The sequence below is a fragment of the Onychomys torridus genome, unplaced genomic scaffold (genome assembly GCF_903995425.1).
Source record: "Onychomys torridus unplaced genomic scaffold, mOncTor1.1, whole genome shotgun sequence".
Taxonomy (NCBI): domain Eukaryota; kingdom Metazoa; phylum Chordata; class Mammalia; order Rodentia; family Cricetidae; genus Onychomys; species Onychomys torridus.
The window spans coordinates 2207574-2268521 of NW_023412870.1; the positions used below are offsets into that span (position 1 = coordinate 2207574).

A 60948-nucleotide genomic window follows, 5' to 3' on the forward strand; every position below is an offset into this window, starting at 1 on the left:
CTGTGATAGCCTGAACATGAACCTTGTCACACTGTACACAAATGTGTCATCCTCTCAGAACCTCATGAGGCAACAAATGAGATGTCATATCGTACCTCGAAGCAAACAAACAAATACTATGCTAATAGCCCACGCTGACCTTGTCCCTCCCTGACCTCCCAGGGTATTTCCATCATGAAGAATTTGGCTTTGGCTCTAAGAAAAGTTCCTCTCTATTGTTTTTTGTTTATTTTGTAATTTTCTGATGATATTCTTCGAATGGCTTTCATAGCTGGCCATTCTTCCCTCTCTCCACGAAGTGCCAGCCACCATTATCTCCTGCTTATTTCTATTTCTCCTCTAAATTGGATCTGTTCTTAGGATGTCACCTCAGGAGTCCTTCCATTCCCTGGAAACCCACATCATCCTGGCAGTGGGTTTTCTGGGGCTCTAGCTGCTGGGCTGTGCTTGTGTTAGCCTGAGCCCCCACCATCCTCTAAAGTGGGGACCAGGCCCTCCCCCCCACCAGCCTCTAAAGTGGGGACCAAGCCCTCCCCCCCACCATCCTCTAAAGTGGGGACCAGGCCCTCCCCCTCCACCAGCCTCTAAAGTGGGGACCAGGCCCTCCCCCCCAGCCTCTAAAGTGGGGACCAGGCCCTCCCTCACCAGCCTCTAAAGTGGGGACCAGGCCCTCCCCCCCAGCCTCTAAAGTGGGGACCAGGCCCTCCCCCCCAGCCTCTAAAGTGGGGACCAGGCCATCCCCCCCCAGCCCCCACTCCAGCAGGGACTAAAGCAGGGACTATGCCCCCACCTCCACCCCACACAGGTCTCTAAGACAGGGACTATGCACCTCCGCACCGGACCATGCTTGGCCTCGCCCGCGATTACTCATTAATTTCAATTAAAAATTTTCAATTTGGGGAGAGGACAGATATATACCAAGCATAATGAACTGAACAACATGGAGATGATATCCCTTGAGGCACGCCTCTTGCATCTAGCAGGTCTAGGCCTGGGGATGGAAGGTGTGGCTAAGACCCACCTGCTCAAGGGACTCTCTTTAAAACAAACCACTGCCTTTCATCACCTATAATGAGGAAATTCTGATTAATTTTCCTAGGGACCTACTGAGTCAGAGCTCACGCCTAGTTAGGCAAGGAGTGGGTGTGGCCAGGTGACTGTTTTCTTGGCCTCTGCACCCAAACATCCAACTATTTATGGACCAGCAAGGGAAGTCCCCCATATTCAGAACCCTGATCCCCTCTAGGTTCTCTCTTACACAGGCAGGGACAGGCAGGCTAGTTGCCTGAGCCAGAGGCTCCAAGGATCCCCTCAGTTCTCACACTGGAAAGGAGTTAGCTGGCCTCTCTCAGGGAGATACAGAATTCACTGTCCTGATGGCCTGGGCCAGGAGACCCCCACTGCCAGTTAGACAGAAGGGAGCCTGGAGAGAGGGTGAGCTGCAGAGACCCTGGGTGGTTGACAGTCCTTGCTGCTCTTGCAGAGGACCTGAGCTGGTTTCCCAGCTGCGGGGAGCTGGGCAGTCTTTCCCAGCTTCCACCAGCCCTACATAAGCCCACCAGCAAACACCTACGGAAGTAAAAGTTTTTTGTTTTTTGTTTTTTTTAAAAGATTTATTTATTTATTATGTATACAGCATGTATGCCAGCAGGCCAGAAGAGGGCACCAGATCTCATTACAGATGGTTGTGAGCCACCATGTGGTTGCTGGGAATTGAACTCAGGACCTCTGGAAGAGCAGTCAGTGCTCTTAACCTCTGAGCCATCTCTCCAGCCCAAGAAAAAGTTTTTTAAGAAAATTTTAAAATGTGTGTGTGTACACACATGTGTGTATAGTTGCCCATGGAGGCCAAAGGCATCAGATATCCCTGGAACTGGAGTTCCAGATGGTTGTCCGGTGCTGGACATGGATGCTGGGAACCAAAACCTTTAGAATAAAAAAAGCAATACATCTTCTTCACCACTGAGCCATCTCTCTAACTCCAAGAGTTATTTTGTTTTGAGAGAGATAGAGAGGTAGAGGAGGAAAGGAAGAGAGAAGCAAGGAGGGGAATGGGAAGTTTGGAAGGGATGCAGAACAGATATGAAAGTCTTTGTGTAAATGGGAATTCACTATGGCAGTTGGAGATGTCTCGGTGGGAGGGCAGATAATGGACTGAGGATGGAGCCCAGCACTTAGGTGTGTGGAAAACAAGATGTTCGTGGAACCCAGGAAGGCACCTCTGGGAAATGTAAGAGGTTAGGGAGAAAGTGAATGTGGACAGAGAGAGAGAGAGAGAGAGAGAGAGAGAGAGAGAGAGAGAGACGCCATGAGCCCCAGTGGACTGCAGTCATTTGTGATATACAGTACATTTCAAAAGTACTGTTGTTTTTGCAGTAAGGGGAAGGGATGGGATGACGTAATAAAGTGGGGTTGAAGGTAGATTTGAGGTGTGCCAGGGAGGAAAGAGGAGTACTCGGAGTGTGACAGACACGGGGATGTGCCTCTGAATCTCCGCGGAGGACCAAGAGGAGTCAGTGAACATCTCCAGCTGCAGCTCTTTAGCTCCCTGGGGCTGCACAGCTTCCGGCCCCTCCCTGCTCACAGCTCTTCTGGGTTGAGGGCTCAGAAGGACTGCAGAGTCCTGCCCTGAGCTCTCTGCAGCTTGAAGCTCTCTGGGTCTGCATCCTTTTCAGATGCAGATTGAGGGAAAGGGTAAAAGCAAAACAAACAAAACAAATCCTAGGTTTTGTTTGTTTGTTTTTTTGTTACTTGTTTTGGGTTTTTTTGAGACAGGGTTTTTCTGTGTAGCCCTGACTGTCCTGGAACTCACTCTGTAGACCAGGCTGGCCTCGAACTCAAGAGCTCCACTTGCCTCTCGAGTACTGGGATTAAAGGCATATGCTACCACCACCCGGCCCTATTTTGTTTTTTTAAGATTAGGAGAGGAAGGAGCCAACTAAGAGGAGGAGGAAATGGCTGAGAACGGGCAGATGGCTCTGTGGGTGATGTGTTTCCAGCAATCGTGAGGACACGGTTCATGAACTCCAGACTCCTAGCATCTGTGTGAAAGTTGCACCTGTAACTCCTGCACTGTGGATATTGAGTGAGGATGGGCACATCTTGAGAGCTTGCCGGACAGTCTACACCGAGAGACTCTGCCCCAAAAGCACAAGGTGGAGGGCTGGTGAGGTGGCTCACTGGATAAAGGCACTTGTTTCCAAGCCTGAATTGGATCCCTAGGACCTACATGTTCGAAGCAGAGAACCCACTCCTGTGACTTATCCTCTGACCTCCTCACACATGCACACTCACACTGAAAAATCAATAAAAGGTAACAAAACAAAACTCGGTGGAGAGTGATGGAGAGACAGACCCTGAACCTCTGGTGTCCACACGTGCATTTGCGGGCTTGTTTGCACACACATACACACGCTCACACAAGTCTGGGGAAAGTACTTAGTCTGGAACAAGAGAGACTCCCTGAGATTTAGGCTGAAGACTCCGATGAGTCTAATGTGGTTTGGGAGTCATCAGAGAGACCTGATGTCTTCGGTTGCACAGCCAACCACCCCCGGCTTCATTCCTGTTGCTGTGATAAAAATACCCGGACAAAAGCAGCTTGGGAGAAGGTTTATTTGTTCACAGTTCCAGGTTGCAGTCCATCATAGCAGGGAAGTCACAGAGGGAGGTGCTTGAGAGGAGTGTGGTCACAACCATGACCAGGAAGAGAGACTGCCCAGGATCTCCTGCTTAGGGACTGGTGGGCCCATAGTGGGCAGGCCTTCTTACCTCTTAATCAAGATCATCTCTCACAAACATGCCTACCCTACCAGCCAGCCTGATCTAAACAATCCCCCGTTTACGCTCTCTTCCCAGGTGATTCTGATTGTGTCTAGTTTTCAGCTAATGCTGACCGCCACAGGATGACCCACCCTTTCGAAGGTGAAGCAGGGATCTTTGGGGTGAAGGTGGGGGAGAGTGCTCTCTGCCTCGTTCTGGGTGAAGCTTTAGCACAGATAACAACAGATGAGAAACCTGTAAAGCTGGCACACAAGGCCTGGGAGAGGGGAGACTCTTCTCCCTCCTGTTGGGATGGGAGAATCCAGTCAATCTTTCTCCACACTGCCCTCCACGCATGTGCAGAGTGTATCTACGGGATGTGCCCAGGCTTGGTAGCCCATACCTGTTATCCCAGCACTAGGGAAGTAGAGGCAGATGATCAGGAGGTCATCTTAGCTACATAGTGAGTTTGAGGCTAGCCTGGCCTACCTGAGACCCTTGTCTCAAAAAAAAAAAAAAAAAAAAAGGACAAGACCGAGGCAGGAATCTGTTCCTCCACTCAGCCACTGAATTCATCCCATTTCTCCATTTGCTGCAAATGGAGGGGTGGGATTGGGTTGTCAGGCAACGTGTGTTGGTTAGTTTTTTGCCAACTTGATACAAACAGGGGTCATCTTGGAAGAGGGAACATCAACTGAGAAAATGACCCCACCAGATTGGCTTGTGGGCAAAGCCCATGTTGAAGTTTCCAGCCCAGGGGAGCAGTGCCACCCTGGGCAGGTGGTCCCGAGTTGTATAAAAAAGCAGGCTGAACAAGCCATGGGGAGCAAGTCAGTAAGCAGTGTCCTTCCCTGGTCTCAGCCTCAGTTTCTGCCGCCAGGCTCCTGCCCTGACATCCCTCTTTGATGGACTTCAATTGTAAGATGAAATAAACCCTTCCCCTCCTCAGGTTGCTTTGGTAATGATGTTTATTAAAGCAATAAAAATCTAAACCGCCACTTCGGACCATAATAAAGGGTAGAGCCCTTACTCTCCCATCTCGAGAGAGCTGAAATAACGCTGGTGTGATTTGTCCTCCATGAGTTCCTTGCGCCCCCTGGGGGCCGCGTATTTTGACTTGGTACAGTGTAGCCCAGGCTGCTGTCCTGAACCTTGGGTTCCTCATGAGCCTCAGTCTCCCCAGCGCTGGGACAACAGGCGCACGCCTCCATGCCCCAACGCGTTTTGCCATCAGGATTCACAGGACATCCTTTGGGGTCTAATTGGAAGGCCGCCGACCTGTGGTTCTGATCGTCACCTATTTTCTGTCTGTTGTACAGGACGGTCCTGAGACAAGCCGCGGCCGTCTTGGGGAGTTCAGCTGCTGCCTTTTGCAGAAGGGTCATCCCAGCGGAGCTTGTGTAGTGCTCTGTCAGGGAACGCGTTGTTTTCCCCAGAGTGAACCTTGGTGGGACTGTGTTTGTCACTGGGACCTGAGAAGAGGGTAGCCCTTGGGAAGTCGGGGCTCTGCTCCCCTCAGTCTCCCGTGGCTCTCCTGACTCTTCACCTCAGTGATTCTGGTGCTGACTCCTGACCCATGGTTGATTCTGGTTTGGGTACTTGTTTAGAACAACTGTGGAGACTCTTTCTCGGGGTTGTGTTGTGGTCCCCACTATAATGGCCCTTGGCTGTTTTCTAGTCAGAGACCACACTTCCCTCCGGGAAGCTGGAGGGGCTCAAGACTGCTCAGTCTCTTACCTGAAGACAATAAATTATGGAGCGTGAGGAAAAGCCTCTCTCTTTTTTTCTTTAAAAAAAGAAAATCTATATTTATGCTGTGCATGTGTTTGTCTCTGTGGGAATACATGAGTGCTGGTGCTGGAGCAGGACTCCATAGGAAGCCATAGGACTCTGGAGCTGGAGTTACGGGCAGTTATGAGCTGCCGCTGTGGGTGCTGGAAACTGATCGGGTTCTCTGATAGGGCAGCAGGTGCTCTTAAACTCTGAGCCATCTCTCAGGCCCCCTTCTTTGTAAAATCGGGGTCTCATGTAGCTCAGGATATAGCTTAGGTCAGTGGTTCTCACCCTTCCTAATGCTGCGACCCTTTAACACAGTTCCTCATGTGTGATGACCCCCAGCCGTAAAATTACTTTTGTTGCTACTTCATAACTGTCATTTTGCTACTGTTATGAATCTTAATGTGAATATCTGTGTCTTCTAGTGGTCTTAAGTGATCCCTATGAAAGGGTCGGTTGACCCCAAAGGGGTTGTGACCCACAAGTTGAGAAGCACTGGCTTAGATGATCTTGAACTCTAGATTTTCCTGCCTCCACATGCTGGGATTGCAGGTGTGGGCGGTGGTGTCTGGTTTACGCAGCACTAGGGATAGAAGCCAGGGCTCTGTGCATGTGAGGTAAGGCTCCACCGTCTATGGTAGGTCCCAGCCTCTTGTCATAACCAAGATCATTCGTGTCTAGACCAAGCTTTCTTACTTTTCCCACTCAGGGATCTAGACAGGAACCCAGCTAACGCCTTGAACACTTCCTGATGTGGGGAGTGCCAGATGCGGACGGGAAAGGGAGGGATTCTAAAACAACACTTTAGTACTTTCCACTCTTCAAAGAGCCGTATTCAACCAGGGAAAGCCAATGTACGTTCTAATCTATCGTGGCCGCCAGAGGGCAGCCCCGAGTCAAGGAGGAGCGAAGAGAGGCCAGAGAGGGCGGCTCAGAGACCAAGGAAAACCCGGCGGAGATTGCTGACCGCCGCCAGGGAAGCGCATTCCAGCGCCAGCGTGGTTTTCTGTCCATCACAGTAGAGGGGCGAGGGTTTGAAATCCTTTCCTTGGTGGGCTTTATGGTGCATGCCTGTGATCCTGGCAGCCCGGAGACCAAGGGTGGCCGCAAGTTAGAGTCCAAAGTGAGTTTCAGACAATTTGTGTCCAGCTTGGGCAATTTAGCAGACCCTGTCTCGGAAAATAAGAAGTGAAAAAAAGGGCTGGGGAACCGATGCAGCGGTTAAGAGCATGTGCTGCTCTTTCAGAGTTTGGCTCCTAGCACCCTCACATCCAACTCCTCACAAATCACCTGTAACTCCAGCTCTAGGGGCCTTTGATGCCTCTGGCCTCCACGGGCACCTGCACTCTCATGCACAGACGCACGCACACACATAATTAAAAATAATAAATTATTTTAAAAGTGAAGTTAAAGGGGCTGGAGAGCCAGGGCTGGTGGTGCACACCTTTGATGCCAGCACTTGGGAGAAAAAGACAGGTGGGTATCTGCATTGGAGGGCAGTCTGGTCTACATAGCAAGTTCCAGGCCTGCCAGATCTGTATATATAGAGAAATCCAATCTCAAAACAAAAGCAGGGTGGGTGGGATGAAGAGGATGTGTGTGTGTGTGCTGGACTGGAGATAAAGCTGAGCAGTAGCCCGGGCAGTGGTGGCACATGCCTGTAATCCCAGCACTTGGGAGGCAGAGGCAGGTGGATCTGTGAGTTGGAGGCCAGCCTGGTCTACAGAGCTAGTCCAGGACAGGCTCCAAAGCTACAGAGAAACCCTGTCTCGAAAAACCAAAAAAAAAAAAAAAAAAAAAAAGCTGAGTGGTAAAACAACCATTGCTTAGCGTGAATTAGGCTGTAGGTTCAAATCTCGAACATTGCTACAGATGTTGTTAGGGGCCAGGAAGGTGGCTCAGCAGGTAAAGGCACTTGCCACTAAGCCAGATGATCTGAGTTCAATCCCCAGAACCCACAGGGTGGAGAGAGAGAACTGACGCCTGAACGTTGCCCTCTGATCTCCATACTTGAGCTGGAGTTACAGGTGGTTGTGAGCCACCAGACGAGGGTGCTGGGAATGGAGCTTGTATCCTCGGGAAGAACCTAAGTGCCATCTCTTCAGCCCCTAAAACATGTTTTTAATGAAAAAGCTTTTAAAAGGTCAGGCTGTGGTGGTGCACACCTTTAATCCCAGCAGAGGCAGGAAAATCTCTGAGTTCAAGGCCAGCCCGGTCTACAGTGAGTTCCAGAACAGGCTCCAAAAGCTACACAGAGAAACCCTGTCTCAAAACAAACAAACAAACAAACAAACAAATTTTTTAAATTAAAATTAAATGACAAGGAAATCCTTCTCTATGACCATTCTGGAGACTGCCCCTTGCTGCTCAAGTATAAAAAGTCCCCTGGGAGGAAGATGGGGGATGAGCTATCTTTGATGGCTGTGAATGTTTTCAGTGAGCTGACTGGAGCCCTTTGGCCCTACTTGGCCAGGAATTGTGGGTAGGCAGAGAGAAGGAAGTCCTTCCGGAACTGCCAATCCCAGCCCTGGGGTAGCCACGACTTAGAACCTGTTGCTCCAGGCTTTAGAAGCCAGAACCTGTGGCTGCAAACCCTCGGGCCAGAGGCTGCTCTGCGCTGTAGCCCCGACACTTGGCAGCTTTCACAATCCTCTGCTTCCAGATGCGGCTGATGGTGCTGCGACTTTTATTTTAAAATTTTTCAAACCAAGGGTTTCCCTGTGCAGCCCGGGGTGTTTTGGGACTCGCTCTGTAGCCCAGGCTGGCCTCGAACTCAGAGATTCGCCTGCCTCTGCCTCCTGAGTCCCGGGATTAAAGGCGTGCGCCACCAGGAGTTGCTGGTGCTGCAACTCTTTGAAGCTGGGGTCTCCGCTCTACAGGAGCAGGAGTTGCAGCTCTGGTGCCTGAGCGGGAACTCCCAGTCCTCCGCAGCAGCCTCGACAGCAGCCGCGTATTTATAACCAACTGGCCTCAGTCCTGGGACCCTCAATCCTTTCAGCTCGTCAGCTCCTTCGACCTCTCCCAGTGAGCAGGCCCCAGTTTCTCTTCCCAGGCACCTCGCAGTCTCTTTCTCCAGCCTCGCCCTCACCTTCTCTACTCCCATGGCCGCTCAGCACTCACCGCCAGGCCGCACGGCCCTAGCTGTTGTAGAAGTGGCCATTGCCATCCCCGCAGCTGCTCCTGCTTCTGCTGACCCCCAACCCCCACTCCGCTGCTGCGCCCCTGCTGCCGCCGCTGCCGCCAGGGGGCATCTCCCCACTGACCCAAGAACTGAGTTGGAAATTGGGTCTGGTGACCCGAAGGCAGTGTATCTGGCTGCTTGTCAATAGACCTTCAGTTAAGGTAAAGAGACACCAGAGAAAGGACCCAACAGCTGTCATGCGGGGAGTCAACTCACCCCAGCATCTTAGCATAGTTAATGTGAAAATAAGGTCCATCACTAATCCCGACAGTGCTTTAAAAAAAAAAAAAAATCACGTTTTCCCAACTGTTTATTTTGTGTGTGTGGAGGCCAAAGGACCAGTGAGCTCTCACCTTTACTATGTGGGCTCCAGGGACTGAACTCAGATTATCAGGCTTGGTAGCTCTGAGCCATCTGGATGGCCCTCAAGAGCTCTTAACAGTGTTTAAATCGCCTTAAGAAGGCTTAGCTTCTCCTCTAGTGCCCTAGGCATAGGTGAGTCCCTAATCTGTCCTAACCAGCCCCCTCCTTTGCTGTGAACTTCTCTCTACTAAATCTTGAATCCAGTGAAGAGGGCAATGTACCACATCCTGTGAAAAGTGCTGGCTGTCTTATGGGAGTCTAAGGGTGAGTGGAATTGACCCAGGTGTCAGCCAGCCCCTTCTGGTTACACACGGACACAGCTTAGCCCATGTCCTTCTGGTTACACACAGACACAGTTTAGCCCATGTCCTTCTGGTTACACACGACACAGCTTAGCCCATGTCCTTCTGGTTACACACGGACACAGCTTAGCCCATGTCCTTCTGGTTACACACGGACACAGTTTAGCCTGTGTCAGGTGTGGGTTACATCAAGAAGAGGACGGAGGAAAGACAGCCAGAGGCTTTGTGTCTCCGCGTTGGGCGGAGGGTGTAGCTCTGTTGGTGGAGTCCCTGTTTGTCCTCCACAACACTCTGGGTTTGAACCACAAAAGCAAGGCAAGTGACTCGTACCTACAACCTTAGCTCTCAGACGTAGGAGCAGGAAGAGCAGAAATTCAAGGCCATCCTTGGCAACCTGGCAAGTTTGAGAGCCTGTCTAAAAATAATAAATAAAAGAGTTCTTGCCTTTCTCAGATCTCCCTTCAGTTCTGGGGAGCCCGCCCGCCAGAGATGACCTCTTAGACACAGTTTAAAGTCAATTGAAAGTCTTTATCCAGCCAGCTAGGACTACACCAGGCATTCAGGGACCTAGGTGTGGCCCCGAGTGTCCATAACACAAGGTTTTTGAAGGCAGAAACCACACCCTGGCATCTCACTCAGAAGCTTTGGGGAGGGGTGCGGGGTCAGAGCAACTTCCAAGTAAGCAGGCAGTTTAACAGAAGCCAAGATAAGTTAGTTAGAACACCTTCATCTTGGGTTCTGAGAAAAGAGTTGGGTAATTTTCCACGGGATTCTCCATCAAGGAGATCAAATTCTAGTTAAACCTGAAATGGCCTCAGCAAGAATACAAGATGGAGGAACCTCTGTACTGTCTTACCCTGCCACGCTTTCCTCCCTCCCTCCTTCCTTGTTCTTAGGTAGATATTGAACCCAGGGCTTCACACATCTGAGGCCTGTGCTCTACCACTGAACCATGTTCCCTACACTCAAACTTTCTGATTTTGTTTTTCAGCCCTACAAAGACAAGCTGGAAACACAGCAGAGGCTCTTTGGAGCTCGGAAGGAATACCTGTTGTGTACAGGTGTGGATGGAGACACAGCTCTTGGAGACAGAATTTGATTTAAATTGTTGATTGTGATGACAAGTCAAAATGGCCAATGTAGCATCTCGGTCCAGGGCCATGAGGAAGAAGATGTTGAGGTTGGCTGGGAAGCAAGATGAATAGCCTGATGAGGACTCTAGTTTAGATCCCTAAAACCCACATAAAAACCTGAGAATGGTGGTATCCACTTGTAACCCCAGCATTGGAGAAGGAGAGATATGAGGATTTTTTTGACTGTCTGGTCAGCCACACCAGTGACTTCCAGGTCAATGAAAAACCCTGCATCAAAACACCAAGGTGGGTGGTTCCTGAGGTTGTCATCTAGCCTGGGTGCACAGACAGACATACGCCCAATTCACTCAAGGTTACAAACATTCTGACCCTAAGTGAGCACAGTTCATTTATTTTTGTTTGGGATTTTTAAGATTTAAAAAAAAAATGTATGCCAAATGTGGTGGCATACACTTTTAATCCCACACTTAAGAGGCAGAGACAGATGGATCTCTATGAGTTTAAAGCCAGCCTGGTCTACATAGTGAGTTCTAGGCCAGCCAAGGCCATATAATGAGACCATATTAAAATGTGTGTGTGGGGGGGGGGGTGTTGCCTGCATGTATGTATGTGTACTGTATGTGTACCTGGTGCCTGTGGAGGTCAGTAAGAGGGCGTTGGATCCCTTAGAACTGAAGTTACAGTCAGTCGTGAGCCACCTTGTGGTTGCTGGGAATGGAACCAGGGTTCTCCGAAGAGCAGCCAGTGCTCTTAACTACTGAGCCATCTCTCCAGTTCCTCATTTGTTGACTTTAACATCCTGTCTAAGATGTCTTTAGAACAACACACATTACCTCCCAGGCATTTGGGCTTTATCTTGACTCTCAGCAGGCAGGAAGGGACAAACTAGATCCCAGGGTATGGGGGGGCCTCATTCCTTCCCCCATGGCCCTTAATTTTCCCTGTCTTTATTTTTTTGGTTTTACATGGGTGTACCATTTGCATATGGGTGCTTCATGGCAGGTATGTCTGTGTGCTACGTGCATGGCCCCTCGAGACCAGAAGAGGGCTCCGTTTTCTCTGAGACATCCTGCTACCTCTTGTGGTACAAGAATCCTGTGGTTGCCCTCACTCTTTCCTTTCTGGGTCTGGACCACACTTTCTCCATGTCATGATGGCCTCCTCTCAGCCTCCAGTGATGGGACCCGAGCTGGGTGCTTACCCGCCAGAGCCTTGTGAAAGCAGGACTTCACAGTCAATCCCAAAGGGCCACCTGAGGCAACGCGCAAACAACTCCCTGAACCACAGGGGACAGAGCTGTCAAAAGCTGCTCCCAGGAGGGAGGGCTCACGCGCACAGACGTTGTTCAGCAGGTTGCTACCTGGCTCTGAGCTTTATTTCAGTGACATTGAAACAGCAGCCGCGGTGGTAAGGTTTCCTCAAGGTGTCTGTGGAGTGCTGCCTCGAAGGGAGGAACCCATTGGCTGGCTGCGAGAGGCGGCCAGGGGTGTGGAAGGGCCCACCCAGCTGCCAGCTCTGGCCGGGGTCACTCACAGAGAGCACTGCAGGGTGTTTCTGATAAAAACGTACCTAAAACTCAACACGAGACTCACAGTTCTAGAGTTGGGTGTGGAAGGACATGCCCGAGACCCCAGCACCAGGAAAATGGAGACCCATAAAGAGTTAGAGGCCCACCCGGACTTTGTGAGATACTGTTTCAAAACAAGACACAGAATCACCCAGCACTAGAACTAGTCATTTTTTCCCACTTATTTGTGTCTGGGCTGGGACACCACTGTTTTTGGGCCTCGGAGTTAGTTCTCTATTTCCTCCACATGGACCTTCAGGGTCACCAGGCCTGGCGGTTATCAGCCGAGCCATCTGGACAGCCCAGAAGACAGTCCTAACCAGACTGTACTCACCAGCGCTCAACACTGCTCATCCTAACCAGATGTGCTCACCAGCGCTCAACACTGCTCATCCTAACCAGACTGTACTCACCAGTGCTCAACACTGCTCATCCTAACCAGACTGTGCTCACCAGCGCTCAACACTGCTCATCGCTCAGTCCCCGGATAATCATCTCTCCTAAGCTGTTCACTGAATACTCTTCAGTCCCGCTGTGTTTTCAGGTTGTGTTGTTTTTTGGGTTGTCTCACTGTGTAGCTCTGGGCCCGGGGTGTGCACCACCAGGTCTGGCTGCCCCATTGTTTTTCTATGGCACCTCTCTGCCTGGTTTTTCATGCCACAGTCACTTGTTTGAACAGAATGCCCCAGTTATCTTTTCCAGGTGACTAAAGTCTTTTCTTTTGTCTCCGCTGCTGTGTCTGCCTGTGGCCTTCACATTCTGCTGGCGGCTATTAGCTGCTGCTTTCTGCCTTCATTGCAAGACCAGTTTCCAGGTTCTCCCCTTTCCTCTGCTCTCCTGTTCCTCCTCTCTGTTTCCTGACTGTGCAGTTGCTGCCCAGGGGCAGGTGTCCTGGAGGTTTCATATGGCAACTGGGATTCCTGGCCTGGAATGACAGTGATTCAGAGAGCTGGAGGCCAAGGGTCGTGAGGCCCAGGTGCAGGGGGATGTTAATAAGGAGTTATTTGTAATTTTCTTTTCTTTTCTTTTCTTTTTTTAAAAGGTTTATTTATTATGTATACAGCATGTATGACTACAGGCCAAAAGAGGGCACCAGATCTCGTTACAGATGGTTGTGAGCCACCATGTGGTTGCTGGGAATTGAACTCAGGACCCCTGGAAGAGCAGCCGGTGCTCTTAACCTCTAAGCTATCTCTCCAGCCCCTGTAATTTTCTTTTCTGAAGACAGTGAAAGAGAAACAGGGAGAGGCAAATCCCAGCTCCTGATTGATTTGTTTGTTTATTTTTGAGACAGGGTCTTGTATATCCCAGGCTGGTCTCCAACTCACTTTGTAGCCTAAGGTGACCTTGAACTTCTGATTCTCCGGTTTCCACTTCCCTGGTGCTGGGATGACAGGAGTGTGCACTTTGTGTGGTGCTGGGAATTGAACTCGTTGTTAGGCGTCTTTGCTTGCTGAGCCATCTTACCAGCCCCAGCTTGGCTGTCTTTTACTGGCTTTTAAAAAAGATTTATATATATATATGAGTGTTTTGCTTGTATGCATGCCTATGTACTACGTGCATGCATGAATTACATTTGGAAGGAAGGCAAAAGCCCCTGGAACTAGAGTTATAGACAGCTGTGAGCTGCCGTGTGGGTGCCAGGAATGGAACATGAGTTCTCTGGAAGAGCAGGCAATGCTCTTCACTACTGGCCCACCTCTCCAGCACCGCCATCCCCCCCCCCCCCTCCACCCCCCTTTTTTTCTCTTCTTTTCTTTTGAGACGGGTCTCACTGTGTTTCTCTGGCTATCCTGGAACTCTGTATAACCCGGCTGGCTTCACACTCACAGAGGTCTGCCTACCTCTCTCTGTCTCCTGAGAATGTGCATTAAAGGTACGCACCCGACCTGAGCACAGGATTTTAAGGTGTCTTCTTCAGTATTGTGTCTCCCACTGCTCTCTGTCTTGGTAACTGCTGGGTTAACTGCTCTGGCTTACTGGCATCATCTACTGTGCACATGTTAATTACTGTAGTTTTTAGCTGCGAATTCAGGAGGCCCTTTAACAGCCTCTAATCACATTGGAATCCCTCTCCCCAGGATCCAGTGGGAGGCCTGGACGCAGTGACTGAAATTGAGGACTGAGGAAGATGTCTATCTAACCTGGAGAACAAATTGAGAAGCTCTGATACCCAGGGTTGTGCCAACAGTCCCTGGATGTCATGTGTGATGGGAACATTTCCTCCCTCAGAAACTAAATGCTGGGCATGGGAACCAGGGTGCCCCCAGGGCACTGTGTAGCTGGGTTCTAAAGCCAGGTGAGTAAAGTGACTAATGTCGCAAATCCTTTTTGACCTAGTCAATGATTGCTTCCAGACAGAGGCTGAGCACACGACCTACCCCAGCTGGATGCCTTTCCTGCTGTGCAGGGAGTACTTCTCAGTGGCACAGGCAAGACGCTCTGGACAGGACCCTGCCTAGGCAGTGGGCCCTCCTTTGCAATGTAAGCAGGCTTATCTTAGCCATGGGAAACACATTCTAAGATCCTCAAGTGTAAACAAAAGTTCCTGAAAAGAAGCTATGTCTGGCTGTAAACAAATCTGTGTCTGCAGAGACTGATGGACCAATTGGAATTTCAATACTGTAGAGAGAAGGGAATGTTGTAGGTTCAGAAGCTAATTACTTTAATTCAGGCTAGTTTTAGCCTCCAAGAGAAGCCATGCCTTGACCCACTCTGTAACTGAACTAACACCTCGTGATAATAAATAGAAACCTCTTAGAAGGTATTGCCTCAGCAGAACACCAGTTTTCACCCATCCAAGAACTTTCCCTGTCTCCATATATCTGCCTCTCTAGTGAACCCACCAACATATTTTAAACTTGTCTTGATGTATGACCTTCTTTGTGAATGAAAAAGAAAAAGGCAGGGCATGACTGCTCCTAGGTATTGTGGAGGAAAAGGTTTGTTGTAGATAAAAGGGAAAGCATAGCCAGAGACATCGGGAGAGTGGACATGACCCTGAGCCAGGCCGAGTGAGGAGAGGGAAGACCCTGTGGGGTAGGGCAGCCCAGCCCTGGGCTGCAGAGTTCCTTGTAGGGGATGAGATATGCCAGCCATACCCTATAACAGGTAGAGACTGAGGGATGCTGGTTGAACCTGGCAGCCAGGTCCACTTTGATATCTTAAATAAACCTCAGCCATTTATTCCAGGGTTTGAGATGTGGTTTGCATGTCAACACAGGAGATGCCTGAAACCCAGACAATAACAGTCCATATAGACGCTGCATGTTTGCCTGTCCCATACAGATCTACCTATGATAACTAATTTTTAATTGTGTGTGTGTGTGTGTGTGTGTGTGTGTGTGTGTGTGTGGTGAGTATAGGTGCTTGGGAAGGTCAGAGGTGTCAGGTCACTTAAAACTGGAGTTATAGGGTTATGGGCTGCTCAGTGTGGGTGCTGGGAACCACACTCGGGTCTGTAAGAGCAGTATGTGCCTCTTAACTGCTGAGCCATCTCTCCAGCCCCTGGGTGGTTTTTGTTTTGTTTTGTTTTGTTTTTAAGGAAGGGCTTCGTGTTGCACAGGCTGGCCTTGAACTCCTCATCTTTCTGTCTCAATCTCTCAAGTTTTGGGGTTACAGGCATGGGTCATCATGCCTATCTTAATTGATTAATTAGGTATAATAAGAGATTAACAACAGCTAATGAAAGAACAATTATAATGCTATGCAATGTAGGAAGCCTTTAGAACCATGCATTGTTTGTTTCTGGAATTTCCCACCTACCATTTTCTAGCCGTGGCTGACCCAGAGTATTTGAAAATGTGGAGACTAAAGGTTTAGATTTGGGGCGGCTACTGTAGAGAGAGCGAGGCCCTCTGCCTGGCTGAGTCCAGGCTTCCTTTCCAAGGCGGGGACTCTGGGCAGGCAGCTGGGGCGGAGCCCTCTGGGCAGGCTTCTCAAAGTTGCTTTAGACAACCCGCACGGCCAGACTGTCTCCCGGGCCGCCTGTGCAGTTCGTTCCAGAGGCCAGTTCTTCCTGGAACTGGGTGTCAGCTCAGGACAGAGAATGCCGGGAGTGAAATTTGGCCCTCAAGGGAAGAAAAGCTTTCCAATTGTGCCTGAGATAGCAGATTGCGGAGCTGCTTTGGGCGGGGCTTGCAGCTCCTTCAGGACGATGCCACCAGAGGGCGCCCTTTCCACACCCCACACCTAAAGGGCACGCTCCTGCTTGTGTAAGGTTGCAGATGGCTTTCCTGCGATTACAGTACAAAGTCATGATTCAGCTTTCCTAAATGAAGTATTCAACTCAGTCTTCTGCAGCAGCCTGGGTCTGTCATACTTCTGAGTTACATGTGGCTCTAGTTACGTAACGTAACAACCCTTGACGGTGTGCTTGGGGGAAAAGAATGGTCACTAGCTCTCATACTTTTCAAATGCCATCGGGTTTCTCATCGGCTGTCAGGGTCCCGAGACAGTGGTTGGAGACCCAGCAGAGGGAGGAGAGGTGTGTGGAAGCTGAATCATGAGCCCCAGCTTCTGGATGAATTCTGCCACTCTCCTTCAGTGTCATTAAGAGATCCAGGGCCAGCAGGGCAGTGGTGGCACACGCCTTTAATCCAAACATTTGGGAGGCAAGAGACAGGCGAATCTCTGAGCTTGAGGCCAGCCTGGTCAACAGAATGAGTTCCAGGACAGCTAGGGCTACACAGAAAAACCCTGTCTTAAAACCAAAACAAACCAAAACAAAAGGTCCAGGGCCACTGGCAAATTCTCCTTGTTCCTACCAGGTGTCATAGAGACAAGTGTTATTTGACTTCCTTTTGGGGCCTCCAACCCACAAATAACGACACAGAGACATATCATTAATTATGAAAGCTTGGCCTTTAGCTTAGGTTTGTTCCCAATAGCTCCTTTTTTTTTTTTTCTTTTTAAGATCTATTTATTTATTATGTGTACAGTGTTCTGTTTGCATGTGTGCCTGCAGGCCAGAAGAGGGCACCAGATCTCATTACAGATGGTTGTGAGCCACCATGTGGTTGCTGGGAATTGAACTCAGGACCTCTGGAAGAACAGCCAGTGCTCTTAACCACTGAGCCGTCTCTCTAGCCCCCAACTAGCTCTTATAACTTAAATTTAACCTGCTTCGATTAATCTACATTCTGCCCCATGGCTTTTTTACCTCTCTAAGTCCATCTTGGTCCGAATCTGTGTGCCAAGATTCATCTCTTCCTCTCTTTCCCCGGAAGTCCCGCCTATCCTCTCCTGCTTTGCTATTGGCCGTTCAGCTCTTTATTAAACTAATCAGAAGGTGCCTTGGCAGAGACACAACTTTACAGTGTGCAAAAAGATTATCCCACAGCAACCAGAGTAGAGATGGGGGCAGTGTGGCTCAGGTTCTGTGAGCTAACCTAGCACAGGCAGGCAGAGGGAAGGGGTCGACAGTGAAGAGAGGGCTGTGGAGGCCGTGTAAGGGGAACAGGACCCAGGGGACTAGGCTGGCTGTTACTTAATGGCATAAAGAGCTCCATGTAATACATGCTCACTAAGCCTCTATATAAAGCACTGCTCACCCCAGCCTGGGTCAGAACACAAGCAAGGAAGGTATTGGAAGCCATCCAGCAAGTCTGAAGGGATTTCAGGGTTACAGGGCTGAGAAATCCCCTGGATAAGGCTAAGAGAATGGTATGTTTTTTCTAGATAAGTACCATGTTCGGTTCAGTGCTGCCAGATTGTGAGAGGTGGGGGTGGGGGTCTAAGTTGGGAGAGAATACAGGAGATGAGGTACTGGATCCTCTGTGGTGTCTGTGAGGAGGACCCATTGAAGTTTCCTTGATTGTGCCTGAAGGGAGAGGCTGGATGGCAGTCAGGAGATGAATGCTTACCTTTTGGCTTTTGCCAAAGGTGGACAGATGTAGGACACAGAAAGTGTGGGTCTTGTCAGCAAGCTGGAGCTGGAGGCACAGCTAATGGTTTTGGGGGCCTCCACAGTGGATGCAGTGGGATGCCTGTGACCTGGAGATGTGAGGACCAAAGGACACCCAGCATCCCTGTGTGGGTTGACGGCCCTCACCCAGACACTCTCCTTTTCTTTCTTTTTTCTTTTCTTTTTTTTTTTTTTGAGATGTATTTATCTTATGTGTATGAGTGTTACGCTTGCATGTATATGTGTATCACATGTGTGCCTGGTGCCCAGGGAGGTCAGAAGAGGTTGTTGGGTACTCTAGACCAGGAGTTACTGATGGTTGCAAACCAGCATGTGGATACTGAGAATCGAACCCAGGTCCTCAGCAAGGGCAACAAGTGCTCTTAACCTCCGAGCCACCTCTCCAGCCTGCTACTCTCCTCTTCATCTAAACAAGGAGAGCTGAGAGATGGTTCTGTGATTGAGAGCTCTTGTTGCTCTTCCAGAGGACCTAAGACAGGCTCCTGACCCACATCAGGGGGCTCACACTGCTTGTAACTCCAGCTCCAGAGTATATAACTACTCCTTCTGGTTTCCATGGACACCTGCCTTTAATCCCAGAAATCTGGGTAGAGGCAGATAGATCTCTCTGAGTTCCACACCAGCCATCGAACCTGTCTCTGCTGAGCCATCTCTCAAGCCCCTTGCTTTGTCTTGTCTCATATAGTTCAGAATGGCTGTGGACTTTGCATCTTTCCCCACCTTAGCCTCCAGTTCCAGCATGTCCCACCATGCACATACCTAGGCCCTGTGTTTGTGTTTTATTTTAATACCTGTGGAGGTCAGAAAAGGGCATCAGATTTCCTGGAACTGGAGCTATCGGTGGCTGTGAGCTGTCACATGGGTGTTGGGAACTAAACTCAGGTCCTTAGGAAGAGCAGCCTGTGCTCTCAGCAACTGGGTTATCTCTCCAGCCCTGTGTTTTTAAGAGTATGGGAGAGGCCAAGAGCATCACTAGCTGTCAGTCAAAGGCCCAAGAGAGATGGTGGAGGTGCCTTGCTCCAAATCAAATCCTTTGGTTGCAGCTGGTAAGGCATATTTTAACACCCCCCCCCCCACTTTCTCCCTATTTCTCTCCCACCCCCCACATTCAGCAGAAAGCAGATCACAGCAGCACACTTGGTTTCCTGTTTGAGACATGAGGCCTTCTGGGAAAAGAAAGGACCTGGGAGTAGGGTTCTCTTTGTGCTTGGCACTTTCCTTGAATCACTTTTTCTTCTTTTGATACAGAGTCTTATTATCTAGCCCAGGCTGACCTTGACATCATGGTGATCCTCCTGCCTCCGCCTCCTAAAGGATGATAGACCTATGCTGCCACACTTGGCTCTTTCTTAGGGCTGGTGGCGCAGAGCTCAGGACACAGAAAGAGTGAGTAGAAGAAACTGTTCACAAAGCTTACAGGGCAATCACGCTGTCAAACTGGGGCCTTCATGAAAAGGTTGCATGGAGCTAGGGAGGGCAGCCCATGCCTGAAATCTCGGAACTCAGAAGCTGAGGCAGGAGAATTGCTATGAGCTCCAGGCCAGCCTGGGCTAGTGAGGCACTATCCCAAAATAAAAGACTGAAAGAAAATCAGTGTTGCATGAAGCAGGGCTCAGAGTGAAATATCCGGGACAAAGCGGGTGTCACGTCTGGCTTTGTGTATCTGAGGAGGGTCCCAGGAAGGCCTCCAGATGCCCCGCGCTCCCTTGATCCAGGAAGCCATCTTTTTACTCCGTCCATCTCCAGGCTTGTATGTGGTCCTTATCAGTCTCAGTCCATTCAGAGCTCATGGTGTTCTTACTGCCAAAATCCCAAGGTCTCCTGATGGCATGGACTCCTTCGCTTGCCTAGATGAGGCTATTTGTGGACTCAGGAGTCCATGCCAGGGCAGAGCTCCTCAAGACACTCCCTGTCTCCTGCCCTGGCCTCCCCTGAGGTCTTGCTGGACTTTGAGCTGGCCTGGGCTGTGGAATTAGGGACAGCCGAGGGATCTCTTGGCTTCAGCTCAGGGACTTGTGCTCTCTGGCTGCCCTCAGAGGCACTGGGCTCCCTGCATACTTCCACTGCACAATCCTCACAAGTTACTGCAGGCTCTAGCAAACAAAAGCCTGCCTGGGGCTTCTGGCCTCCTAGGCTAGGCGAGTCCAAAGTCCTCTCTCTTAGCTTGGGAGTGTGGGATGCAGAGGAGGGGCTTGGGTGAGGTTGGGTAAAGAAAAGCAAAGTTAGCTTCACTCACTCAGGCTCTCGAGTCCGTGTTCTCTAGTCAGAAAACTGTCTTCCCCGTCCACCGCTGTCCTGGGCCACAGCTGCCGCTGCTGCTGCTGCTGGGCCTATGGGGTGACCTCAGCTCCAAACCAAAGGTGCGCTATGGAGGGTCTTTAGGGCATTCTTCTTCTTTGCTTCATTTTTCTGGACAAAGTCTCATGTAGCAAAGGCTAACTCTGTAGCTCAAGATGACCCTGCACTTTTAATCTTCCTGCCTCCATTTCCCATGTGATATGATTACAGGTGTGGGCCACCGTGCTTGAGTAGGACAAAAATAAAATGTTTTGCAGTTCTGGAGACAGAACTCTGGGCCTTAGGCTAAGGAAGAATTCTACCAGTTCCTGCACTGTTGTGTTTATTTATTTATTTTCTCCTCTTCCCCCTCCTCCTTTTTTTTAAAATAAAGATTTATTATGTATATAGTGTTCTGTCTGCACATATGTCCCTGCAGGCCAGAAGAGGGAGCCAGATCTCATTTCAGATGGTTGTGAGCCACCATGTGGTTGCTGGGAATTGAACTCAGGACCTTTGGAAGAGCAAGCAGTGCTCTTAACCTCTGAGCCATCTCTCCAGCCTCCCCCCCCCCCCAAGACAGGGTTTCTCTGTATAGCTCTGGCTGTCCTGGATCTCACTCTGTAGACCAGGCTGGCCTCGAACTCACAGAGATTCCCCTGCCTCTGCCTCACAAGTGCTGGGGTTAAAGGCATGCGCCACCATCCCTCGGCCCTCTTTCTTTTTTGATACAGGTAGGGTCTCCCTAGGTCCCCAGGATGATGTCAACCCTGGGTTCAAATAATCCTCCTGGTTCAGTTTCCTAAGAGGCTGGGAACACAGGCATGCACCATAGCACTTGGCCTATGGACAGCTTTAAAATTTTGTTTTAACTTTAGTTATGTGGCTGAGTTATGGGTTTGGTTTCTCAGAGTTCAGAAGAAGGCCTCAGATCTCCTGGATATAGAGTGAACACGTTGTGACCGGGATGCTGGGAACTGCACCGGGGTCCTGTGTAGGAGCTGCACAGGTTCTGAGTAAGGCCAGCGTGGATCCGGATCCGGATCCGCGAGGGAAGAAATGGACGGGAGCTCAGAAAGAGCGTGCCGGTGAGGCAGAACCAGAGAAAGAGAAACAGTGGCGGCAGTCGGGAGGGAAGGAAAGAGATGAAAGAAGTGTGGGAGGTGGGACCCTGAGCCCTGCCTGGAGCAGGCTGGCTTTCCCAGTCCCTGGGGCAGGAGGAGGTGTGGTGCCCTCCGGTCTTCCACCTTCCTTTGTCTGAGTGAGATGTGGGTCTCTGGCTCCTTCCCCATCTCTCTGACGCATGGAGTGTGTGGAATGCTGCGCTCACTTCTCACAAGCAGCTGGAGACTGAGATAACTCCCTCCCTGGAATCTAGAGAATTCGGGGTGCTGTGCAGAGAGAGCTAGCAAGAGGGCCAAAAGAGAGAGGGAGTTGGCGTCAATGCCTCTCCGAGCTGTCAGCAGGACCTGGACAGGATCCATCTCTGAAAGCGATGGGCAACGGGGCTGGGGGAGGGGTGGACGGCAGTCTTAGAGAAGGGTCCCTGGGATACAAGCATGTATTCATGTTTGCAGGGACCTCTTCCCGAAAAGACGGCAAGTGGGAATGTGGTGCTGAAGCCACATGCTCCACCATGCTGTGCAGTTGGGAGCTGAGGCAGGGCACTCAAGAGCTCCCGGAGGACCTTCTGGGGATTTCTAGTCCCTCACCTCTCAGTTGAGCAGGCACCCACGTGCTCCTTATCCTTCAAGGTAGAGAGAGAGTCAAGGACTGCGCACCCAGGCCTAAGGCCTAGGACATGTCTCCGAGCGGCAGTGGCTGGGGTGCTTGACGGCGGGGAGCCTGCTCCTGCCCCCTGAGCGGCAGTGATGGGGTGCAGTGATGGGGTGCAGTGATGGGGAGCCTGCCCCTGTCCCCTGAGCATCAGTGGCTGGGGTGCTTGACGGCGGGGAGCCTGCCCCTGTCCCCTGAGCGGCAGTGATGGGGTGCCTGATGGCGGGGAGCCTGCTCCTGCCCTCTGAGCGGCAGTGGTGGGGTGCCTGATAACGGGGAGTCTGCCCCTGTCCCCTGAGCGGCAGTGGCTGGGGTGCCTGATAACGGGGAGCCTGCCCCTGTCCCCTGAGCGGCAGTGATGGGGTGCAGTGATGGGGAGCCTGCCCCTGTCCCCTGAGCGTCAGTGGTGGGGTGCAGTGATGGGGTGCCTGATAACGGGGAGCCTGGCCCTGTCCCCTGAGCATCAGTGGCTGGGGTGCTTGACAGCGGGGAGCCTGCCCCTGTCCCCTGAGCGTCAGTGGTGGGGTGCAGTGATGGGGAGCCCACCTGGCCCAGCCTCTGTATTCAGCCCCTGTCGCTCCTTTTGGCAAGAGCCTCTCACAAACACCTCCGGTTTGTGATCCACAGCTGTTGCTCAAACTGTCGCCTTGTAACTCGAGACTATGAATGCTGGTCGTGAGAAACACTTGTCAATTGAGGAAGAGAAAGATGTTTGTCCATGCTGCAGTCTGAATCAGGCGTGTCCCGAGGAAGAGCTCACGGGCTTGGTTCCCAGTACAGCAGAATTCAGAAGTGGAGCCGTTAGAGGGTAATTGGATCATGATTTGGTACCTGCCCTCAAATTTGGTACATAGCCAAGGATGACTTTGAATTTCCAATCCTCCTGCCCTCTTGTCTGACTGTGGTTTGGGTTTTGTTTTGTTTTGTTTTTAAACAGCATCTTGCTATGTAACCCATGCTGGGCTGGAATTCACCATATGGGCCAGGAAGTCCTGGCACTCAGGAAGATTTTCTGCCTCAGCCCCACTATTGACTTATTTTTTTAATCAATCAATCAATTAATTAATTTTATTATTTGTTTGTTTGTTTGTTTGTTTTTACTGTACTAGGGCCTCCCAAGTGCTTGGCAGGCTCTCTACCACTGAAGCATATCCCTAGAACTACTTATTTATTTCCTGGAGCTCCTTTTGCCTTTTCTATTTTATTACACTTTTATTTATGTACACATGCATGTGCACATACGCCATAGTGCCCCAGTGAAAGCCAGAGGACAGCTTTAGGGAGTTAGCTCTTCCTTTCCACTGTGTGGTTCCCAGAGACTGAACGCAGGTCATAAGGTTTGGTGGCACGCTCCTTTACCCCCAGGGCCATCTCTCTGACCCACACTTTTCCTTAGCAGACTTTAGGAAGAGCATTGAGGAAAAGTTCCCAGAGCTGAGTTCAGTTTCTAAATGTTCATCCTTCAGATGCAGGATGTATCTATCCCCTTCTCCCAGTGAAGAAGAATCCTGTCTCCCCAAGGATCAATGTGCCTGGGTGTACCTGGCTGAGGATATCATCATAAGCAAACTTGACTTCCCATGTTTAACCTCATGCTCAACACCCTTGGAGACCACACTACAGTCAGACAAACCTGAGAAAATGCACACCTTAGAGGAGTCTCCCATGGTCACCAAGTTCAGCCTAAACACACAGACTTGATCACCTAGTCTGATGTGGTTAACCGACATCTTTCTGTCCTCCATCTCTCACAGGCTTGACTCACTTAGAACAGTGGTGCAACTCAGCAAGGTATCGGCAAGTAGCCAGACAATGGTGGCTCACTCCTTTAATCCCAATGCTCAGGAGGTAGAGGCAGGGGGATCTCTGAGTTCAAGGCCAGCCTTATCAACAGAGTGAATGGCCAACAGCTAGGCAGGAAGAGGTAAGGCGGGACTTCCAGAGACAGAGTTCCAGGACAGCCAGGGCTCCACAGAGAAACCCTGTCTCGAAACAATAACAACAACAAGAACAAGATATCAGGTACCACTATCCTTTCTAGTGCTTTATTGGGAGAGAGAGAGAGAGAGAGAGAGAGAGAGAGAGAGAGAGAGAGACCGTGAGGAGGGCAGGAGGGCAGAGAGAAGGGGGGGGGCAGGTACCACTATCTTGATATGTTAGCTATTGGGCTAACTGAACTTAAGAGCAAACTTCCAGACAAGCAGCTCCTCATCCAAAAGTATCAAATCTATGACAGAAAGGATTGTCTCTGGTGTTGCCCAATTTTCAACAAATTTAAGCATATAACGGTCATGACAGGACCTACAACATGGACACTAGATGCTTTGGAGACAAGTGAAAAAAAATCCACCTCCAGGACCTATTTTGAGTACATTAGAACAGCATGGAGTTATGGATGATAAAGTCCTGTTTATTCTATTCCCAGCTCCGAAGAGGCTAGTGGGGCTGGCCTGGGAGCTCTGTGTGCCAGTCAGGTGAAGGAGACAATTTTCCCCTGTGTGATCCTAATCCAAGGCCTCTTCAGCGGCTCCTTATGAGCCCCTTGATGGGGAACTGCAGCAAGCTTTCTTGCCCGACTATCTTTGGACTGCCATCCGCAAATAATGACCTGGAGACTTATTCATTATGAAAGCTTGGCCTTCAGCTTGGGCTTGTCTCAACTAGCTCTTATAACTTAAATTAGCCCATATTTTAAAAATTATGTTCTCCCACATTTCATTACCTCTCTTCCATCTTGTACCTCTCCTTTCTTCTCCAGGTCTGGCTGGCAATTCTGCCTTTTTTCTTCCCCAAGTCCTCTCTGTCTCTGGAAGTCCTGCCTAACCTCTTCCTGCCTAGCTATTGGCCATTCAGCTCTTTATTAAACCAATTAGAAGGTGCCTTGGCAAAGACACATCTTCACTGTGTGAACAAATATTCTGCAACAGGGAACCACACGGCTCTCCATGAGTTGGTAAGTGTCACCACAGGTGAGCAGGAGTCCCAGCAATCTTCAAGGGGCTTTGGATGAATTCAGTCAAAGGCTGGCTTCTGTGGGATGTCTTTCTGTGTGCTGTGAATATGTGTTGCTCTGATTGGTTGATAAATAAAATGCTGATTGGCCAGTAGCCAGACAGGAAGCATAGGCAGGATAAGCAGACAAGGAAAATTCTGGGAAGAGGAAGGCTGAGTCAGGAGTCACCAGCCAGACACAGAGGAAGCAAGATGTGAAGGCAGAACCAAGAAAAGGTACCAAGCCACGTGGCTAAACATAGATAAGAATTATGGGTTAATTCAAGTGTAAGAGCTAGTCAGTAATAAACCTGAGCTAATGGCTGGGCAGTTATAATTAATAGAAGCTTCTGAGTGATTATCCTATAAGCGGGCCATGGGACTGTGGGGGCTTGGCGGGACCCAAGAAAACTTCTGACTACAGCTGGCAGAAGGGTTTTCAGTCAAGACTGCTGTCCTGTCCTAACTAGGTGTATTGATCATTTCTAAAACAGTCCTGCTCCGGATGATGATATTAAATTCAAGAGAGAACTGCTTTAAGCCTGTCACGTAAGTCTGGGGACTGTGCCCACAGGAGACACCACACTGGGGAAAGGGTGGGTCTTTATTTATACAACCCCAAAGAGTGCAATAGGGTTAAAAATCTGAAAGTTGGTCATGCTTCAGATCTTTTTACCAGCTACATTAGGTGAATCATCACCCGCAGTATTAAATAAAGTGGTCATTTTATCCTTTAGGAATATGACAAACATGAAGAAAAAAAGTCATGTAAGGGAGGATTCCCGCCCCTGCTGGAGAAACTATGCCAGGCAAAGAACTTACATCAGCATCAGAACTGAAGTGCATTACTGTGAGTGATAGAAGGGAAAGCCTGATCACTGGGTATCATGGAGTCTGACAAGATGGCTTCTCCTACAAACATGCCAAAAGGTGCAGATGATGCCAAAAGTCCCAAAGGATATGGGGATTACAGAATGTGAACCCAGAGTTATAAATCAGATGTTGAAGTTGGCCTCCTGGTATATGACTACATTTCTAGATGGCACTAAAATTTATCCAAACTCTGCTAACTACCAAACTACGCTACGGTACTGTTGATACAGATGTTGATGCAGATCAAGCCGGATTGAAAAAGTATAGCAACAGGCATGTTGAACAAAGCAACTCCCAGGCGGGTTCACTGGTCTCAGAGAATGAGGCCAGAGCAGTTGCACTCCCGAGCCAGGGCAGGAAGGTTTTGTACATTGTAGTCGAGTGGTGATGACCTGTATGCCACAAGCTGGTAGTCAAAAGCCCAGGCAGGGACTAAGATGCCTAGTGGCATCTCGAGGAAGCTGCAGTGGTGGCCAAGAACATGGAACTGGGTTTTTGGAGCTTTTCCTTTGTTAGGAGACTCTCTGAGCAGGCAGGGTTTGGAGAGAGGGGGTGGGAGATGGGGCTTCCTAGATCATGCAGGGGTGAACTGGAGGCTCCAATGGAACTATTATTATCATTATTGTTTGGTTTTTCAAGACAGAGTTTCTCTGTGTAGCCTTGGCTGCCCTGGAACTCACTCGGTAGCCAGGCTGGCCTCTAACTCACAGATATCAACTGAGATTAAAGGCATGGGCCACCACCACCAGGCTTGATATAGTTTTAAACAGAGGAACAAAGGGAATATGTTCATTTTACAAAGTCCCTCCCTTCCTTGAAAATGAGTATAGTCTAAAATTTAGAAATGAGACAAAGAGGGTAATCTTAAGTGCTAAGTGTTCGGTTGGAGCCTCTAGCTCACACTTGCATGGTTCTGGAAGCCCCGTTCCCCTTTTCTCTCTTTCCAAACGCTGCCTACTCAGAGAGTCTCCTAACAAAGAAAGGCTCCAAAAAGCCCAGTTCTGCATTCTTGGCAACTATTGAAACTTCCTCCCCTGATGCAGCCAGCCACTCAAGTCCCCGCCTAAGCATTCAGCTTTTGATCATACTTCAGCACGAACCCAGCTTATGGCAGACATGTCATCACCCTTCACCTACAATCTATAAAACTTTCCTGCTCTGACTTGGGCGCGTGACTTCTCTGGCTTGGGTCTCTGGAACCAGAGGACCCTCTTGGGAGTTGCTTTGCTCAATATACCCATTGTTACACCATGGGAGTCCAGCTCCCACCTTTTGGAGGGTTCTCAGAAGGAGAGAGGGATAAGAAAATATGAGGTAGAATGATAGGCCTAGACGATGAGAAGAAAGACAGAAACACAAGACAGCTTCAGGAGGGCCTGGATCAATACCCAACAGCCTCAAGGCTTTATTCAAAAGGCTCATTATAACATGCCAAGGGGAGAGGCAAAAGACCTCCCCCTTGCAAGATCAAAGCACATCATACAGCCAAGTGTAGACCCTTCCAAACATCTGGTAACCACGCCCGTGGTCAAATCATCCCAATATGCAGCCCTGCTGGGTAAAGCAAGCTCAGATTCTCTGACCCTGAGTATCTGGGCCTCCACACTACACTTCTTCAGTTTGGCTTGATCTGGCTTCCTGTGTCAGCAAAGGAACTTATTATCAGGAGGAAGAAACTATTAATAAGAAAGGGCAGAAGAACACATGAGTGATGAAAGAGCATAAAGTTCTTTGTTTTCCCAGTTTCAGCTCTGTTTTTCTTACGGTGGATCTGTGAATTCAGCTTTCTGAGCACTGAAGTGGCTTGGTTGCTCTGATGGACCTTGAACTTGCTACCCTGCCTTACCCTCCCCAGTGGCTTGCAGACAGGTCTAGTCCCACCATGCTCAGCTGTACTAACTCATTTATGAATTCTCTGCCTCCCAGCTACTATGAAGCAAGCAGCTCTGCTCAGCCCCGTGCTCCCACCAAGGTGTTCTCCCTCACCCTGGGCCTGTAGCTTGGGGACCAAAGAGCCATGGTCTGAGACTCAGAAACCACAAAGCAGAATAAACCTTTCTTCCTTTTAAGAGGTTTACCCCAGGCATTTTATCAGAGCAACACAAAGTGGACCGAAAGACACCCTTGAAGATTTTTATTGTCACATGCCTGTAATCCCTGAACTAGGGAAGCTGAGGCTGGTGGAGAATCATGAGTTCCAGGCCGTCCCAGGCTATAGAGTAAGGCCATATCTCAAATAATTTTTGTTGTTAAAGATAAATCATCTCTAAGTGGCCCAGACTGGCCTCCACATCTCCATTTTCCTGCCTCCACTTCTGGAGTGCTGGGATACAGGTGTTTGATAATGTATACCCAGCCACTTGAAGCCTTACAGCATGATTTCATTGGAGGTGGATAGCCGAATTCACCTAGCAACCTGGTAAATATTAACCACCTGTCTGTGACCTTGCTGATCTAGCTTAGCTCATTGTACAGTCTGGTGCTTGGACACTGTGGAAAGCTGTTCACTTACAATTAAGGGCATTTAGCCAGGTGTGGCGGTGTATACTTGATATCCCAGCACTCAGGTGGAGGCTTTAAGGACCAGGTGCTCAAGGTCATTCTCAGTTACATAGCAATTTGGAGGACAGTCTTTAATTACAGCGTGGGGACTGGAGAGATGGCTCAGTGGTTAAGAACATGTTCTACTCTGTAGAGAGCACCATGTGGTGTGTGTACAGTGTCTGAGGAGGCCAGAAGAGGGTGTTCAATCACCTGGAACTGGAGTTACAGGCAGTGTGAACCACCCTGTGTGGGGACTGGAAGCCAAATTCCAGTCCTCCATAAGAGCAGCAAATACCCTTAACCACTGAGCCATCTCTCCAGCCATTATATATTTTTTACCTCCTGCATTGAGACTCCAGAGATATTTTTGGTTTATTGTCTGGGGTAGATCCTTTGAGACAGGGTTCTCACTAGGTAGTCCTGGCTGGTCTGGTGATCCTCCTATCCATGATGTCCATGTGCCCGGATGACATCCAGGGAGACTCTAGACATCTTGAGAGTTCTTTCAGAAACACCCAGAATTCAGGATCAGGGAAGAGGCTGTTAATAAGTGCTTGCCTAGCAGACCAAGATGCTGTGTACGGTCTCTAGCAGGCCGGGACTCCGGTTCTGTCTCTAGCATAAATTAGGCAAGGAGGAAACTTCTGATGTTCAGTATGTTTCCAGGAAACTTCCTAAAAACAGCCTTCCAGAAGAAGGACATTTTCTCTTCTCTATTCTTTGCACATTATCAAAGGAAGCCTCCAAGTTCCAGGCAGATGTGGCTACCGATACCGATATCAGTAAATCGATGCTGACCTAGTCGCTTTCTAACAGACACCCATTGCTTATGCAGTGCTTGCCCTGAGTGGAGGAGGATTGAGGTAAGTATTTTAGTCAAGCCTTAAAGGTACCTTTAGTTTATCATCTGAAGTATGGTGGTTTGGAAATGCTGAATTACCAATGACTAACACAAGGTCCCACCATGAAGACATCGGGTAACTTCCTAGTCTGCTTAGAAAACTGATGGTGTTCATTTCAAACATTCCAAAGCCCCAGGAAATGCTAAATGAGCCTTCCCGTCCCCAGCCCAAGACTTCAGTCACTGCCTGGACTTGGTCAGACTCACTCAATCTGCCCCTTCTACTTTCTTGCTGGAGTTTTTGTTTTGTTTTGAGATCAGCTAGGCTCAGAGTAGTGGAAATCCTCCTGCTTCAGTGTCCCAAGTCCTGAGATTACAGGCACCATACTCTGTGCCTGGCTTGTTGATCCTTTCAAACAAATTCCAGACACCATAAAATTTCATCCATATGGTCTTTGGCATGGTTTTCAGTCCTTGCTGACTCCTTGTAGGCCAAAAGCACAGAGCTAATGCACAGTTCACTGTAAGACATTCGATAAAGGTTTAAAACAATACAGTTAGGCTATTAAAATGGCCCAGATACTTGTTACAGGTAAAGGCGCTTGCTGCCAAGCCTGACAACCTGGATTCAATCCATGGGACCCAACAGCAGGAGAGAATAGACTCCAGAAAGTTGTCCTCTGACCTCCACAAGCAAGCCATACATACAGGTGCACCCCCATCCAGATAAATAAATATAATGTTTAAAATAAATGAATCAATATGGTTAGTCTTAACAATAAAAACCCAGAGTCAGATATCAAGGGTAAACTCTGAAAGATCAGAGAAACAGAGCAGCAACCACTAGAAATTTCTTACCTCTATGAATCCTCAGCCCGAATGGGGGCCAAGATCCTGTCTCCACTCACCTTCTATTTCTACCTCCTTAGTGCTGGGATTAAAGGCATGCACCACCACTGCCTAGCTCTGTCTCTCTTTTAGACTGGTTCAATCTTGTGTAGCCCAGGATGGCTCTGCACTCCTGATCTTCCTGCTTCTTCCTCCCAAGTGCTGGGATTAAAGGTGTGTGCCACCACTGCCTGGCCTCTATGGTTAACTAGTGGCTAGTTGGGCCTCTGATTGCCAGGCAAGCTTTGTCAGAACACAAACATATCATACAATAATATATTATAAATAATAACAAACAGATATTCTAAGCAGGCTAGCAGTTCATAATTGTAATTCCCAGTACTTAGGAAGCTGAGGCAGGATAATCACTACATGTTAGAGGCCAATCTAAGCTATATAGCAAATTCCAGGTAGGTCTGGGCTAAAGAGTTAGAGTCTATCAATCAGTCAATTAATCACTTAACACTAATCAGCTATATAATGATAAGCAATAATACGCCATTGCTGCCAGTGTCTGAGGTTACATACTCTACAATGCTGAAGGGACTGCGTATTCTTCAAGGATCCTCTGCCCTTTAAAGCTCCTAGCTGAGGTTTTGGTAAGAATTAATGGGGAAAAGTAAAACAGATGGTGTTCAAGGTTATAAAGTCTGGCAAAAATAAGAATATAACTTATTGTTTCTCATTAAGAGAGATCCATTAACCACCAAGTACTGTAGGCATCCTTAGAAAAAAAATTACCCAGCTTATGGGGCTGAAGAGATGGTTCAGTGGTTAAAAGCACTGGCTGCTCTTCCAAAGGACCTGAGTTCAATTCCCAGCACCCACATGGCAGTTCACAACTGTCTGTAACTCCAAGATCTGACACCCTCACGTAGATATACAAGCAGGCAAAACACCAATACACACAAAATAAAAAATAAGTTATTAAAAAGAAAAAGAAAGTAAAAATTACAGTCTAATAAAAATTACAGAAGCTCTCTGGCCTGGTTCCTGAGATGAGTGGTATTCACCTGGAACAGGGTCTCCTCAAAGTCGACAGCCAGCAAGCAATGCCGGGCCCAGAAAGATGACCCGTTGTGTAAGTTCATCCATGGAACACTCTAGAAAACGCAAACTAGTCTATAGAGGCAAGACGCCGGTCAGTGTTTGCTTGGGGATGGAGGGAAGAGGGAAGGAAGGTAGGAGGGGGTGACAGATGTCCACACTGGGGAGGTGTCGTGCTCCATGCGTGAGAGCGGTTATCAAGGGACCCTCTTTGTTTGCCTTTCTTCCTTCCGGTTTGTTTTTTGTTTATTTTGTTTTTGAGACAGGTTTCAAACAGTCTGGCTCAGCCTTGAACTTGCTGTGCACTCAGGGTCATCTGGTTACAGACATGTACCACCATGCCCGGCTAAAGTATGTGCTTTGCGTTTCTGCAACTTATTATTGGATGATTATCTCTGAATAAAGATTTTGTTGATTTTTTTTTTTTTTGAGCCAAGTGTGGGAGCACACATGTGCAACTCCAGCACTGGGGAGGCAGATACAGGAGGATTGCCTCAAGTTTCAGGCTAGGCAGGGATATATAGCAAGACCCTGTCTCAAATAGAACAGAAAAACACCTTTAAAGGATAGCCCAGGAGACAGAAAGACAGCAGGTGTGTCACAGAGGTGTGGCCCTGCAGCTGTAGGCCCAGGTCATAAGAATACTTTCAGCTAGCAGCAGGTCTCAAGGCTGACAACCACAGCTCAGAGGTTAAGAAGTTTTAGCTAACTGTCCAGGCCTGGTGTTGAGTGAAGCTTTTCTTTAGTTATTTGTTTTGAGACAGGGTCTCACTGTGTAGCCCAGGCTGTCCTGGAGCTCACTGTGTAGACCAGGCTGTCCTGGAGCTCACTGTGTAGCCCTAGCTGTCCTGGAGCTCACTGTGTAGCTCTAGCTGTCCTGGAGCTCACTGTGTAGACCAGGCTGTCCTGGAGCTCACTGTGTAGCCCTAGCTGTCCTGGAGCTCACTGTGTAGACCAGGCTGTCCTGGAGCTCACTGTGTAGACCAGGCTGGCCTGGAGCTCACTGTGTAGACCAGGCTGGCCTGGAGCTCACTGTGTAGACCAGGCTGTCCTCAACTCACAGAGATGCCCCTGCCTCTTCCTCCTGAAGAAGCTTTATTTAGGTGTAAGGCTTTTCCCTTTCCTTTGCATCATTTACAGAACAGCTGCCCCTAGCGGGGACAGGGATCTGTGGGATGTGTGACAGAGGCTACCATTGTCCCTGGCAACACATCTCCTCCTACTTCTCTTTGTCCTTCTCCTCTTCCTTCTTTGTGGAGACAGAGACTCAAGTAGCCTGAGCTGACCTCACGCTCCCTATGCCCTTACATTCCTATGCCTTCTGTCTTCACCTCCCAAGTGCTGGGACTTCAGGAATGCCCCCTCACACCCTGATTCAGTTCAGTCTGTGCTCAGGAGCCCAGCCATCAGGGCATGTTGCAACTCTGCCTCTCACCCTGAGGAATCTGAGCCCTTAGATCTCTCAAATCTGCACCAAGCAGGGCCGTGACTTTGCCCAATGTCTCTTGTCTGTGTCGTCCATCAACGGGCCTTACAGCTTCCACACTCCTCTGCTTAGGAGGGAGGCAGGGCTGGGTTAGATGTGGTGACAAGCCACGTGCACTTGGCCTTTTATTCAGCAAGTGTTCCTGGAGTCCTCTTCAGGATGGCCCCTCGGTGCACAAGATAAACAGTTTCTGCATGCATGCAGTTTGGGTCCAAACAGCACACGTACGGACAACAAAAAGCACTTAAGCTTTAAGGTCAACGGCTTCCGAAAGGATCAGCTTCATCAGGCGTTGGATGCTGCTTCTGCTTGGGTGAGTTTTGTGCAAAGCCTGTTGGCTCTCAAGCAGATCGGCCCTGACAGCCCGCCTCACCACAGAAGCTTCCCAGCCTCCCCTCCCCCGAGGCTGCCAGGGCTCTTCTCTTCCCTCAAGAGATTAACTCTTCGAGTGCAGAGAGCGATGATGACCTCCGAAGGTTCCCACTTTATGTCTAGGGCGGTTCCTTCCCTACCTTAGAAGGGGGTGGGGTGGGGCGAGGGGGGGGGAAGCAGGAGCATCGGGCATTTAAGACATCCTTAAGTACATAGTCAGTTCAAAGCCAGTCTTAACCACATAAGACTTTTTAAAAAATCCAGATGGCTGGGTAGCTCATCACTGTAATCCCAACATTTAGCAGGTTTGAGTAGGAAGGAGGGTTGTCTCAAGTTCTAGGCCAGCCTGAGACAGGAGAGTAAGACCCTGCCTCAAAAGACCAAGCCAAAGAAATAAATGTACACTCAAACAAACAAACACCCCCCCCCCCAAAAAAAAAAAGAAGTATGTGCTTCCTGGCACTCCAGCCTCTGACTCTCTCCACATCTTTATCTGACCTTACACAGGCTCAGTTCTGTTGTTTTAAAGATCCTTGAGCCAACTGCATAATACCCAACCTCCTTGGCCCAGCCAGGCCCACAAGTGTTTTGAGGAAGGTTGCTGCAACCTTAGAAAGCTTTTGAGGAAAATGCTCTTAGAGACAAGTCAGCCTCCCCCAGCCCTCACTGCAGAGACATGTGAGTCTCCCCCAGCCCTCACTGCAGAGACATGTGAGCCTCTCCCAGCCCTCACTGCAGAGACATGTGAGTCTCCCCCAGCCCTCACTGCAGAGACATGGGGAGTCTGCAGGGCACTTCTGGTAGAGATCTTGTGCCCTGGAAAAAGCTGTGGGGATGTGATGTTTGCAGCTAAGGTCAGTGTCTGGAAGTGAGTCTCCTCCACATGTGGAGCAGAGACTAAAACCCACTGTGACTTGACAACATCTAAATTAAGTCAGAACCTTACAGCAGTTTTGGTTAAGTGTTCTCTTACACTTGCTGCCACAACTTTTTTTGTTGTTGTTTTTCCAGACAAGGTTTCTCTGTGTAGCCCTGGCTGTCCTGGAACTTGCTCTGTAGACCAAACTAGTCTGGAACTCAAGAGATCTGCTTGGCTCTGCCTCTGAAGTCCTGGGATTAAAGGTGTGTGCCATTATGCCCAACCAACCAAAGCATTCTTAAAAACATGCTCCTTATCTTTCTCCTTTCCTTCTATTTAAAGTCAGGCCCTTCAAGCTGTGCATGTCGTGGCTATTGCTGGGGCCAAGGCTCAGTTGTTAGCATGCTTGCTCAGCATACACAAAGCCCTGGCTTCTGTCCCCAGCACTGCACAAAGCAGAGTCATGTCATGTGCATTCTCTACTCAGGAGATGGAGGCAAGAAGAACAAAGTTATCTTTGGCTGCGTAACAAGATGGAGGCCAGCCTGTGATACAAAAGAAAAGAAAAATGTATGTATATTTATTTCAGAAAAAATTAGATAGCCCAGGTTGGTTTTGCTGTTGTTGTTTTGAGAAAGAGACTCAAAAAAAAAAAAAAAAAAAAAGTTAAAAAAGGCCAGATGTTATGGTGCACATCTTTAATCCTAGCTCTCAGAAGGCAGAGGCAGGCAGATAGATCTCCCTGAGTTCTAGGCTAGTCTGTTCTACATAGTGAGTTCCAGGGCAGTCAGGGCTATGTAGAGAAACCCTGTCTCAAAAAGAGAGAGAGTTGGGGTGGGGGATGGAGGGTGGGGGAAGGTGTCTCATTGTATTACCCTGGCTACCTGGCTGTCCTGGAACTCCACCTGCCTCTTCCCTCCCATGATTAAAGAGATGCACTATGGTGGCCTAGACAGCCCAGTTTTATACAGTGCTGAACTTGAACCCAGGGCATTGTGTATTCTAGGCAAGTACCCTGTCAAATGAGATACATCCCCCCCCCCCATTTTAATTCCCGAGTCTCTCCTTTAAATTTGCCTTGGCATCCCTCCATCTCCACTCTGCCCCGGGTTCCAACTTTCTTGAGCTTGGTCTTGAGGTGAGGGATGGGGACACACAGGACATTGATCTTCACTAGGGATTCCAGCACTACAGTTTTCCCCTGGAGTCTCCTGGGGCCCAGGTTCATGTTAGTCATGCAATCAGGGACCCTTAAGAAAGCATGCATGGCTGTATGATCAGACACTTTTGGAAGAACAGTCATTTTCATGAATTCTGCTGAAGCTATTTTTATTAAGTGTGAAAAAATCAGCTAGCTATGAATTCTGAATACTTTAGCAATTAAACAATGATAAAACCCCAAATGGAGGAGCCGCTAACATAAACAAAAAACAAACTTGAAAATTAACACCAATTTAAGGTGATGAATAGTGTTGTTTTTCTGAAATGAAGTTTTGGCTGCAACATGAACTCCGCCCAATGCTAGGTTCTTTTGAACTTGGCACGATGTTTTACTGTGTGCCCAGCGATGACTCAGTTCTTCCCTGGCTCAGGTCTATTCAAATTGCCAAGAAATATGTTAGTACTGGCCTTGTGGCTTTCACTTGGTATGAAAGCAAACAAGACGTTGAGGCTGTAAAGGATAAATATCAACACAAGTCAGGTGCTCACATGCAGGCAGAGTCATTTATACATGACCCACACGTGCTTTCCATAATTTTCAAAGTTTCTGAGAAAATGAAAACATGGAGTGAATAATTTTCACATAGATCCATAGAAGTCTCATTGACTTTGGTTGGGAAGCATTGACCGTGGCTTCTAGTGGCCTTAAACCAATCATTTGCCACTAAAAAAATTGTTATTTAAAACTTTTTATTTATTACCATTAACTGTCATTATTATTAGTAATAGTATTTTGGTTTTTTTTTAAAAGACAGTATCTCACTGGGCAGTGGGGCATACACCTTTAATCCCAGCACTCAGGGGACAGAGCCAGGCAGATCTCTGTGAGTTCAAGGCCAGCCTGGTCTACAGAGCGAGTTCCAGGACAGGCACCAAAACAACACAGAGAAACCCTGTCTTAAAAAAACATACACACACACAAAAAGACAGGATCTCATTATGTAGCCTTGGCTAGCCTGGATGGAGCTCATTGGTAGACCAGGCTGGTTTAAAACTCAAAGAGATTCTTTGCCTCTGCCTTCTGAGTGCTGAGATTAAAAGGCCTGTGCCACCCAGCTGAATTTATTCTTGCTTTATGTGTATGAGTGTTTTATGTAAGTGCATAATGGGTGTGCAGTGTCTGTGAAGGCCAGAAGACAGATTCCCTGGACCTGGAGCTACAGATAGTCATGAGCCTCATGTACATGCTGGACACTGAACGGAGGGCCTTTGCAAGAGTAGCCAGTGCCTTTAACCACTGAGCCATCCCTCCAGCCCCTCATTGGCCATTTTCAGATCTCTGTCCATTCTCTGTACACAAACAAGAAAGATAGAGATGGTTGCTAGTATTCTTCCTGAGAGATGAAGGAAAGCGTTAAGGTCAGCATTTTCTCCTTCCTTCCTTCCTTCCTTCCTTCCTTCCTTCCTTCCTTCCTTCCTTTCTCCCTCCCTCCCCCCCTCTCTTTCTTTCTTCCTTTTCAAGGCAAAGTTTCTCTGTGTAGCCCTGGCTGTCCTGGGATTTGCTCTGTAGACCAGGCTAGCCTTGAACTCAAAGATCTGCCTGCCTCTGCCTCCTGAGTCCTGGGATCAAAGGTGTGCACCACCACATACAGCTTAGTGTTCTTTCTCAAAATCTTATTTTACATGTGAGTGGCCTTGGAGGCCAGAGGAGAATGTTGGATCCCCAGGACCTGGAGTTACAGGTGTTTGTGAGTCACCTAACATGGATGCTGAGAAACAAACCCAGGTCCTCTGGAGGAGCAACATGTGCCCCTAACTGCTGAGCCATCTCCCCTGTCCACCTCCAGCCTTTTTGACAGGATCTCATGTACCCACAATGGCCTCAAATTCATTGTGAGGCTAGGAAGATAGCTCAGTGGTTAAGCATGTGTTCTGGAGTATGACCACCAACCAGTGTTCACCAGAACCCACGTAAATACCAGTTGGTGGCCTGCCTGTAATCCCAGCCTAGGAAAGCAGAGATAGTGGATCGACGGAGCAAGCTGACCCCTAGAACTCACTGGGTAGCTTATGAAGACCTTGAACTTTTTTTTTTTGTTTGTTTTGTTTTGTTTTTCGAGACACGGTTTCTCTATGTAGCTTTGTAGACCAGGCTGGCCTCGAACTCACAGAGATCCGCCTGTCTCTGCCTCCCGAGTGCTGGGATTAAAGGCGTGCGCCACCACCGCCGCCTCCGCCGGCGACCTTGAACTTTTGATCCTGCCTCTCCAGCAGTTGAGATCCCAAAGCCTGTACCACCAGTCCGTTTCTGCCTTTCTGTCTGTCTCTGTTCCCTTTAGTGATGAGATTACAGGCCTGCACCACCATGCCTGGAAAGAGTGAGCATATTTTAAAATTCTCCATCACAGCAGCGTATGGTGGTACACTGGGGAGGCAGAAGCCGGCAGATGCCTTTGAGTTCTAGGACAGCCTGGTCTACATCGTGAGGCCCTGTCTCAGAAAACAAAAATTCCCCATCATAGAACTGCAGCGTGCACAAAATGAGAAAGTGGAGCGGCCCGAGAGCGCCCGGCAAGTCACAGGCAGGCTGCTGATCCTAAGGGCCCCTTAGCAAAGGACAGCAGGAGAGAAAGTGACGTTTGCGTTTTGGAGCACAAATGTAAACAGCCTGGCGCCCCCGGCGCTGACATTCATCCTTTCTGACCTATCCCTGGGTATTTGTGGCTTGGGGCTCCTCCCTACCCTCCCCCGCTCTGCCAGCTTCTCCATCCCAGAGGCCTTTCTCCGCCCGCGTTCCGCCTAGGCCACCTGCGCGGCAGCGCCCCCCAGTGGTTTTCTTGTTCATTGCTATCACTGGGAAATCCATGGAAGATCGATAACGTCTGTATCCACACGAAGGTTTGCCAAGTGCCCGGAACTCAAAAGGCTCAAGAGTGCGTCCAGGGAGCCACGTTATATCCCCACCCCCACTCTGGAAAGGTGATATGGAAGAATCCAGAAACTCTGAGCGGGAAGTGTCAATTTCCCTTGGATCTAGGGCAAGTTCCAACATCTCTGGCCCTGGTTGGTTGTTTTTATGAAGAGCCCTGCCCATCCTCCTCCGAGGGCTGGAGGAGACAACACAGGACCGAAATGGCTGGAGAAGGACCTACCACGTGTATTGCTTTCCATCGGCTGCGGCAGTTACCCATTGCATTCCTCGCAGGGGTGGGAGGTGAGCCTCCAGGGCAGTGTGGACCGGACAAAACCGGGCTAACTATCTTCCCTCTACCATTGTCCTGAACCTTGCATTTCTGAGAAACTGCGAGGCTCCACTTAGGAAAAAGAATGCAAACCTAATGCTGTCATTTCCCAGCTCCAAGCCCAAGGCCCTTCTTCCATACCGCCAAGCTAGTAACGAGAGTTCAAGCTGTGGCGCTGGTGTCCCTCCCTGGAACCATACTTGCAGTTACAGCCTCCTTCGCACCCTGTGCTGCCTCAGCCAGGAGGGGCCTTGCCTCATCTGCAAACCTTAACTTCACCTAGACCTGCTTGAAGTTGCGCTCTCCTCCCAGCCCACTCAGCAGGTCGCTGCTGACTCTGCCCTGGCTCCGGTCCCTCCTTTCAGCTCTATCTCCAGCACGCGGAGCCTGCCTTCTGCGACTACTACTCTCCCTCCGTAGGGGAAGCCCTTGAGGAGAGCACGCTCCTCACAAACCTCCCAGAGCTCTACCAGAGTCCTGCCCCGTGCAAAGTCTTTTAACTCTCTGTGAAGTGGATTAGGAGGATGGACTCAGAGATCCGCAGCGACACATCAGAAAGCCACAAAGGAAGCTGATGCTAGGGGAGTGACCACCCACACTATCTCCAGGGCCCCTCATCCTAGTGGGAGGGACCGCATTGCGGAGACTCTGCCAAGGGAAAGCGGATGGGGTAGGGAGTCAACATTTCAGACCGTTCAGAGGGCAGAGCCCGGCTTCCTCTCACGTGCTGAGATGAGTTGTCTCCTCCCGGCCCCACCCCCGCCGGCCCCACCCCCTGCCTGCCCAATCAGTCAATGTCCTTTGGCTTTGGGGTTCAAACCACGGGACGGGAGACTCCTCTGAAGATGCTTTTTTTTTTTTTTCATAGAACAGGTCAACTCCTGAAAACTGAAGTTGCCTTTTGGCTTTGGGTGCTTCTGTGGGCCATTGCTACAGCTGGGGGAGCGCTCTCACAGTGTAACAGTTTAGAGAGCTAGCCAGTTAAGAAACTGGGATTCTTTTCAGGGAACAAAACCAAAGTTCCAGGAAAGGGAGTGCAGTGATGGGGACTCAGAAGGAGGTCCCCAAAGGACCACCCTCAGTCAGTTCCGAACCTTTCTGCTTCCAACTTTAGCCCTCACACCCCGCCTTGTCCTCGGCTCTGCAGGGCGAGCTCAGCTCTAAGCCGTGGGCTGCAGCCAGCGCCTGCGGCTTTTCGCCGGATCTCCTCCTCAGCGGCCTTTGTCTGGGGGTCTCTTTGTCTGGGGTCTCTTTGTCTGGGAGACCCCTTTGGTCCAGTTTCACAGTTCTGTCTCCGCTCCCTTTCTCTGGGATAGGCTGTCCCCTCCCTCTCTGCGGGGGCTGAGAGGCTCGGCGAGGGGGAGCAGGGCTGGGTTGCCATGGTCACCTTGAAGCCGGCCGCAGCTGGCCGGGGCAGCTGCTCTTGGGCCCCCGAGGCTGGAACTTGGACAAAGCCGGGAGGCTTCATCGGCCTCAGATCTGGATCCCCAAAGGCCTGAGCCTGGGGACGCTGAAACTCGGGAGAACCTGGAGGTGAGAAGGAGGAAGAGCTCACCTGGGAGATCAGGAACAAACCTGGGGTCTGGGCTGCCTTTAGCAGAAGGGACCAGGTAGGCCTGGAGGCGTGGTGGGAGGGGCGAAGGATGGAGACCCTGTGCGGAACCAGGTTGACCAGCTAGCCGGCGGGGCCTTGGTGGCCCGCAGCCTGGAGACAGGTTTAATTCCATCTCTAGGTCTTCCATCTATCTTGAAATTGTCCTTCCTTTTTAAGTCTGCCCCGCAGCATCTTGGGTTTTTTTATTTCTTTCTTTCAAACTCCATGCCTCCCTCCCTCCCTCTCTCCCACATCTTAATTTCATTCCAACCTCCTCTCTCTGTATTTTCTCCATCCCAGTTTGTCTTCCAAACATTTGTTTTCCTTCTGTGTGGGATCAGATCCCCTTCAATCCTTTCTCCACCCTCTATCTCCCACCTTTCATTGTGGTCCCATCCGCCTCTCTGGAGTCAGTCGTGTGCTCTCCTCCTGGGTTCTGTCCTCATCATCTCTCTGTGACCACCAACCTCTCTCTTCTGGTCCTCCATCCCTTCTCGGTCCCTCTCCCAGACTATCCACGGCTCATCTGTCTCATTTTTCTGTCCTAGATTTATGTCATATCTTCCTTGGTCATCATACTCCAGGCCTCAGATTCCCATTTGAACTCAGTGGCTTTAAAATACGACCTACGGCCAGGGTCTTTTCCAGCTTCCTATTCTACACCCCCCCCCCCCCAACACACACACCAGAGGCTTCCCACTCTCCCCAGCTGCTGGCCCAATCTGCTTCCCCGGAGGCAGCTGCATCTCAGGGCAGGGACTGTGGCTAGTGTGGGTTGGGGGCGGTGAGGGTAGGCCCATCTGGTCCACCGTCCCTCACTCTTCTGTCCTGCTTCCCTACAGTGGCGGGTGGTCTGCCGGCCTGGGGCTGAGCTCTTATTTCTCCTGCGTGCCTCTCTTCACATCCCCGCCCCCCCAGCTGTTTCCCCTCTTCTTCCTGGGCTTGCAGGAAAAAAAAAAATCAGTCCAGCATGGGAGAATGTGCAAGAGGGAGAAGTCAAGAGCCCTCCCCGGCTTCCAGGGTACAGTGGGGGCTTCTGGAGTTGTGAGAGGTGAGAGAGAGGAGCAGTGGGCTCGGGGAGCCGCAGATGGGCACACTCTTGCTTCTTGGCTCAGCTCTGTAGGCCCCTGCATGGCTGGGGTTTCCCTCTCTGGCCCCTGGGAATCTGGGCTCCAAGCAGCACATTCCAGCCGGCTCCAGCTCCTTTTCTGCTGTCACTGGACTCCGCTGGGCCCCAGTCCCTCCTGCCTTTCCAGCCCTGGTCTGGGGCGAGGTGGGCATCACCGACTAGGAATTTTCCCTGGGAGAGTGAGAAAGGGGCAGAGGCTTCCTCCACACCTCCCATGGACCGTTCACTGGCCAGCGCGAGTCAGGGGCGTGCAATGTTCCACGGGGTGTGAGGAGCTGAAGCTCCGCCTGTCCGGGGCTTTCCTAGAGCGTCTCTCCTGGGAGGAGGGGCTGTTACGGTCGCAGGTGAGGTTACTGGGAAGCCTTGGCCCCACCCCCAGCCGGACTGCACACCCCGCCCAGCCTCTGCAGCGCCCAGATTTCCTATAGCTGCCTGCAGAAGGGTAGGTAATTCGGGCAGGGGGGTTATCCCTAAGGGCTCGGTGGAAAGGCATGCAGGCAATTCTCCCAGACCATGGGAGCTATTAGCAGGTCTTTCAGCAGCTGGAGCGTCCCTGGGCTTGTAAACCGGAGACTCAGCCTGCCTTGACCTCTCTCCCGAGGGGCCGCTTATCTTCCTGGTAGCTTTTTCTGTTCTTGTCTGTTTTTTTCTTGAGACTCTTTGGAGAGGCTTTTGGGTGTGAGTTTTCAATCAGTTGAGAGGCGCAACAGGGTGGTAAGACCGGCAAGGTTTCTGGAGACTTTACTGTGACCTTACATCTTTCGGGGACTTGGCAGGTGTGGGGTGCGCAGAGAGGAAGGACTGACAGGTGGTGCTGAGTGGGGACAGAACACCTCCTACACAAGCTCTGCTACCCTCTCCTCCCCGCCCCCCATCTCTCCCTTCCGAGATTCAGCAGCTCTCTGTGTTCATTGTTTTTCTTGCATCCTTGGGTCTTGCGTTCCTTGGGTCTTTTTGGGCAGCATGTGATTTTCAGGGCGCCTATGTTTCTCCTCCACCCCCACCTCGTCCTGGCTCCATTTTGCGCCTCTCCTTGCCAGAAACCAGACTCTGCAGCTCCCACCAGGGACTGAGCTGGCTGGGAACTGAGGAAAGCTTGCCTGAGGAGGACTCCAGAGCCAGCCTGGATGGAGCACGGAGCCCAGGGGGACCCAGAGCCTGGGAGTCTGGACCTCAGGGCTCCTGAGAGACCAGGAGAGAGCTGCAGAGCTGGGGAGAGCTTCTGGAGGAAGGGGACAGAGAGAAGTGGAGACTAAGAGTATGGCCCGCCCTCAGGCTCGGGGGTAATCTAGGTTGGGAGCCGTGGCGCGGAGTGGAAGGTGCCAAAAGGTAGCAAAGTGGGCTAGGGTGAGAACCAAGCGGGGCTGGCTAGACAGGTGAGCCCGGCTCCCTTCCCCCAGCCTGGCTCCGGCTCTCGCTCCCGTGCTGGGCCTGTGGGAACCCGCTGCTTCCTGCGTGCCCTGGGGCTGCTCCTCCGTGCCTCTCTCCCTCTCTCTCCAGGAACCGAGCCCAGAAAAAGGGGAGGAGGGAACGCGCCATCTCCTCGCGGGGCCACCGCGTGGGGGTCCTGGGCGGGCTGTAACCGGGCCCCTGCTGGTGCTGCTGAATCCCAGCCTCGGGGCGGCGGGGGATGGGCGTGCGGATCACCTAGGGGAGGCTACGCGCGCAGGGGGACATGCGGGGCGGCCTCCGCGCTAGTAGAGAAACGAGGGGCGGCGCCGGGCGTGGGAGCGCGGGCGCCGGGGCGGGAGGACGGGCGGGGGACCGGCGCGGGGAGGCGGCGCCTGGGCGCGATCCGGCCCCGCGCTGGCTCCTCTCCCCGGAACAGGCCCCCGACAGCTGCTAGCGGGAGCCGCCTCCCGACACCCGAGCCCCGCCGGCGCCTGCGCTCCCCTCCCGCGCCCCGCCGCCGAGGAGGCCCCAAGTCGGGGCTGGACGCCAGAGTCGGCCCGGGAGAGCGATGAGAGGTAGGGAGCGAGGTGGGGACGCGCAGGAGGCAGGGGGTGCGGGTTGGGGAGCCCCAGCTCTGCCCGCCGCCCTGGGGTTTTGATTCTCTATCCGAAACGGAGAGGGCCCTGACTTTCCGAGGAAGTATTTTCTCGGAGGGAAGGATCTCTCTTTTCCTGGGTGAGGGGAGAACCGAGCCCCAAGAGGACAGGTGCGCATATGCAGCCCACTGAGTCATCCTATCGGTGTCCCCTGTGCCATGCCTACGAGCATGCTCTGTTAAGCTGCCCCGGCCATAGGGAGCCAGCCTGACGCCCAACCTACCAGACCAGCCACGCTCGGTGGTTGCCGGGTGGTGCCAAGAGACGAAGTCACCGCCCAATGAGCAACGCTCCCAGGGTCCCCTTCTGGCCGGGCATTCCTGTCCAGCACCCCTTCTCCCAGCCACCGCCCGGCTGGCCTGGAACTGACTGGCTGAGAAGGATGGAGGTGTGTCCAGACCCTAGTGGCACTGGTCACAGTGGACTGCATGAGTGGAGAAATGGGCTTGTTCTTCTTGTTCCTTTTCCCACCCCAGCTCCACCTGTCCCCACCTGCTCTTGGCTTCCTCCCTCTGGCTTAGTCACCCATCTGTGTTTGGGAGGGAGCAGCTCTCTGGGGATCCCGGACCCCAGGGTTTGAGTTGATTTCACATTGTCTTCTGATGTGATGTCACAGCAGCATGTGTCTGGCGTTTAGTATTCACAGGTGTCTAAAGGTGGCAACTCACTAACCGGTGAGAGCTGACCTGATAGATTACCTCGGGGTGTGTGGCAATCACCTGAGAGGTGGAGGGAGGCAGCAGGATCAAGAGTTAAAGGTCAGCCTTCCTTGGCTTCGTGAGTTTGGAGGCTTGAACTACTTGAGACCTTGTCTCAAAAAAAAAAAAAAAACAATCAATCATCTGGCTGTAGGGGAACATGTCTTTAATCCCAGAACATTCAGGAGAGAGAGGCAGGTGGCTCCCCATGAATTCAAGGCCAGCCTGGTCTACATAGCTAGTTCCAGGCCCACCAAGGCTCTATAGTGAGACCCTGTCTAAAAAGAACCAAAACAGTAACAAAAATCCCTCCAACCAGCCAACCAACCAACCAACCCCTCCCCCCACCTCAAAAACATAAATCAAGCACACACATAACGAAAGATGCCAAGGTGTGTATGGAGTGGGTAAGAATTATGTGTGAGCTGGTCTTGGTGGCACATAGACCATAGAATATGCTGAAGAGGCAAGGGGATCAGAAATTAAAAAGAAGAAAGAAAATGTATGTTTATATCTATGTGAGAGGCTGTAAGGCACCCCGAGGTGTGAGCATGGTACATTTAGTTTACTCTAATGTTTACAGTGGGCTTGTTAAGTCTCATCCCACCTCTGTGTATGTATATAGAGCTGTGTGGGTGTAGTTCTCTGGATTTGGAGATGGGGTTTAGGAGAGGAGAATGAAGGGCCTGAGGCAGAGTATCCTGGCCCTTGGCTTGTAATTGGTTGAAGAAAGGCCAGGTAGGGTGCCAATGAGGTGGAACTCCTAAGCCTATCTGATAGTGGGAATCCAGACCTAGGGGATGATGAGAAAGGGATTGCCCTGGACCTTGTCAGCATGCTTCTGCAGCTCCTCTGCTTGGCCCGGTGCCCTGCTCTCAGAGCCTGCTCTATTTACCTCCAGCTTTGTGTTTCTCTTCTGTCTCCCCCTGCCTCCGGTCCCCGCCTGGCTTTGTATCTCTGCCCCAGGCTCCTCTCGGCACTGTCTGGCTCTGATGACTCATCTGGGATAGGCATGAAGGTTACTCAGGGGAACAAGGGCCCTGCTGTTTCTACAGAGGTGGGGGTGGAGAGTGGCACCCAGGAATTCCCTGCCAGACTTCTCAGCCCGTGCGCCCCTGCACCATGGGGCTGTACCCTCAAGGGACTGGTCATGGTGCCTTTTGGTTCTAGGCTCTCCTTTGATAGCCAAGTGGCCTCTGGCAGCCCCCTCAGCTGCTACTTCAGTGATGGGGGGTCTCAGCTGCCTCTTACATTCCTGCCCTAGAGCATTGTGGGAGCAGCTGGAGGAGGACAAAGGGATGGGGGAGACTCCCCCAACTCCTCCTACCTCCTGGGGTGACCTGGCTTCCCTGTAGTTAAGCCCGCCCTCATCTCCAAGGCAACTCAGCCTTCTCAGCTCAAGGTTCTGCTACCTTCAGTAAGTTGGAACTTGGGGAATGGGATGTCAGAGGCAGAGCAAGGAGAGCTGGGGGGACCTGGTGGCAGGGGTTTGAGAGAGGCGGTAGGTATCCCTCAGGATTCCAGGACCTTTAGACTTCAATGCAGGCCTCAGGCATTGCCAGGCATCAGGAGAACCTTTCTGTCCCCGGGACAGAGGACAGTAGATCCCTGAGTTTATACAAAGACTTCAGCTGGTTTTGGGGAGGGTAAACTGCCCACACCCCAGAAGGAACAGAGAAAGCATCTCGGTCTTCAGGGAGAAACAGATACATGGGGACTCTGATCCAGGAGGTCCAGGTGGGGTTCCGAGTCTTTGCCAAGCATCAGAGGATGTCCAGTCTGCTAGTGGGTCCTCAGGGAACTGATAGAGTCTTGCCCTTAGAGGTTTGAGGCGCTCGGGCTAGCTGGTGTTTAGTTCTATTGTATTTTCCTCAATAAACCAACGAAGCTTCTCTAGGACTTAGGTTTTGAAAACCAGAGTAGGTTTTACATTGGTTTATGTGTTAGATGGTTTTACATGAATACATGCCACTGTCTCACGAGTTGTGGAGAGCCAAACACAGCCAGTTTTCTCCTTTTTGTGTGCTCTTCCCTCCCTTCCCTGTTCATGGTCGCGCACAGCCTCACTAGACATACATATGAGAGTGTGAACAGGCGTGGGTTTGTTTATCCTTTGCTTTCATGGGGTGGAGTGATTCTTGTACTTCTGAGTCTGGCTTTTCATGGAAAACACATGCCGAATCAGATTCACATGTTTGTTTGTTTGTTTTTGTTTGTTTTTAAATTTTCTATTTATGGGTGTTTTGCCTGCATGTGTATCTGCATGATGTGTGTGTGTATGCACCTGGTACCCACGGAGCTCAGAAGAAGGCATTGGATTCCCTAGAACTGTAGTTATGGATGATTGTGAGCCATGGTGTGGGTCCTAGGAACTGAACCTGGGTCCTCTGTCAGAGCAACAAACGCTCGTACCTGTTGAGCCGTCTCCCCAGCCCTCACTTTTTTTTTTTTTTAAACATTTGTCGGATTTTGTTTTTTGGTGTTTGATTTGGAGTCTCATGTAGCCCAGGCTGGCTTCAACTTTAGAATGGGGCTGAGGCTAGCCTTGAATTACTGGTCTTTCACCTCTCAAGTGACTTGCCAGGGTATGCCACCACACCCTGCCTTTCTTTCAAATTTATTATTGTTGTTTATTTTATATGTATGGGTGTTTGGGCTTACATGTATGTCTGTGCACCACAGGCATGTTTGGTGCCCACGGAGGCCAACTGAGAGCATGGGATCCCCTAGGACTTGAGTTGCAGATGGTTGTGAGCTGCCATGTTACTGCTGGGAATCTAACCTGGGTTGTCTGGAACAGCAGCCAGTACTTTTAACTGCTGAGCTGTCTTTCTTTAAAAAAAAAAAAAATTACATTTATTTGTGTGTTTGTAGGTCAGAGGATATATATTTATCCTCTGGTAGTAGGGGCACACACCTTTAATCCTGGCACTTGGGAAGCAGAACCAGGTGAATCTCTGTGAGTCTGAGGCCAGCCTGGTGTACACAGTTCCAGGACAGCCTGTGCTTTGTAGAAAAACCCTGTCTCAGAAACAAATAAAAAAGGGTCAGTTTTCACCTTCTACCCCGATTCTCTCCTTCCACCTGTGAGTCCCAGGGATAGAACTCAGGTCATCGAGCTTGGAGCCAAGTGCCTTTACCCACTGACTTATCTCTCTGGCCTTTTACTTTTTTTTCTTTTCATAACTACATAGAAGTTTAACCCTGTCCCCTGCCACTCCCAACCCCCAGAACATCCCCTGTGGGTAGTCACATAGCTTAGGGATTTGGGTCCTCACCAAAGGCTCTGTGGTGGACATCTGGGGACAGTTTTAAGTTCTTCTCCTATTTCCTTTGTTTGAACCATCTGCCCTGATTATATTGCTAGATTGCTTTCCAAGTAGATTCTGATACTATAACAGCAGCCCACCCCCACACACACACAAAAAAATGGTGGCTTCTCTTTTTGTCCCTCTTCCCATGGAAGATACAACCTTTAACAATATTTTGTTGGGGCTGGAGAGATGGCTCAGTGGTTAAGAGCACTTACTGCTTTTGCAGAGGACCCAGCACCCACATGGTGACGACTCACAACCATCTATAATTCAAGTTCTAGAAGTTCTGCCTCCCTCTTCTGGCCTCCTCAGGTACTGCATGCATGTGGTGCACATACATACCTGTAGGTAAATACTGATATGCATGAACATCTAAAAAATAAATCTTTTGTTTTGTTTTGTTTTTTGAGACAGGGTTCCTCTGTGTAGCTTTGCACCTTTCCTGGGACTCACTTGGTAGCCCAGGCTGGCCTCGAACTCACAGAGATCCATCTGGCTCTGCTTCTCGAGTGCTGGGATTACAGGCGTTCGCCACCACCGCCCAGCACCCAAAAAAAAAAAAAAATCTTAAAATATACTCTGTCAAGTTAGGTATGTCAAGTGTGTATCTATCTGTAATTCCAGCATTTGGGATATTGAGGCAGAGGATTTCTTCCAAGTTCAAGACAAGCCTTAGGCTGCATAGTAAGTTTGAGGCTACACGGTAAGACCCTATCTCAAAAAAAAAAAAAAAAAAAAAAAAAAAAAAAGAGAAACATTCCTTTGTCAGTCTGATTTGTATTTTTCTAATTCTAGTGAACTTGACTATTTTTTAAAATATATATTTTAAACATGTTGGCTCTGTTCTTGTATGAAGTGAATCCTCAGAGCGTTGGGCCATTTCTATATTGGGTTGTTTATAAAATTGTTTCTCTTATCCATTTGTAAGAGTTCTTAGTTTCTAACCATTTCTCTCTACTGTGTGTTGCCTACATTTTTTTGAAGTCATCGTTTTTTTTTTGTCTTTGTTTTTATTTTCTCTGTTGATTGAGGGGTGGGGTGGGGCTTCAGGCACGTTCTTTAATGAACGGATCTCTGGTTCCTTTGTGTGTTAAATGTGGATCATAACATCTACCTTAGAAAGTGGCTGGCGACAAGGTTATGGAGTCTTGTTTAAGGTCTCAGCCGGTGCCTGGTGTGTAGGAGGCAGTCTAAATGTAGAACCATGCTCTAAACGGTGACTTCTCATCTTTATTTTTGGCCGTTTTCCTCTCCTTATCCCCAAAGCAGCCCTCCTGTCTGTCTCTTGCTGTTGGCTGTACCGAGATCCTTTGTGAGCCGGCTCTCCTCCGATTTGTCCCCTGCAGAGATGCTGTCCCCTCCTCCATAGGCCGGAGGGACCAGGAGCGATGGGGACAGGGGCCCTCTCAACTCTACTGCTGCTGCCCCTCTTGCTGACAGTTGGAGATGCTGACATGAAGGGACATTTTGACCCTGGTGAGGAGACTGACTCTTGTTGGGTCCCTGAGGAATAGAGCTTGGGAGTCAGAGAGTTGGGGGGACCCTGACCCATCCTGTGCCTGTGTCTTCCAGCTAAGTGCCGCTATGCCCTGGGCATGCAAGACCGCACCATTCCAGACAGCGACATCTCCGTGTCCAGCTCCTGGTCAGACTCCACCGCTGCCCGCCACAGCAGGTACCTGCTGCTCGGGGTTGCCTTGAGGGAGCTCTTTAATGGACTCCTCTGTGCTCCAAATGGCTTTTGAGAAGGCCCAGGCCAGCGACACATATGCAGTGTGGTGGGAGCAGGCTTTAACAGACCCACAACCAGGCTGGCAATGTGCTCACTTAGGGTACTCAGCTAGTATGAAGCTCTGTATTCAATTCCCAGCACCCCATAAATGGGTGTGGTGGCATGTACTATAATGCCATCACTCAGGAGGTAGCCGCAGGAAGAACAGAAGTTCAGGGTTACATAGTGAGGCCAACCTGAGTTACAAGTAACATTGTCACAAAAATAAAAAAGACCCAAGGTCAAGTGTTGCCCTGACCTCCTTCTTCCTCCCAGGCTGGAAAGCAGTGATGGAGATGGAGCATGGTGCCCTGCAGGGCCTGTGTTCCCCAAAGAGGAGGAGTACCTGCAGGTGGACCTTCGGAGGCTGCACCTGGTGGCTCTGGTAGGCACACAGGGCCGCCATGCTGGGGGCCTGGGCAAAGAGTTCTCCCGAAGCTACCGGTTGCGTTACTCCCGAGATGGCCGCCGCTGGATGGACTGGAGGGACCGCTGGGGTCAGGAGGTGAGGCTGAAAAGGGAGGCACCTGGGAAGGGCACATTCTTCTCCTTGCCACACTCTAAACAGCACCTGCCACTGCCCATGCTCTAGCATGTCCGGCTCCAGACTCTGCCAGGAGCATCGCCCAGTGTTGCCAGCCTGACTGCCTCTTAATATCCCGTGCGGGTCTCAGACTTACCATCGGCCTCTCCAGTGGACGCCAGTCCGCACTCTTATCCCAAATCTGTCCCTTTTTCTTGTTCTCAGCTTGGGGAATTTACAGCCCCCCACCCCCACCCCATGACCACAAACTAAGATGGTGTTTAGGTGGCCCGCTCTCTCAGCTCCTCTCTATGCCCACCTTTGTGGCATTTCCTGAACCCCATCACTGCACCCTCCCTCCCAGCTGTAAGCCATGTGTTCATCCATCCAGCTGAAGTCTAAGCCATTCAGCCTGCTTCCATCCCTTTCTACTTTGTATCAAACCCCTTCCTCAGGGCTGCAAACAGTACACCCAGCTCTCAGCCCAACACTGGCTTTATCAAAAGGAGGGGGAAAAAGACTCCAGTTCTTTGACTGAGTTAATCACGCACTTCGATTAACCCGGTTTCAGCTCCAGGGGATCTCGCACCATCCTCTGGTCTCTGCAAGCACTGCATTTGCGTATGCAAACCCGCACACATGTACATACGCCGTGCCATAGCGCCTTTATCTGTGGAACAGACCAGGGTCCCTCTCCACAGTCAGGGACACTTGCTGCCGTCTGTGCCCGTCAGCCCTTCCCCAGATACCCAGAGGCTTCCTCTTACTCCGCCCAGTGCTCCTCAGAGATGTCACCCCCTGCAGAGCTTGCTCTGGACGCCCACCTCGCTGCTCTGCCCCACACACTGCCTCTTGTTCCTCACAGCTGTCCTGTGAGGAGGGGTTCCCTTCACCACTGAGGTCATGTCTGGTCCAGAGCGGGCACTTGGTCAGCTGTTGAATGAACAGAGAGAGTGGGGTGAAGCAGGCAGGGTGCTGAGATTCTGGGGGAGGGTCTGGGTACAGCAGCATGGCCTCCAGAGCTTCAGGAGGCATCAGTGGTCACTGCCACAGAACCTCCTTTTAGAAATGCCCAGCTGCGTCCCACAGTGCTGCGTGCTCAGTGTCACCCTTTGCCAGCGTCTTGGTGGCCCCTGCAGGCTGAGCCGAGGTCTGGGAGGTTAGCTCTGACCTGCAGCCCTACCCACCCATCCACCCTTTTCCTCCTGGCCCACAGGTGATTTCGGGTAATGAGGATCCTGGTGGAGTGGTGCTGAAGGACCTTGGGCCCCCCATGGTGGCCCGGCTGGTCCGCTTCTACCCCCGGGCTGACCGAGTCATGAGCGTCTGTCTGCGGGTGGAGCTGTATGGCTGCCTCTGGCGGGGTGAGTAGGTCAGCCTCACAAGAACCCCTTTCCAGTCCTGGAAGCAAGAAATAGGGAATGTGAGGAGGGGTATCAGAGGTCCTCTTCTGTCAGGAAGCTGCCACTGAGAGGAGAGAGGGACTGGACAATGTTGCCGTCTCCACACTTAGAAGAAGGGGCTGAAATCACTCAGGCCTGATGCCTCTAACTCCCTTTCCGCCCTCCCAGATGGACTCCTGTCGTACACAGCCCCCGTGGGGCAGACCATGTACTTATCTGAGGTGGTGCATCTCAATGACTCCACCTATGATGGATATACTGCAGGCGGGTAAGACCTGTACCGAGCTTGGGATGGGAGAAGGCCAGTGTGTGTGTGTGTGTGTGTGTGTGTGTGTGTGTGTGTGTGTGTGTGTATGTGTGTGGTGTAGTATGTGTGGTGTGTGTGATGTATGTATGTGTGATGTATGTATGTGTGTGTGTGTGATGTGTGTGCTGAGTTGTATATGTGTGGTATGTGTGGTGTATGTATGTGTGCTGTGTGTGGTGTGTGTGTGTTATGTGTGATGTGTGTGTGTGGTGTGTGTGTATGTGTGGTGTGTGATGTATATGTGTGTGTGTGGTCTGTGTGTGTGCTGTGTGGTGTGTGTGTGTGTGTGTGTGTTATGTGTATGTGTGTGGTGTAGTATGTGTGGTGTATGTATGTGTGCGTGTGTGATGTGTGTGCTGAGTTGTATATGTGTGGTATGTGTGGTGTATGTATGTGTGCTGTGTGTGGTGTGTGTGTGATATGTGTGATGTGTGTGTGTGGTGTGTGTGTATGTATGGTGTGTGATGTATATGTGTGTGTGTGTGTGATCTGTGTGTGTGTGTGTGTGTGTGTGTGTGTGTGTGTGTGTGTACGTGTGCATGTGAGGTGAGGTGAGGTGGAGCAGGGAGTAGCCTGGGCAGTAAAATGGAAGAACTGGGGAAAATGCCAATTAGGTGGGGCCTGAAAGGACAGGCTGGGAATGAAGGATGGTAAGATGCCCATAGCCAAAGGGCACTTTGTATGGATTAGAAAGAGGCCCATGATCCAGACAAGGTTCACCTTGTAAGAAAACCTGCAGGGCACCAGAACTTCTGTAATCCCAGTGCTTGGGAGGTAGAGGCAGTAACATCGGGGCCTTCAGTTCGTACTTGCTATATAGCAAGTTCTAGGCCAGCCAGACCCCCTAAGTCACTATCTAAAAACAAACAAGGCACCACCCCCAGCTAAGAATGTCTGTTGGGAATTGTCACATTAAATACACTATAGACTGAACCTTGTGCCTTAGTGGTGGCACTTCAGCATGGTGTGAGTCCCTGGCAACAGTTTTGGGTAGATGAATGACATTGAGGTGGGCTGGGAAGGGAGAGGGGTGAGAACCAGGCTGTTCAGGCCCCTACTGGTGGTGGGTACAGAACCTGCGTGGCCAACCGTCTTCCCTCTGAACAGTCCTTTCCTGTCCTCTCCAATCAGGCTGCAGTATGGCGGTCTGGGCCAGCTGGCAGATGGTGTGGTGGGGCTGGATGACTTCAGGCAGAGCCAGGAGCTGCGGGTCTGGCCAGGCTATGACTACGTAGGATGGAGCAACCATAGCTTCCCCAGTGGCTATGTGGAGATGGAGTTTGAGTTTGACCGACTGAGGACCTTCCAGACGATGCAGGTGAGCTAGCTGGGCCCTCAGGCCCTCGGAGGACACCGGTGCCGGGAGTGGGGGCAGGGGGAGGGGTGCTGTGTTTCCTGGCCTGACCCTGTGTCCTCTTTCTCTCAGGTCCATTGTAACAACATGCACACTCTGGGAGCCCGCCTACCAGGCGGGGTGGAATGTCGGTTTAAAAGGGGCCCTGCCATGGCCTGGGAGGGAGAGCCTGTGCGCCATGCCTTGGGGGGCAGCCTCGGAGACCCCAGAGCCAGGGCCATCTCAGTGCCCCTGGGGGGCCGCGTGGGCCGCTTCCTGCAGTGCCGATTCCTCTTTGCGGGACCCTGGTTACTCTTCAGTGAGATCTCTTTCATCTCGAGTAAGCCCCAGAGTGTGCCTGGCTCTAGCCCTACCTAAGTTTACCTGTTGGTCTGACTGTCAACCCCGTAGTGACCCCAGCATATGGATTCCTGGTATCTCCGTCACCTGTGAGATTTCTCAGACGGGGCAGAATAATCAGACCCGGTCCTTTTCTTGGTGTTTTGTAGATTCTTATTGTGTTTTTGAGACAAGGTCTCACTATGTAGCCTTGGCTGGCCTGGAACTCAGAGAGAGATAGGCCTGCCTCTGCCAGCTGAGTGCTGGGATTAAAAGCATGTACTACCATACCCAAGCTCAGTACAGGTCTTACCCACCTGCAGTATATTCTTTTTTTTTTTTTTTTTTTTAATTAAAAAAATTTTTAATTATTTTTACAAAATATTTTATGTTTTCGAGACAGGTCTTATAATGTAACCTGGACCAGCCTAAAACCCATGATCCCCCTGCCTCAGCCTCCCCAAGCATTAGGATCATAGCTGCGTAGGATCCCTGTTGTCCCCAAATCTCTCTCTTTCCTGTATGAGTCCCTCATTGCTGGTCTATCCTGAATGAGGGTGACAGGAGTTCTGGTTAAGCCTGAAAGACTTCTGCTGTTGTCTTAAACCTGGAGATCCACAAGGAACCCTTCCCCCCCACCTCCCCACCCCCCACCCCTCACCCCGTCCTCCACTCCCCCTCGGCCGGGGACTTCCCACACTGCTGTACCAATGGGCTTGCTCTGACTAGATTCCTGACCACTGTGTCCCCCTGAGTCCCCTAGGTCTCACACACCTGGGTCGCCGGGGTCCCTGCTCTGACTCCCTCTTCTCTTTGCTACCCCAGACGCGGTGAACGATTCCTCTGAAACCTTCCCGCCAGCCCCCTGGTGGCCGCCTGGCCCACCTCCCACCAACGTCAGCAGCTTTGGTGAGCAGTCCCTGGGTACAGTTCCTCCCAGGCCTCCCCCTCTGGTGCGGCAGGACACCTGCTGTGGTGCTGACCATTCTCCCCTGTCAGAGCTGGAGCCCCGGGGTCAACAGCCGGTGGCCAAGGCGGAGGGGAGCCCGACTGCCATCCTCATCGGCTGCCTGGTGGCCATCATCCTGCTGCTGCTGCTGATCATTGCGCTCATGCTCTGGAGGCTGCACTGGCGCCGCCTGCTCAGCAAGGTGGGCAGCGCATGCGCTGTGCATGGGCGGGCATGGGAGCACAGTCCGTGGGAGCACGGTCGGGCCGGTAGGAGCTGTAGGGCTGGGCTTAACATCAGAAGCAGAGACCACTCTCCAGAGTGAGCATGGCGTGCGAGACGGACAAACGTGAGTCAGTTCCCACCACGGTGAGTCTCCTTTGATTGAGACCCGGTGGCAGTTACCGGAGCTAGGGAGGAGCAAGAGCAGAGAGTCCTCAGAGGGCCCTTGAAAGAGGCAGGGCCTTCCAGTGCAGGACGTAAAGCAGCCCTCTGGGAGAAGCCAGGAGAACAAATCTCCCAGCCTCACCTTTGTCCTCCAGCCAAGCTCTGTCCATCTGGGGTCCTTCTCTAACGGAAAGCCCAACCAACCTGTTGGGAGCAAAAGCTGGAGAAGAGCCAGTGAAGGGGGCTAGTGGCAGGTCACCTGCTCTCCGAATGCCCGGACCTCCCATGTCTGGAAGGGTGATGTCCGTTACGGTTGATAATTAGGGCCTGGCCAGATCTGGGTTGGGTCCTGTGGGGTGCCATCAGGGGAGTGGAGCTGCCATGAGCAGGGGACAGGCCAGCTTGGATCCGAGCTCCCAGGAAGCCGTGGCTCCGTTAATGTTGTCTAATCCCGCAACAAGGCCGAGCGCCGGGTGTTGGAGGAGGAGCTGACGGTTCACCTCTCTGTTCCTGGGGACACCATCCTCATCAACAACCGCCCAGGGCCCCGAGAGCCACCCCCTTACCAGGAGCCCCGGCCTCGGGGGACTCCACCCCATTCTGCGCCCTGTGTCCCCAATGGCTCCGGTAAGGCCCTGCCTTGTTCCAGTCCCGCCTTGGCATCTGCCCGGGTTCTTGTCGTATCCCTCCTTCTCCTTCACCGTCTGTAGCCAGTCCAGTCCATCTTCTTATTTCTATGTACCTCCATAAAGTCTCCCCCAAGGTTTTCCTATGTATTACCCAGAATGCCAATGGTCTCATCCTGTCCACAGTGTCATAGATTTCTGTTGTACCCTCTCGTTGTCCCCTTACCCCTCGGCACTTGCTCTTTCCATCTGTCCATCCATCTTTGTCCATCCGTCCACTCATTCGAGCACCCATCCATCCTACCATCCACCGATGTTCATAAACCCATTTGTCTAGCCAGCACTCAGACAGCAGTTTTAGCTCTCATCCACCACCACTCACCCCTCCGTACACATCCATCATCCATTCAGCTCTCTGTGGCTGGTGAGGGCCTTGGTTTACTCTATCTCTGTCTCCTCCACTTTCATCCCCAGAAGCCCCCGTCTTGCCTCGAGTCTCATCCCTTCCCCGTGTCTCCCCCCTCCTTCTCCCGACAGCGTTGCTGCTCTCCAATCCGGCCTACCGCCTCCTTCTGGCCACTTACGCCCGTCCCCCTCGAGGCCCGGGCCCCCCCACACCCGCCTGGGCCAAACCCACCAACACCCAGGGTAAGCCCCTCTGCCGCTGGGCTCTGCAGGCTCCCCATACCTCTACTGGGCAGGGAAAAGCCCTCCCACCTTGCACCGTCCGCTTCCTCACTGTGGCCTTTTCTGCTCTCCCGAGCTCCCCTGCTCTGCCGCCCTGGAGCCATGGGGAAGGCTGCTGGTCTTAGCTCTGTCCCCTCCTCTTCTCCCACTGCTCTCCAGAGCTGGAGAGGACGCTGCTGTGGTGCTGCTCTTCTGTAACTCCTCCTTTATTCTCCCCTCTCTCTAGAGCTGCGAGGAGGAGGGCCTCACCCTGGGCGCTTGCCCCCTGCCCCCTGGGTCCTCTCTCTGCAGTCCCAGAGGTGAAGAAGGCTCATGCGGCTCCTGCCTGCTCTTCTTTTCTCTGAGTTGCTTTCTCATTGTGGCCCTTTCCCCAGGGCCTAGAGGGGACAGCTCTGCCTCCCTCCTGTCTGTAAACATCTTGTCTTGGGGGCCTGTGGCCCCGTCACCCTCTCCCCTCTCCGTGTACCCTGTCTCTGCCTGTCTTTGAGCTTGGTGTGTTTGGGATTGGGAGTAACTGGCAGGGAGGGCCTGGGCTGACAGTAGCAGGAGCTGGTGGTCAGTGGGATGAGGGTTTGGAACATGGATGAGACTCGTGGCTTGGTCCTGCTTCAGATGCTGGGTGGAGGTCCTTCCAGCCCAGGCTTACCTAGTGGTCAGGGTTATGCCAGGAAACCCCAGAGGGTAAAATATTCTGATACCTTCTGCTTAACTGTGCTACCTTGAAAGCCTTTGGGTGCGTAGCACTGTTCCCACACTTGCCTTCTCTGGTTTGAGGCTGGCAGCGGGGATCTAGGGGACATAGAGGCCGGGACCTCAGGGGAGTTTGGGACATGTGCTGCTCCTGATGCCTCGTTCTGTCTTCTCTCCCTCGCCTCTCCAGCCTGCAGTGGGGACTATATGGAACCCGAGAAGCCGGGCGCCCCGCTTCTACCTCCACCTCCCCAGAACAGCGTTCCCCATTATGCCGAGGCTGACATTGTCACCCTGCAGGGTGTCACTGGGGGCAACACCTATGCTGTGCCCGCCTTGCCCCCAGGGGCAGTTGGGGATGGCCCCCCCAGAGTGGATTTCCCCCGGTCACGGCTCCGCTTCAAGGAGAAGCTTGGCGAGGGCCAGTTTGGGGAGGTAAGGAGGGTGCCTGCCCAGAGTTACAGTGTCTGGCTCATCTAGGGCTTTGTTGCCATGCCTGCATGCTTCCTCGGCCCAGCAACTTGCCGTTTGTGCCATGATGCCCCATGTGATGCTGTGGTCTTGGTGGACCTCGAGACTGAGTGGATGACCTTCATTCTCCAGGTGCACCTGTGTGAAGTAGAAAACCCTCAAGACCTGGTCAGTGGTGACTTCCCTGTCAGCGTGCACAAGGGACACCCCTTGCTGGTAGCGGTGAAGATCCTCCGGCCAGATGCCACCAAAAATGCCAGGTGAGACCCACAGCATCAACAGTGACAGCATAAGCCAGTGTGAATGGGGGAAGTCACATGGGGCCCCACTCCTGGATGGGGAGCTGTAGGCAATTAGCAGCTTCTGAGAGAGAGTACGCTAATCTCCAGAGATCAGTCCCCTACTCGGTTATCCAGTCCCAAGTGGTCAGCCTCGAAACCTACACACACCAGCAACACTAAGTGGGTTGGCAGAGTGCATTCACAGATTTACTCACATACATACCTATAGCAATAATAATTAAAGGGTGAGAGGCCGCAGATTTGAAAGAGTGACGTGGGGGACACAAGAGAGGTTGGAGGGAGGAGAGGGAGAGGGGAAATGTTGTAAGCATACTTTAATTCAATTTAGAAAATAATTAGGTTGGCCGGTGGTGGCGCACGCCTTTAATCCCAGCACTTGGGAGGCAGAGGCAGGTGGATCTGTGTGAGTTTGAGGCCAGCCTGGCCTACCAAGCGAGATCCAGGAAAGGCGCAAAGCTACAGAGAAACCCTGTCTCGGAAAAATAATAATAATAATAATAATAATAATAATAATAATAATAATAATTAGGTTGGGGATTTAGCTCAGTAGTAGAGCACTTGCCTAGCAAGCGCAAGGCCCTGGGGTTCGATCCTCAGCTCACAAAAAAAAAAAAAAAAAAAAAAAAGAATGCTAGGTAAGGACTAGGGATGATGTCTGGAAAAGGGTGGGGTGGGGAGGATGCCATGAAGATCAGGGAGCTGCAGAGCCTGGTGTCTGAGAGGGAGGTCCTTGAAGGCAAGAAGAAAGATCCACTGCCATGCCACTTCTCCAGCCTTCTCCCTGCTTCTCCAGGAATGATTTCCTGAAGGAGGTCAAGATCATGTCAAGGCTGAAGGACCCAAACATCATCCGGCTCCTGGGCGTGTGTGTGCAGGATGACCCCCTCTGCATGATCACAGACTACATGGAGAATGGTGACCTGAACCAGTTCCTTAGTGCCCACCAGCTGGAAAACAAGGCAGCTCAGGGGGTTCCTGGGGACAGAGAGTCTGACCAGGGGCCCACAATCAGGTACCACTCCCTGAGGCAGGGCCTTCCTAAGAGCACCACCACAAGTGGGACTCCTGCCCATCACTCAAGCTGGGGAGGGGCGGGGAGCATTGGGTGGGGATGGGTGTGTAGACGTCCCAGAGGGACCTAGGGTGAGGAACTCATGTCCATGGTAATACATGAACTAGGCCAGAAAGGCTCAGATCTTAGGAGGAGCAGGCACAGAGGCCTGGAGCCTCCATGAGTTCTCTCTTCTCCAGCCTAACAAAGCATGAGCTCCTTGGGATTGGGTGGGTGGAGTAGGCCCTGCCCCATTCTGAACCTCTTCCCTTCCTGGATCAGCAGTGACCTATCCAGTGGTGAGGTGTGGGCTCCCCTCCCTCTCTTAGATAGACGCATGGAAAGTGGGGAGGAGTCTGGACTGCCCTGTGACCTCCTCTTGGGCCCCTTCTTTCAGCTACCCTATGCTGTTGCACGTGGGAGCCCAGATCGCCTCAGGCATGCGTTATCTGGCCACACTTAACTTTGTGCACCGGGACCTGGCCACCAGGAACTGCTTGGTTGGGGAAAATTTCACCATCAAAATCGCTGACTTTGGCATGAGCCGGAATCTCTATGCTGGGGATTATTACCGTGTACAGGGCCGGGCAGTGCTGCCCATCAGGTGGATGGCCTGGGAGTGCATCCTCATGGTGAGCGGCCAAAAGAAGCAGGCTGGGAGGGGACACTAGCTGCCCTTCTGTCCGTTCTCTGGCTTCTCAGCCACTTGCCTTTCTGGAAGTCGAGGGTACCCCAGATCAAGGAACTGGGAAAAGAAGGGACAGCGGTGTGTGGGGAAAGGGATCCAGGAGCCAAGAGTGGGCTGGAGGGGCAAGAGTTGGAAACTGGGGATAGAAGGTGTTGGAGTGGGATAGAGAGAGGCTAGTACCAGCAGGTGGAAGGCAGCTGGAGAAGGGTAGGGCCAGAGCAGGAGGAGGGGGAGGCAGGAACAGAGGAGCAGGTGTAAGGGGGTCAGGTAGAAGGACAGCCCGGGGCTAGGATAGGTAGACCTTGGGTCTGCCCTGCCTGAGATCTTCCTCTACCTTTCTTGCATTGTGCCAGGGGAAGTTCACGACAGCAAGTGACGTGTGGGCCTTTGGAGTGACGCTGTGGGAGGTACTGATGCTCTGCAGGTCCCAGCCCTTTGGGCAGCTAACAGATGAGCAGGTCATCGAGAATGCTGGGGAGTTCTTCAGGGACCAAGGCCGGCAGGTTGGAGCCGAGGGAGGGGCTGTGGCTTGTGGGCGGGGCCAGAGGCGTGTGGGCGGGGCCAGAGGCGTGTGGGAGGGGCCGGGAGGGGCAGAGCATGTGGTGATTGAGACTAAAGAGCACCTGCCCCTGCCTCTCCCTCGCAGGTATACTTGTCCCGGCCACCCGCCTGCCCGCAGACCCTCTATGAGCTGATGCTGCGGTGCTGGAGCCGGGAGCCTGAGCAGCGGCCGCCCTTTGCCCAGCTTCATCGGTTCCTGGCAGATGATGCACTTAACACAGTGTGAACTCAGGACGCCGCAGCCCTTTCCCATTGGGAGCCATCCAGGGGAAGCTGGACACTAAAATGAGAGAAGGCACCCCGCCCCACCATCCCTGAGAGGCAGCATTTCTGCAGGTGGGCTGGGTCTGCCCAAGGAGCTGAAGCCTCTGTCACTGGATACACACTCCCTTCCTGTTCTCCTTCCATCTCCCGAGCACCACCCACCCAGCTGGCCCTGTGGTTGGGATCCTGCCTGACTTCTTCCAGCCATCCCCTGGGGAAGGATGGGGACAAATGCAGGGCACACACTGGACAAGGCCCCTGGAGCACCTGGGCCCCACTGGACAACACTGGTTCCTGGGGAGGTGGCTGTGCCCCCGGCCTCCTTCCTGTCACACACTGGACACTGCCAGCTGAGAAACTGGGGGATGAGGTGGACAAGGAAACCTAACCCCTATGGTGGTCCTCAGCCTGGCTTCCTTCTGATACCCCCCTCCCGACACGCTGGACCTGGGGTGATCCCGGTCCTGATTCTCGTCACACCCCTCCTTCCTACCCGCTGAGCTGCAAGCTAGGACTTCTCAAAGCCTATATGTTTCTGTGGAGTAAATAGTAGGATGGGGGGCAGAGGGACCCATAGCCCAAGGCTGGGGTGGGGAATCTCTATTGTAGCTACCACATTGGTTTTTCTATAATCACGTGGGTTTGTACATTTTTGGGGGGAGAGACACAGATTTTTACACTAATATATGGACTTAGCTTGAGGCAATTTTAATCTCCTGCACTAGGCAGGTAATAATAAAAGTTGAGTTTTTCCACAGCTGTGGGTCCATTTCCTGGGGTTTGGGTCGTGTCTGCCTCCTCCCCTTCTCCTGTCCATGTCCCACATCCTGCATGTGTAGTTGGACATTGGTCTGTTGCCACATAATCCAGGCCCATGCAGTGAGGCCATGAGAGCCCTGTCTACTAGGATGCTCTGCAGAAAAGAATATAAATAGTGGTGCCCATTGGGGTCTGGAGAGATGGTTCAGTGGTTAAGAGTACTGGCTGCTCTTCCAGAGGACCCGGGTTCAATTCCCAGCACCTACATGGCAGCTCACAAATGACTGTAACTCCAGTTCTAGGGGGTTTAGCAGCTCCACATACAGGTAAAACAGCAATGCACATAAATGGATAATTAAAAACAAATAATAGTGGTGTCCATCAGAAAACACTAGCAGTTTAGCTCTCGTTCATCATAAAGAGCAGTGCTAGATTTGGGGTTGAGGTTATCAAAGATAAAGATGTCATTTCTTTTCCTTGTCCGAGGGCTGGGGAGACCCAGGCGATCTCTGGGTTAGGCTTTGAAAGCATGCACATGCCTCTTGGGTCTGAGCTGTCTGCCAGAAGCCAGAACTATGAGCCTGGATTGTCTCAGGCCTACGAGGACAGGCTGCACCCACTGTGAAAGCCTTAGAGTTCATTTTGGGTGAGAGCAACAAAACAAAACAATCTAGTTGCAGGTTTGGAGAAAACGGCCCCATCTTTACAGCGGTTCCTGTGAAATAA

The 60948-nt window shown here is 51.3% G+C and overlaps 1 protein-coding gene across 12 annotated transcripts; it reads left to right on the plus strand.

Annotated features, from left to right (window-relative positions):
- Nucleotides 1-39232: 39232 nt before the first annotated feature.
- On the plus strand, nt 39233-60220 carry Ddr1 (discoidin domain receptor tyrosine kinase 1). 12 transcript variants are annotated; one of them, XM_036176307.1, is made up of 19 exons: nt 41516-43018; nt 47736-47795; nt 48458-48587; nt 48684-48786; nt 49159-49387; nt 50622-50769; nt 50977-51076; nt 52247-52433; nt 52542-52788; nt 53613-53696; nt 53787-53938; nt 54585-54750; nt 55287-55397; nt 56317-56561; nt 56730-56857; nt 57693-57911; nt 58348-58582; nt 58992-59141; nt 59285-60220. In XM_036176307.1, exons 3-19 carry the CDS (start codon nt 48500-48502, stop codon nt 59423-59425), a joined length of 2733 nt encoding a protein of 910 aa, XP_036032200.1. In that variant the 5' UTR covers nt 41516-43018; nt 47736-47795; nt 48458-48499; the 3' UTR covers nt 59426-60220. The 12 variants fall into 12 exon arrangements, with proteins under 12 accessions (XP_036032203.1, XP_036032206.1, XP_036032207.1 ...); XM_036176308.1 differs by lacking the exon at nt 47736-47795 and having other exon boundaries at nt 41516-42334; nt 42880-43018; XM_036176310.1 differs by lacking the exons at nt 41516-43018; nt 47736-47795 and adding an exon at nt 39233-39861.
- Nucleotides 60221-60948: the final 728 nt, after the last annotated feature.

Excerpts from the sequence above, each read along its gene's own strand:
- Ddr1 (XM_036176310.1), top strand. The coding sequence starts at position 48,500 with ATGGGGACAGGGGCCCTCTCAACTCTACTGCTGCTGCCCCTCTTGCTG. Across the intron at positions 50,770-50,976 it reads GTATGGCTGCCTCTGGCGGG|ATGGACTCCTGTCGTACACA; the intron begins GTGAGTAGGTCA and ends CCGCCCTCCCAG. Across the intron at positions 52,434-52,541 it reads GGACCTTCCAGACGATGCAG|GTCCATTGTAACAACATGCA; the intron begins GTGAGCTAGCTG and ends TCTTTCTCTCAG.